This window comes from Leucopleurus acutus (genome assembly GCF_964270905.1).
Source record: "Leucopleurus acutus genome assembly, chromosome: 9".
Lineage (NCBI taxonomy): Eukaryota > Metazoa > Chordata > Mammalia > Artiodactyla > Delphinidae > Leucopleurus > Leucopleurus acutus.
The window spans coordinates 20,239,677-20,311,765 of NC_139144.1; the positions used below are offsets into that span (position 1 = coordinate 20,239,677).

A 72,089-nucleotide genomic window follows, 5' to 3' on the forward strand; every position below is an offset into this window, starting at 1 on the left:
TGAGTTTATTTTTGTGTATGGTGTTAGAGAATATTCTAATTTCATTCTTTTACATGTCACTGTCCAGTTTTCCCAGCACCATTTATTGAAGAGACTGTCTTTCCTCCATTGTATAGTCTTGCCTCCTTTGTCGTAGATTAATTGACCATAGGTGCGTGGGTTTATTTCTGGGCTTTCTATGCTGCTCCACTGATCTATAGTTCTGTTTTTGTGCCAGTACTATGCTGTTTTGATGACTGTAGTTTTTTAGTATAGATGTGGACCTTATTTGTGATTCAAACAGACAAATTGTAAAATGTCATTTAGGAGACAACTGGAAATTTGAATACTGATTTGATTATATTAAGGAATATATTCAAATAGCCAAGGAATTATTGTTATTCAAAGAATAATATTCCTTGGAATGTTCAGGCAACATATTCAAGGAATTGATATATTTTGTTTGATAAATGTACTGTGGTATGTTTTCATAAAGAGTTTTTAATCTCTTAGTGATCCATATTGGAATATTTACACATGAAATCATGTAGCATCTAGAATTTGCTTTGAAATAATATTTAAAATTCAAGCATACCTCATTTTTTTGCCCTGTGCTTTATTGCACTTCACAAAACCTTTTACAAATCAAAGGTTCATGACAACCCTGTGTTGTCAAGTGATAATTAGCATTTTTTAGCAATTAAGTTTTTTTTAATTAAAGTACATACATTATTTTTTTTTAGATATAATGCTAATGCGTACTTGAGAAACTACTGTGTAGTGTAAACATAACTTTTATATGTATTGGAAAACCAAAATATTCACGTGACTTGCTTTATTGCAGTTTTTGCTTTATTGCAGTGGTCTGGAATGGAACCTACAGTATCCCTGAGGTATGCCTGTACTAGATTTAACAATTGACTGTCAGTTGACAACTGTTGAAGCTGGGTGATGGGAGCATCAAGTTGCATTATGTCATCCTCTCTATTTTTGTATATGTTTGAAGTTCTCAATAATAGAAAAGTTATTAAAAAAGAATGAAAATGCACCAGGCCAAGTCCTTTCACAGAAGAATTCTAACAAGAAATTATTATGTTGTATGAATTTTCTAGAACATTGGAAAATATGCAAAGCTTCTGAACTCATTCTTGGAGATTAGTATAACTCTAATATTAAAAGCAGACAAGGGGGGCTTCCCTCGTGGCGCAGTGGTTGAGAGTCCGCCTGCTGAGGCAGGGGACACAGGTTCATGCCCCGGACCGGGAAGATCCCACATGCCGCGGAGCGGCTGGGCCCTTGAGCCATGGCTGGGGAGCCTGCGTGTCTGGCGCCTGTTCCCCACAACGGGAGAGGCCACAACAGTGAGAGGCCCGCATACCACCAAAAAAAAAGAAAAAAAGAAAAAAGAAAAAAGGCAGACAAGGATATAGTATTAAAAAAGAAAAGAAAACGCTAGGCTAGTATCATTCCTGAATATACCTGTGAAAGTCCCACGTATAAGAGTAACAAATTGAATATGGAAATATATTAAAGAATAATACAACATGAGCAAGGTAAGGTTTATTCTAGGTAAACAAGGTCAGTCCACTATTGGGTAATCACTCTGTGTAATTTATGGCACTGAAAAATTAAAGGAGAAAACAGTATTTTAGAAAAGTCAATGCTCATTCATGTTTAAAAAACAGATTTATATCAATAGCAATCTAGAACATAAAAATCAGCTTATGCTTTTTACCCGTTACTTCTGAATTCTATAAATGTTCTAGATAACTTATGTGTTCAATACTTGTTTAATTTTAAAAAGTTTAAGTCATGTACAAAAGTTATATGATCAAATGTATGGCATAATTTTCCAGCTCTCCACTTTTATATTTCCAGCAGCACAGCCTTTGTTGCAAGATCAAAAATAATATAAACTTCTTCTAAGTGGGTAAAAACAAATAGGATAAATAAGTGTGAAATGTATAAATTTATTTCCTCATTGATTTTGAACACATATCCATTTACTAATTGGAATTCAAGGCACCCATGGGGTATTTATTCCCTCCCAATTTATGTAAGTCATCACATTTCAGTAGATTCACACACATCATTAATTAGTTTGAATAATTTCATTGAGAAGAGCCTTGTGAATTCCTAGTAAATGTAATGATTGTGGCACACGGCTTTAAAGTCATTCTTTTTTTTTTTTTTTTTTTTTTTAATTAATTTTTGGCTACGTTGCATCTTCGTTGCTTGCCCGCGGGTTTCTTCTAGTTGCAGCGAGAGGGGGTTACTCTTTGTTGCGGTGCACGGGCTCTAGACACGTGGGCTTCAGTAGCTGTGGCATGTGGGCTCCGTAGTTGTGGCTCATGGGCTCTAGATCGCAGGCTCAGTAGTTGTGGCTCATGGGCTTAGTTGATCCGTGCATGTGGGATCTTCCCCGACCAGGGCTCGAACCTGTGTCCCCTGCATTGGCAGGTGGATTCTTAACCACTGTGCCACCAGGGAAGTCCCTAAAGTCATTCTTAAAAGTTGAATGTTGTTGGCACATGAAGGACTACACTAGAATATCCAGAATGTGGGTGTAGAATAAGGAAAAAGTCATCATCTGAAAGTGAAAACAGAATGTAATCATAATACCAATAGCTGAAGAGACAACTTACAGATGTGTTGTTGGTAGAGTTGGAAATGACCAATCCCTGTGTCAAGAAGACATGGCTCAAATGCCACTAATATAAAATGAAACTGTTCCTTCTCTCCAACTGCACTGTAGCTTGCCTGTCACGTTGAAATGGTACCTGTGGAATTTGTCACTGTTTTCCAATACTCTCCAAGAGGAGGCTGCTTTGATTCTAGAAGACCAAGAGCTCTAATCTGGATAAAAGTATCCTCAGAATAAAGAAAGCTCATTTCCCAGACTTAGATGACTTAATGGAGATATCTTTTGAGAGCATCTAACACTCTGTGTCCTATTCTGTATCTGTCAAGCAAATTATTAACACGTAAACTGGTTTTAGAGGGAAGCTGCTGTACAGATAACAGGATCCCATTGTTAAGTCGGGTTTATTTCACATGGCAATGTATTCAATTTTCCCTTGAGGAGACCAGTCTATTGTTTGTCGGTTTAGTTAGTGTTTCACAGTCCCCTACAGGTTGATCAGCTTTCAGCAACCTAATGGACCTACTTTTGGACCAGCTCTAGTACCATGGAGATACCCTTAAGCTATTTTTTTTTACATAAAGATCATTGTAAAGCAATTATACCCCAATAAAGATGTTAAAAAAAATGGAGCACAAAATTACCAACAGAAAGTCTATATAATATAGTTGATGTACAGTGAGCAGGTCACAGATAGTTGGAAAAAAAAAAAGAACATAGTAGCTTCTCTTTTGCCTCTCTCTTCATCTGCAATAGATATTCTCAAAATAAGAAAATATCAGTAGTAAATATCCAACTTACTAATATTTATTTAGTGTTTGGACATTTTCTAAAAATGCGTTTTATTTCCTTGCATATGCCAATAAATGAACAACACCAAAAGAAGAAAATTATAGACGATGAAATTTTGCAAGAATTGGAAAGAAAGTGTTTCTTTTCAAAAAACGATTTGTCTATTCCCAACAGCTTGATTTGTGTAGACTTGGTCTCAAGTTACCCTGTGACTATAGAAACACAGGATCAGAACTCACTCTGGGAACAGGAAACCAGCACCAGGCAGAATGAAGCTGGGGAAACTGAGATCTACAAAGACTGGTCTGAAATAAATGGCCAGGAAACCCCAGAATCAAAACTGAAGAATGGAGAGCAACACAACTCTAATTATGGAAGCATCTGGGGACCAGGTATCCATGTAGGCATCAGGGCACAGGAAGGAGAAACCGGATGGTAGTCAAAAGTCAGTAGGCGGGCCTTCCCTGGTGGCGCAGTGGTTGGGAGTCCGCCTGCCGAGGCAGGGGACACGGGTTCGTGCCCCGGTCCGGGAAGATCCCACATGCCGCGGAGCGGCTGGGCCCGTGAGCCATGGCCGCTGAGCCTGCGCGTCCGGAGACTGTGCTCCACAGCGGGAGAGGCCACAGCAGTGAGAGGTCCGCGTACCGCAAAAAAACAAACAAAAAAACTCAGTAGACAAACAGGTCGTCTCATAATTGTCTAATAGAAATCTCAAGCTTTAACTGCCTAAATTTAACTCTTATTAATTTGATTCCCCTAAAATTTTTTCTGAAGTTGTCCACAACTCATTTAATGGAACCACCCAGCAGTTAAAGCCAAAGCCTAAGAATCATCAATTCCACTCTTCACACAGCCCTCAACAATCTCCTCCTCTCTTGCACACACATCTTATGTCTCAACAAGGCCTGTTAACTCTACTTGCAGATATCTCAGATCTGTCCATTTCTTTCTCTTTCCATTCCTGTGATCTCAGTCCAAGCCACTTCCATTTCTCGTATGGACTACAGTGGTCATTTAGTTGGGTTCCTCACTTACTCTCTTACCCCTTACAGTCTGTTCTGCGTACAGCAGCCATCCAGTGCAAAGTTGATGAGCAGAGTTGAAATAGCCAATTCAGACCATGGGATCAAAGCCTCACGTTGAGGATGACAAAACAAGACAGAGCGTGGATTCCTGAACCATTCTATCATCTCTGCACTGCTTATTCTCAGAGAAAGAAGTAAACTTAAATATTATTTAGGCCATTGCGTTTGTTTGTTTCTGTTACAGCCAACTAAGTGTAACTGCATCCTAATACAGATTTTATGTGGAATGATGTGCTCGACAAGGGACATGGATTTAAAGAGGTAACGTCTGTCCAGTGTTTCTCTGCCTTCCATGGAGGACCCTGTAGACAGGGTACCATCAGCCCACAGGGGGCTGCAGCCTGTGTATCCTGGGCCCTAAGAACAGCAGGTAAGCAGTTGTTCAGGGTGGGATGTCAGCAGAGCAAGGCTAAGGTACGGTTTCTGAAGCGATGTGAAATGACCTTCAGAAGGAGGGAAAACTAGTTCTTGGGTTTCCCCATAAGATTGTTTGCCCCTAGAAGGCAGAGTTTCTATCATATCATTCTCTGTAAGCCCACGAGGATCTTGAGTATAGTAAGTACTCAGGAAATGGAATAAAGGCCTTTCTAAGATGCAGCCATCTCTTTGAGCCCAGGCTGAGCTTGGTCTCCCTCTTTATCAGTGAAAATTATGAATATTTATATTAACTAAATCAATTACAATTCCTATGTTTACTATTCAACCTCTAGGCAAAAGGTATTGCCTTCTTTTGTTTATATACCAGCTAGAATAGTACCACATGGAATGAAATGCTTAATAAATGCTTTGAAATGATAGTGATAACAATTTATTGAACAGAAACTCTTCTTAATTGTTTAAAGTCTAAGCATTAATACATTTAAAGCATCCAGATGGTAACTGAAAACTATTATTGACAATATAAGAGCCAATACTGTATTAGATTCAGTACAATGATACAGTGAGCACATAATGTAAGATTATAAAGTAATGAGACTAGTTGAATAAATATATATGAGGGTAGGTCATTGTTTAGTGATTACTCCTTAGAAATACTCATGATCACTCTGGAAAAGAGTATAAACATTTTTTGCTAGCCAACACACATTTTTCTGAGCCTGCATAGGGAATAAATGTAGCTTTGCTTGCTTTAAAGTAGCAAAACTGGGGAGGGTGGGGGAAGGATGGGAGGATGGGTGGCAGAAACAGGACTTTAACCTACATATCCTGCTTGGGTTGCTTCTGAGTACCAGGCAGGCCACTAGGGTTCCACTGACGTTAAGATTGCCTCGGGCTGTTGGAAGAAATTATGATGAGAACTTTAGGAATGATGGAACTACCTGGAATGGTGAGATTATTACCCTCTAATAAGGAAGGAGACAGAAGAGGCAAAGTCTAGGTACAGATTCCTTCATGTAGAGAGAGAATGAATTCACTCTGTGACAGGAGATCCCTGAGGCACCGGGACTTCTCGCAGGTAGTGATAAGGAGATTATTGTCATTACCCACGCAACAGTCATTTCTTTTTTTTAATTTTATAGGAGTATAGTTGATTTACAATGTTGTGTTAGTTTCAGTTGTACAGCAGAGTGATTCAGTTATACATATAATACATATATCCACTCTTTTTGAGATTCTTTTCCCATATACAGAGTATTGAGTAGAGTTCCCTGCACTATACAGTAGGTCCTTATTAGTTTTCTGTCTTATATATAGTAGTATGTGTGTGTTAATCCCAAGATCCTGATTTATCCCTCCCCCGCTCTGTGTTTCCCCTTTGGTAACCGTAAGTTTGTTTTCAATATCTATAAGTCTGTTTCTGTTTTGTAAATAAGTTCATTTGTATCATTTTTTAAATTAGATTCCACATATGAATGATGTCATATTTGTCTTTCTCTGTCTGACTGACTTCACTTAGTATGATAATCTGTAAGTCTTACTTCACTTAGTATGATAATCTGTAAGTCCATCCATGTTGCTGGAAATGGCATTATTTTGTTCTTTTTTATAGCTGAGTAATATTCCATTGTCTATATGTAACGCATCTCCTTTATCTACTCCTCTGTTGATGGACATTTAGGTTGTTTCCATGTCTTGGCTATTGTAAATAGTGCTGCTATGAACATTGGGGTGCATGTGTCTTTTCGAATTATGGTTTTCTCTGGATATATGCCCAGGAGTGTGATTGCTGGATCATATGGTATTGATAGTTCCATTTCTAACCCCCTTCTCCCTTGACGGTGGAGCTTTCCTCCTATTCCAGAAACTGAATATGCCAACATTCTCACCTTTGCATTCTCCCTTGCATCTAGGGCGTGGGCGTACATCCAACTCTGGGCAGTAGGGCCCAAGGGAAGTCTGCTGGGGGCTTCTGGGAAAGATTTTTCCATCTAATAAAAAGAGAGACGTGCACATGAAACAAAACCTCACTTTCTTTTCTCACTTCTGCATGTTTTTGTGTGAAGTCATGATACCTGGAGCTGTGGCAATCATCTTGTGACTTGTGTGACAAAGACACTTCTTTAATAACATTGAGGATAACAGAGGGGGAGAAAAGAAAGAGCCAGGAATCTCGATATTTTTGAGTTACTGAACCCACCCCTGAAAAAGCTACCCCAAGACTTCCTGTTGTAGATGAAATTAAGCCCCTATTCCTTAAGCCACCTTTAATAGCAATAGTGTCACTCCTGGCACCGAAAGTATCCTATCTGAGAAAAGTGAGGGGAGGTCTGTTTATTGAAACAGGGTGGTACCATCCCAACACCCTCTATGTAAGCCCTTGGAAAGTTGTCCCAAGTATCTGAGATGAGAGGACAATGAAAGCCAGAATTCTTTTTAAAGGTGTATTACGAGCTGTAATCACTAGTGGGCCAAGAGCCTTACCCAGCACTACCATTTACAGAAGTGCAAAGCCACTGCATGAGCACAACCGCAGGGCATGTGGCTGCAGAAGGATGACAAGCAGGCTAGAAGAGGCTACGATGCGCCAGAGCAAAGAGCAGAGAGAACGACCCCCAATCCAAGAGTGGTCACTGCATTGAAATGAGTGTCTTTGAAACCCTGGGAAGGGAGGAGCTGTAATAATTTGGAAGGGGAAGAGAAGACTGTAAATACTAAACCATTTTGTTTGTTTCCCAAGTTCTTGATTATCCCACAAGGTTGGTGTGACTTGGAGAAACAAAAGGAAATCTAGAACAATGACTTCTTATACGGAGCGTCTAATGTATCATAGGTGTGGCTCAGCAGAACAGAACACTTAAAAAGCCTTGGACCTAAGGAGATGGCGGGGGGAGGGGCAGGAGGTGGATCCAGAGCATAGGTGAGGGAGATTAGCCCGGGCCAGAGAGAAGGGCATCTCTTTCCCTGAGCCTGGAGAAAGAAGAAAACATGTGTAGAGGCTTATATCTGTCAGGATAATCCTAGTTATGCTGTGGTGACAACCTCCAAAATCATCACGGTTGACAACGAGAAAGGTTGATTCTCACTCACATTACACGTCCAGCGCCTGTTGGCTCTGATTTGGTTCGGTGTCACCCACATTTCAGAATTTAGGCTCATGGCTCAGCCCCCATCTGGAACCCTGCAGTGTTGGTGGCAGAAAGAAAAGAGAGCATGGCAACCACGCCTGAGTTAAAGCTCCTGCAGGGAAGTGTTGCATATCAGCTCAGTCCACATTTCATGGCTAAAGCAATTCCTGTGGTCATGCCTGAGTTTGATAGCACGACGATGTGGAAGAGGGACTTTGAATACGGGTGAACAATGCAAAAGAGAGGGACTTTGAACATGGGCAGATGATATAATCTACCACAAGGTCCATCCTACTTTTGCTGGCGATAGAAATAGCTCCATTCAGCCAGTAAATATTTACTAAGCCCCTGCTGTGTGCCTTGCACTACACGTGGCTCCGAGAATAGACTTCTAAAAAAGACAGACCACTGCTCTCATAGCTATGGTAGTTTAGGGAGTTCCTATTGATGACCTTGGTTTTTCTTACATAGGGGAATCTGTCGTCTGCTAAGAAGGAGACAGTTGTTTGAGGGTAAAGAGTTTGAGGAGGGAGGTAAACATTTCAAAACACTGCTGAGCAAAATGGGAAAAGACTGCTGAATGGGGGGTTATAAAAGGACTGCCAGGCAGCACCACATTGTCCTGCTGTGGATGACAGATTCATGGCTGTGTGATGTTTCCTACTGGTGCTCAGCAGCCGGGATACTCTAATGGCAAAAAAGGTAAGGATCTGAGGGCCAACTAGGAAATAAGGGGGCCACAGATGATGCTGACACTAGAAGGAACAGGGCTAGGTCTAGATAAGGAGGAAAGTGAAGTCTTATGGCCAAATGCTGAGCAACAAAGTTCCAGGAGGAGAGTGAGTGAGTGAATGAGAAAAGCAGGATATACTGACCAGAGAAAGCAAGGCTGCAATGTAAAGTTTCACGGGTGGAGCAGTTCTTGGTAGAGAAAAAGTCCAGGGTGTGGACGTTGGGTGGAAGGTGGTTGATCTTTATCCAGGCCTTGATTGTTCCTTACAAGTTGTTCCTGTATTTAAGGGTCATATCTGTATGCAGTTTTACCTTGATTTTACAGTCCAATGCTGAATATACTGGGAATTATGAATCAGCTATCTGTATTGTTTTATTTCCCCCAACTCCAGATCCCAGTCACTTCATAGCTGCTTTGGAAAAGAACAGAGGACAAATGTGACATTTCTTTTTGAAGTCTTCATGCTTCTTTGTACATTACTATGTATAAACTAGGTGTTTTTATGTTCCTATTGAACTTAATTGTATTCCTTTTCCTGCTTCCTACTCAATAGCAAGAAACTCCTTTTGACGTTGGGCTTCTATAAATGTTCAGCAACTTCAACACAACTATCCTTTCTTGTTTTTTTTTTTAATTTTTCTTTGAGTATAGTTGATTTACAATGTTCTGTTAATTTCAGATGTACAGCAAAGTGAATCAGTTATACATATACATATATCCACTCTTTCTTAGATTCTCTTCCCATATAGGTCATTACAGAGTATTGAGTAGAGTTCCCTGTGCTATACAGTAGGTCCTTATTAGTTATCTATTTTATGTATAGTAGTGTGCATATGTCAGTCCCAATCTCCCAATTCATCCCTCCTTTGCCCCCTGGTCATCTTAAGTATGTTTTCTACATCTGTGACTCTATTTCTGTTTTCTAAATAAGTTCATTTGTACCATTTTTTTTGGTTCCACATATAAGCAATATCATATGGTGTTTATCTTTCTCTGTCTGACTTCACTCAATATGACAATCTCTGGGTCCATCCATGCTGCTGCAAATGGCATTATTTCATTATTTTTTACAGCTGAGTAGTGTTCCATTGTATACATGAAACACAGCTTCTTTATCCACTCCCCTGTCCATGGACATTTAGGTTGCTTCCATGTCTTGGGTATTGTAAGTAGTGCTGCAATGAACATTGGGGTGCCTGTATCTTTTCAAATTATGATATATGCCCAGGAGTGGGATTGCTGGATCATATGGTAGTTTTACATTTAGTTTTTTGAGGAACCTCCTTACTGTTCTCCATAGTGATTGTACCAATTTACATTCCCACCAACAGTGTAGGAGGGTTCCCTTTTCTCCACACCCTCTCCAGCATTTACTGTTGATTTTTTTTTTTTTTTTTTGATGATGGCCATTCTGACAGGTGTAACATGATACCTCATTGTAGCTTTGATTTGCATTTCTCTAGTAATTCGTGATATTGAGCATCTTTCCATGTGCTTTTTGGTCATCTGTATGTCTTCTTTGGAGAACTTCCTATTTAGATCCTTCACCCATTTTTTGATTGGGTTGTTTGGTTTTTTTTTTTAATATTGAGCTGCATGAGCTATTTGAATATTTTGGAGATTAATCCCTTGTGTATCACTTCATTTGCAAATATTTTCTCCCATTCTGTGGGTTGTCTTTTCATTTTGTTTATGGTTTCCTTTGCTGTGCAAAAGATTTCAAGTTTAATTAGGTGCCATTTGTTTACTTTTTTATTTTCATTACTCTAGGAGGTGGATCAAAAAAGATCTTGCTGCGATTTATGTCAGAGACTGTTCTGCCTATGTTTTCGTGTAACAGTCTTATAGTATCAGGTCTTACATTTAGGTCTTTAATCCATTTTGAGTTTATTTTTGTGTATGGTGTTAGAGAATTTTCTAATTTCATTCTTTTACATGTAGCTGTCCAGTTTTCCCAGCACCACTTATTGAAGAGACTGTCTTTTCTCCATTGTATATTCTTGCCTGCTTCATCATAGAGTTGTTGACCATAGGTGCATGGGTTTATCTCTGGACTTTCTTTCTTCTTCCATTGATTATATTTCTGTTTTTGTGCCAGTACCATACTGTTTTGATTACTATAGCTTTGTATCAGTAGTATAGTCTGAAGTCAGGGAGCCTGATTCCTCCAGCTCTGTTTTTCTTTCTGAAGATTGCTTTGGCTATTTGGGGTCTTTTGTGTTTCCATACAAATTGTAAGTTTTTTTGTTCTAACAACTATCCTTTCTCTAAGGAGAGCAAAATGGTGCTTATCTCCAAATCATGTAAAGTAAAATGGGAACATGGAAATGGAAACATAAGAAAACAGAATGGGAAAAGAGGGGGAAAATATTTTAAATGATTTCAAGAAAACCAGTCTTTAGTTTTCTTGAGATATAATATATACACAATTCACCAATTTTAGGTATAGACTTCAATTAATTCTGACATATGTGAACAGTTGTGTAATCACTATCACACATATCATTTCCTTTACCCCAAAAAGTTTCCTCATGCCCCTTTGCATTCAGTCAGCTTCCCTTAGCCTCAGCCTCTGACAATCACTTTCTTTCACACTAGTTTTGCCTTTCTAGAATTTTATATACATGAGATCATACAGTATGTAGCCTTTTCTGTTTAGCTTCTTCAAGGAAACCAGTCTTCTGTTGAAGATATGAAAGCAGCTGACAGGTTAGGAAAGGCAAGGAAAATAACAAAGTTCACCAGTCCAAGTGCCCATCAACTTTGGCTTCATCCTAAGTAATGATTCCCAAGAAAAAAATTGAGTTTTGTGTGCTAGTTATATTTTTCTAAAACTCATTAAAAATAAATACATAGGGCTTCCCTGGTGGCGCAGTGGTGGAGAGTCCGCCTGCCGATACAGGGGACACGGGTTCGTGCCCTGGTCTGGGAAGATCCCACATGCTGCGGAGCAGCTAGGCCCGTGAGCCATGGCCGCTGAGCCTGCGCGTACGGAGCCTGTGCTCCACAACGGGAGAGGCCACGGCAGTGAGAGGCCTGCGTACCGCAAAAAAATAAAATAAAGTAAATACATAATAATTGAAAGAAAAATGCATATCTGTGTACCACTGATATGTACCACATACTACCATCAGTGATAAAAACTCTCTTAGGAAAATGCTGCATGAAAATATCTTGACAGTCTTTTATAGTCCTAACAGTCTCATTCTCTCAGTCATTGATTGTGGCCATTGAGTCTAAAAGTGGCCATCAGCAAAATTTATAAGTAATTATGACATCCAAATCCCCACTCATAGCATCATAACATGTACACATTTTCCTTACTTTGCCCAGGAAAATAGTTGGTTAGAAGAGTGTAGCACAGTCAGACCACAAGACCATAGAAAGTGTACCAGAACATTTTGTAATGGAAGGTCTATGAACAATCCATGTATGTGTGCTAATTCTTCCTGTATGTGGGTTACATTTACTCTATCATTTCTATACTTTTAGACGAAGACTCGGCAGTTTTCTGTGCGTCTCTATGTGATTGTAGAGGACCCAGCAAACTGAATCAGGGGTGGGCAGCGCTGAGAATCAGATTCACAAAGACCCATGTCTTTCTGTAGATGAGACCTTTTCCTTACAAAATTAGAACTCTGGGGTGTCCCCAAAGGGCCATGGAAGTTTGAATAAGAAAAAGGTTCAAGTTTAATTTAAAAATTCCTCTTTTACATTTGTCTTCGTGACAGCTTTTGCTCCTTGGTTAGGCTAGAGAAAGTTATGTAGGGTAATGGATAGGACCATTGTCAGGCGTTCCGGGTGGGTGAGTCCCACACCTACTTCTCCAGTGTTATTACTGAGGTGAACTCAGGTTTGATTAGAATATCCGAGGCAACTTTGAAATACAAAAGTGTACCAAAGGCTGTCTGGAAGGGTGTGTGGAAACAGGGTGGTGCAGGAAAACCCACTTTGATCAAATGTATGAGTCACAGGCCTTTCATAGCTCTCTGAGGAAGATAGACAAGGAGCTGGATGCCCAATTCACCAAGCTTAACGGGCTGTTTGGTAGGAGTGGCAGATTAATCCAGGACTTTGAACAAAGTGAGGGGGCCCATTTGAGTCTTTGTTTTCGTCATTATTTGTCATGTTGCGGGGACCTATGAGAAACAGTTTCTCAGATCTTTTATATGCTACTAGATAAACATACTAAATGCTAGCTGTTAAATTGTCCTTCAGGGGAGGCCATTTCAAAATGAAACCTTGACTTTGTATTTGGTGATAATTTCATAGTTGTAAATCCTGACTAACTCAAAATTATTCCTGCTTAACCATGTAGTTACATATAGAGTGTGTCTAATTCTACCTTAGACAAATGGTCATTTTCTATTGGTAACATGACTTCATTTTCCTCTCTGGAGGCTGCTGTGAGGGTTTAAGTTGCTAATATGGGTGCAGGCTTTATGAGTTTCTGCGTTTAACAAGCAATGCCAGTGTAATATTAACATTTTTACTTGCACTGATATTAAGGCTTTTCACCTTAAAACTGTAACTTCAGCTCAAAGAATGCAGTTCAAATTTTATTTTGCTTTTTTAAAAACAATGCTACCATAAACAAAGCCCTCTTTGTAATCAGAATTCTTTTTTTTTTTTTTCCTGCATAAGGTGCATAGAACAATAGTCAGTTATATACATACATGGATTCCAGGAAGCTAAGCAAAAAGCATTTATCATTTAAGTAAAGTAGGTTATAGGAATTTAAAATGAATGAAGGAAAAAAAGCTCCAAATTAAGAGGAGCAAAAAGGATTATTTTTCTTCTTTGAATGGCACTGCTTAAACTAATATAACAGAATCTCCCCTAATAAAATTTTTTATATTTCAATTATTTAAATAGTTTTAAAAGTAATTTCCCCTAGTAAACACACGTAAGGTCAACCAAAAAAGCCTCGTTTGTCTTAAACCTTGTTGTTGAAAATAATTCTAAATGCATTAGCATTTTTCACTACCTTGGTGAGTGTCTAGGGGATATCTCACTACCTTGTTGAGTGCCTAGGGATATCTCACTACTTCTGTGATCTTTGCTTGTGCTGCATCTACCTATAGATGGAGGCATTTGTCAGGAATCTGTACTGACTCCGTGACATTGTCTGGACTGAAGTTGCTTTTAATTGAAGCGGTGTCAGTTTTCGGGCAATGAAACTCTCAATTCACAGCCTCCACCCCGACCCCCCACCCCCATAAAATGAGACTTTCACTAATTTGAATGCCAATCTGTAAAGCTCCCGTACTGGTTTTCATTAAATCGCTTTTTCCCAGCTACTTGTATCTTGTAAAACCTAAATCTTAAAAAAAAAAAAAAAAAAACAGCTATTGATCATGGGGACAAAGGGAATCTTAGTTTTACGCAAAAATGCAACCACGTATGAGAACTGCGCAAATAGATGGTCCGCATTTGGCTGAAGTCATCCGACGTCGTTTCACTCGTTTTTTTATTTCCAGGTTGCCAACCCGTTTCCCAAGATTGAGCGATTACAACGATGACAAACGTCAGTCTCACACCCTGTCAAAGACTTGGCTCGTTGCCGCTTACTTCTTGGCAATATTAGATTGAACTAGGTCTTGTCCTTTGATTATCTGTGAGGATTGAATTCAACCCCCGACTTTGGGCGCAGTCTATTTTCTCGGGGACAGTCTAAACATCCTCAGAGGATCAAGAGCTCAGCCATAGAGCCGGAGGAAAGCGGAGTCGATGCGTCAGATCAAAGGGGACCCCCAGACCTATTCCTCACCGCCGCTCTTCAGATTTTAAAGCGAGGGTTAGGAGGACCAGGAGGGACACGAGGGATGGAGGCAAAAGGCTCGATCCTTAATCCGAGCCAGAGACAAAGGTGGGTACGTGCGCGAGGGGGACGGAGAGACGGGCAGAGGGAGGCTCCTTGGCCCCTAGCCGGGTGGCGTGACTTCAAGAGGACTCAGAAAACGGGCCAGGACTGGGTAGGATAGGAAGGTGCCAGCGGGGCGGGCGAACCGGCTAATCGCAGAGGTGGCGAGGCTGGGAACGCCCCCTCTCGGCCCCGCCCCACTGCGCCGGGCAGGGAAACGAAAGCCAAGCCGGCGCCCGGGTCAAGGGCCGGGGCGGCCTCGCAGCCTCAGGCTTCCCGGGATGGGCGTCTCCGAGAAGGGAGCGTGCCTCACGTCCTACCCGCCCCGCCCCCTGCGCGCTGCGCACGCGCGGCCGCGCCCCGCCCCTCGCGTCCCCGCCAGGGCGATGGGGCGGGGGCGGGGAGTCGGGGTGAGGAGGCCGCCGGAGTCACTCGACTGCGAGCGCGCGCGCCGCCTCCCCCGTCGCGTCACGGCTCCCAGGCCTGCCCTCCTCTGGTCCCTCCTCCCGGCTCCGTTTCCCCCTCCTCTCACCCTCCCTCTCCGACAGAGCGGTGACTTAAGCAACGGAGCGCGGTGAAGCCCATTTTTCTCCTTCCTCGCAGCCGCGCCGGGCAGCCCGCGGCGCGCGGCCCCTACACTCCGGCCCGAGATGAATGCTGCGGCAGAAGCCGAGTTCAACATCCTCCTGGCCACCGACTCGTACAAGGTAGAAGCTCGGGGCGGGGGCAGGTGACGGAGGAAGAGAGGGCGCGTCGGGGACCAGCGCGAGGCTGCGGGGCAGGGGCGGCCGGGCTGGGGTCGTGGCGCGAGGCGGCCCCGAGGGAAGGCGCGGCGGCGGCGGCGGCGGCGGCGGCGACGACGACGACTAGGGGCAGGTGAGGCTGGCGCCGCAGTGGGGAGGAGGCGGATGGAGGAGGGATGGAGGGATAGACGGCAGGAGGCGGGGCCTGGGGGTGCGTGGTTGGGGGGGTGCGGCGAGGGGCTGAGGCGGGCCCGAGCTGGTGCCGCTCGCCTGCTGCCCGGGGCTCGGGGCGGCTCAGCTCGGCTCAGCGGGCCGGCGGCCGGGGTGGCTGGGGCGTCACCGGCCGAGCTCACGCCTTCCGCAGGAGCACGGCCTTTTGGCCCCGGGCCGGGCTGAGCGAGGGCTCGCCCGAGGAGCGGGTCAGTTAGGTAACGGCCCCTGGGGTTCCACGGTGGAAAGACTGAGCCGGGTTTGAGGAGTGGGGTTTCCCCCGCGGAGCTGAGTCGAGCGCGCTCACGCCTTAGCCGGCAGGTACGCCCCTTCCCGAGGAACGGGTGGGCGAAGTCCTAGTAGGGGTGCCAGAGCAGCCAGCCACGTTCCTGTGCCTGTGGCCCGGCTGGATCCCCCGTCCCATTCCACTGGGCTCCGTTTCAGACTCCCTTGCTCCTGGTGATCACTCACGCTCCGTACCTCTTCTTGGAAAGGCCGATCTGCCCTTATTCCATTAGGATCCCTGTGAGGTTTCTGTGAAAAGGAAAGTGAAACACGAGGTGTTAAAGGAACTGTAGTTAACCTTGGAGAACTTGTTGAGAGAGAAGCGACACAACATTCTCTTACTATGGCTCTTGGACGCTTGCATGTATAGCTGACCCGTTAATTTTATTTGAAACTCACACACATTAGTAACGGGAAGAGTGATTAAAGAGAAATCCGGCAAATATCCTTTCCCCTAGTTTCCAAATTATATGAAATAAACTGGATTATACTTTGCTAACAAGCTTTGTTAGCCAGGACACCTAAAAGATGACATGTCAGACTGGAAACTCCACTTTCGCAGAATAAATTTTCGTTTTTACTTGAGCAGCATGGTAGTTTGGAATATAGTGATTAAAGCATAATGTTTTCAGATTTTGGTTTTTGTTGTGGTTTTTGTTGCTTTTTGTTTTTTCTTAAATATTCCAATAAAGTATTTTGGAGAATCCCATTTTACTTAAGTTCTCTGTTGAACTTTCCTTCCCAGCTGGTTTAAGATTCTACTTATGATAATTTAGGTGGGTTATTATTTAAAGTAGAACCAAGTTTCTTTAACAAGTGGTGTTTTAAATGGAATTTTAAAGTGGAAATCTACACAATTGCAAGGATATCATAGTGCTATCAAGGGTATTTTTACTTCTGCTCCTCTTGTGGTCTCTTAGTTCAATTACAGTGTTTTGAGTATTTTTAATAGTGATTTTAGAATGGTCTCATGCATAGTTTTCTAGAACTTTATCCTTAACTAAATCTTTAAAATAATTTTCAGATTTTTTAATGTAGTAACTTATTTTATTGAAAATGGGAAATATAAACGGAGGTTGATTGGTCCAACTTTTAAAAAAAACAAAACAGACGTTTAAAGTATATATTCAGGGCTTCCCTGGTGGCACAGTGGTTAAGAATCCGCCTGCCAATGCAGGGGACATGGGTTCGAGCCCTGGTCCGGGAAGATCCCACGTGCAGCGGAGCAACTAATCCCATGGGCCACGACTACTGAGTCTGCACTCTAGAGCCCACGAGCCATAGCGGCTGAAGCCCGTGCGCCTGGAGCCCGTGCTCTGCAGCAAGAGAAGCCACCGCAATAAGAAGCCCGCGCACCGCAACGAAGGCCCAACACAGCCAAAAATAAATAAATACGATAAATAAATTTAAATAAATAGATATTCATTTCTGTAATCTCATACTTTATTATACATAATGATGAACTAAGGAAATAGGTAAATGTGGTTGTTTCTTCTGTTTTTATCCTGGGTTCTTGTTATAAATGAAAAGGACACTTAAGTGTTAACCATTTATATTTTCAAAATGGTTTAAACATTACAAAACAGTGTGCAAGCTTCTTTCGTTTGTAGTTCCTCTAGCCATTATATATAAGGAATGTAAATTGCTTTAACATCAGTTTCCTGGGATGAAAGGTAAGAGTGGTTACCTTAAAGTTTTCTAATTTGCTAGCAAGGCATACTTAACAACACTATCAGAATTTGCATCTATTTAGTAAAGTTTATTCCTGTACATTTTCAGGTCAGACTGGTGTATTTTATCCCATTTCGAATATAAAACCTTTTAAGAAGATTATCACCTGCGTAAGATATTTCATTTCCCTCCCTTCCCCACAAAAAAACCCTCAAGAGGATTCAGTCAGGATGATATGTTTTATACCAGTGGTTTACGGCAGTACAGTAAAATAAGTAGTGTATTGCACACTCACAATTTAGTCGTTTAAGTTTCATTTTCCTTACACTTTTAGTGGTCCTTATAGCCTCTTTAGTATTTTCAGCTTTTTATCTTCTTAGATGAAGAGGAGACAGAAATGGTAATCTTGAGTCTAGAAGTAGTGAAATTACACTTTTATTAGGAAATTACATGAGAATGTTACATGCATATCCTTATCAGTACTTGCATACTGTTGGCCACTTAAAGTAGGGAGCTAACAGCTTTAGATGTATTGGTGGAAGAGAGCAGGATATTGTTGATTTATTTTTTCTAGAACTGAAGCAAGGATAATTGGCTGTCTAGGCACTAGAGAAAGGTGTTTTGCAAGTAGATGGGATAGTGTCCAAGTGCATGACAACATGCGGGAATTTTGTTTTCACTTGTATCCTTTCCAGAGGGATCAGGACAATTTGGGCCAAAGGAGAGGCATTTAAGATACATACTCATTTCTGTAATCTCATACTTTATTATACATATTGATGAACTAAGGAAATAGGTGAATGTGGTTGTTTCTTCTATTTTTATCCTGGGTTCTTGTTACAAATGAAAAGGACACTTAATCTTAAGTGTTAACCATTTATGTTTTCAAAATGGTTTAAAGTAAAATTATCTACTGTGTTATATCTACATTGTGCTAAGCCAGCTAGAGAAAGGTGCGTTTGGGCTGGCCTTAGCCATTGCAGTGCTTAAAAAGCATTTGGAACGTTTTTTTGTAAAAGAGACAGGTCATTTTTTTCAGTTATTTCTGGGATAGCCATTGATCAGTTTCTGAATAACCGGATCATTAAAAGATTCATTTCTGTTCCATTCTTCCTTCCCCTTCTATGTAGATAATGTTTGTAACAAACTACAGCAGAGAATCATTTTAACATTTCTGAACATTTTACCTGTTAGCAGATTAAAATGGATGATGTTGTCAATTGAGCCCTAGTTGGAAAAGATAATGTATAGCACAAGAAAGTAATCCCTAAGCAATTTACAGTTTAAACCACATCACATGTTAGTTATGAAATGTGCCGTCCAGTGTGGGTTGCTTCTCAAAAGGTCATTTAAAAATGGTTATCTAGAACTCAGCACATTTTCATGCATTAATTTAATAAATATTGGAGACCTACTACATATTGTAAAATACGAAAGATGTCCCTTACAATCTAAGATGGGTGAAAGTTGATTTTAGAAAAGTTATAAGAGGCTGTATAATTCATGTATGATGATTAAGCACCCAAGTTAGCTTTTTTTAAAGAAGAGCTTGCTTCCTCATTAGTAGCGGAATAACAAATCTTAATTTGGGGCTTTTTGGAGGAAAAGATTTGGGGATAGATGAGAATCTTATGGGCAAGTTAGTCCTGCCTTGGACTTTTAGCTACGCAGTGTCTTCCTCTGAGCTGTTCCCATTTTTCATAGTTGCTTCTCTTTCACCGCTTCTGAACAGGCACTTAAGTATGGTCACAGCAGCAGCCTAAGCCTTGTGAGACACGTGGTCCTGCTGCAGTTTGTATGTCAGAGAGTACCTGTTCATTCTTAGGAAAGAGTTTTTCCAGTCAGTTTTATATTATAAATTATAGGAAAAACTCAGGCAACAGAAATAAAATCCTGCATGTAAATCATGAACATACCTCCTAGGAGGATTGGATTAGGTCAGTAATGATTGTAGAGTATCTTGCAAAACAAAAATACCAGAAACTGGTATCCTTTTTGTCAGTTTATGAAATCTCTCTTAAAGCTGCGGCAAAAAAAGGTACAGGTTGCCAGGAACTCTGCCCGATTTAAGGGAAGAGGCAGCATAATGATAATGGCTGGTTTTACAATTTAGCACCTTCACCAAAATAATGTAATCCAAAAATCCTTAGGTTGTATTTTCAAGTTATTACTTCAAAAGCCAAATAGCAATGAATTATTTTCTGGGGCAACAGAAGTCCAGGGCTTGACAAATCTTGAATAATATTGAAAAGAAGAAAGAATCAGTTATGATTTTTGCTGTTTCTGGCACATCACCTTTGAAGAGGCAGAGAGTCTTAGCCAATGTAGGTGCCTCTTATGAGTGCCCTTAGATATTACATAGGTAACATAGCTTAGTTTGTGACTTTGAGTCTGTTATTCCACGTGCTCTTCCATACACATGGTGCTGTTAAAATGTTGGCTTGTGGTTATTTTTTAGTGATTAACTGTGAAAGGTGGTTAGTAGTAGTTGCCTTTGGTCGTGTGATCCCATTGTGGGAGGAAAGCTCTTGGAAATATATCACGTCACCCTTATGGGAAATCTAGAGAAGCTCAGGAGAAAATTATACTTCGCTGTCACAGAAAGATTCTATGCAACTTAAATATTTCTCATACCTCTCTTGAACTGTTATACAGGGGTATCTGGGATTGCAGTTTTTAGAAGCTTATTTTTTCATGAAGTAAATCAACCACATAACTAACTGTGAAACTAAGTTTTATTAGGAGAGCTACATTTTCCTGTGTGCCTCTGTTCTTTACCACACATATATTTAAGTACTGGCAGTACTCTGTTAGTTGCAGGAAGGCTATGCCACTTGAGGAAACATTTTTAGGGGTAATGTTTGCTGAGGATATTATGAGAAATTTGTTTTTTTTCTCTTCATCTTATAAGTAATTTTAAATTTATTGTACAACTATTTTCTCTAGTAATGTAAGTCAAAGCAGTGCTGAAAAACAACATGATTTAAGGGCTCCCTTTTGGCAGGTCACTTTAATTTTGAATATTATGAAACTTTTTGTTAGTGTTTACTTAACATATTTAAAACTAAGCTCTTGATTTCCCTACCCAGTCCTTCCATGGCTTTCCCCATCTCAGTAAATGGCACCATTATTCACTCAGTTGTCAAGCCAAAAATCTAGGAGACATCCTTAATTCCTTCCCCTCTTTATTCCCAAATCTAATCTATCAGCCTACTTCTCCAAAGATACTGAGCCAGTCTCTCACCTAACCTAGTCTTTGGCAGTAGCCTCTTAATGCTCTGTGTCCACTCTGGTCACCCCATAATCCATTCTCCATCTCTGCCAAGCTGATCCTTGTCGGAGGTGAATCAGATCATATCCACTCCAGCTTAAAGCATGCTAATGGCTTCCCACTGCACTTCAGGTAAAATTCAGGCTCCTTGGTAGCCTGTGAGCCCTACATGATCTTGTCTGTGCATCTCTTCTCTCTCTGACCTTACCATGTGCCGCTCCCCATTCTCTAAGCACCAACCACAGTGGTCTTCATTCTCTTCCGTCCCTGAAGTCAACATATTTCCTATTTCTTCGTCATTAAATCTTTTCACATGTTGCTATCTCAGAGAAGCCTTCTTGGCCTCCTCTTTAGTCTCCCAGGCCCCTTCTAGTCCATCATTTTCTTTTAATTTTTCATAGCATCCATCTAGCTCAAATTATTTTGTTTATGATCTCTCAGCCCTCACTAGCCCTATGGGAGGAAGGCCTAGTCGGTCTGTTTTACTTCCCCATCCTCAGCATCTGAAGCAGGGCCTGATACACAGTTGGTACAGACTATATATTTGTGAATGCAGGAACTAGTTATAAAATAACAATTTATTGATTTGTATTTCTGCTATAGTTTCTCTGGTTTTAAATAATTTCAAGCTCTTTTTATCATAATTTACATTCTATTCTTCTGGTATTTTCTAATTCAGGTATTTTCTCTTTCATATAGGTTACTCACTATAAACAGTACCCACCCAATACAAGCAAAGTTTATTCCTACTTTGAATGCCGTGAAAAGAAGACAGAAAACTCCAAAATAAGGAAGGTGAAATATGAGGAAACAGTATTTTATGGGTTGCAGTACATTCTTAATAAGTACTTAAAAGGTATTGTTTTTCCTAATATGTTTAAAACACTGCTTTTATATACCTCATCATAGTTTTCCTCCTATATTGTTGTATTATTTTAAGTACCTTTTTGAATAGTCTAATTTTGATTTTTTTCTAAATTTATTTTTGGCTGCATCAGGTCTTCATTGCTGCACGCGGGCTTTCTCTAGTTGCGGCGAGTGGGGGCTACTCTTCGTTGCGGTGCGCGGGCTTCTCATTGCGGTGACTTCTCTTGTTGTGGAGCACGGGCTCTAGGCGCGCGGGCTTCAGTAGTTGTGGCTCACGGGCTCTAGAGCGCAGGCTCAGTAGTTGTGGCTCACGGGCTTCGTTGCTCCGCGGCATGTGGGATCTTCCCGGTCCGGGGCTTGAACCCATGTCCCCTGCCTTGGCAGGCGGGTTCTTAAGCACTGCGCCACCAGGGAAGTCCTAGTTTGATATTTATTTAATTACCCTAACTATTTTAGGGGTTGTTTTGGAATTTTTAGAAATCTGTTAATTTGAAAGCATTAAATTTTATAATTTGACGTATGTGCTTGGTGTTCTAAATATGACAAAGATTTTCTGAAACTAGTAAGATTGGGAATAAATTTAGAAAAGTGAATAATTTTCTGCGGCTAATCTGGTTTGTTAATAGGCGTTAGTCATTAATTCAAAATAAAGGATTTGTTACCTGGGAACTCATTTTGAATTGTGGTAGCAATTATAATTAGAATATGTTTTGCTAGTCAGTTTTACCTTAAAGGCCTATTTTTCAAAACTACCTGTAACGGTGGATTTAGTCTCAAATGCATTTTTTTTTAAGTTTTTGGCCACACCCCACGGCATGTGGGATGTTAGTTCCCAGACCAGGGATCGAACCTTGCATTCTGCATTGGAAGGCAGAGTCTTAACCACTGGACCACTAGGGAGGTCCCTCAAATGCATTTTAAAGAAGAAAAAAATCCCTGAAATAATTTCTGTGCTTTCTTATTTGAAAGTCCATTTCTAGTCTTATTTTGTAATGGTATTTGGAGGGGGGAAACAGTGCCCAAGTTTTTTATACATTTTGGAAAATTTCATTTCTAACCTTTTCACATAAAAGTAATCTCAGAATTGAATACAGAATAACTTGAATTTTATGCAGATGATGACATTTTTCTATAACCTTGGCAATTTTAAGATCAGCTAGTTCAGATACGTTATACTATTGAAAACCTACTTGGATACCCAAAGTACTTCACTGCAACAAGATTACCCAAGATATTTTAAATGAATTTACTAGCGATCTTATTTAGAGAAAGTTACCAAAGACTAATGTCACACTTCAATTTTCTACAGCTTAAAAACTTTATAAAATGTTATTAATTACAGCTAAAATATATTGTGTGTTATAGGCCAGCATTATTCTAAGTGCTTTAATTCAGATGTCTTAACTCATTTCGTCCTCACAACCACTCTAAAAGTAGGTACTCTACTATTATCTTCATTGTACAGATAAAGTTAGCTAAAACTGTATTTGGGGGGCGAAAACTTAGGCATTGTAAAAATTATTGGATTATCAGCCCCGAAGACATCCTTTATGAATAAAGTGAGCAGATTCACCTGGAAAGCCAGCTATCAAAAGCTTACTCTCAAATCTGAAGACTGTATAAATTAATAGAGATTTTTTAAAAATCTCCCAAAAGTTAATTTATTACTGTGATTTTTTAAAAATACTATACATGTAATAATCTCTTCTATTGCAAATTTGCTTTTCAAATAAGAAATTAACATTTATGCTTAGAGCGAGTGGTTAGAAGTGCAAATTCCTTTTCTGACTCTGCTGTTGACTCTGGGTGAATCATTTAACCTCAGTTCTTGCTTTTTTAATCCACAGAATGGGCGAAATAGCTAGAGACATTAATCCTATGACAACTCAGCAACTCACAGCATGCCTTTAGAAATGTAAACAGGAGATGTTTATTTTTTTAGGTAAAGTAGTGACCAAAGAGAAGATCCAGGAAGCCAAAGAGGTGTACAAAGAGCATTTCCAAGACGATGTCTTTAATGAAAAGGGATGGAACTACATTCTTGAGGTAAAAAATGGTTTCATGTTTTGACCTATGTATTTTGGTTTTGCTTTTAGTTCAGAATTTCTTGCCATGGAATTTGAATAGAAGATTAGACTGTACACAACACAGGTATTCAAACCTTGAACAACACAGGTTTGAATTGCATGGGTCCATGTACATGTGGAGTTTTTTCAGTAGTAGATACTGCAGTACTACACAATCTGCAGTTGGTTGCATCCGCAGATGCAAAATCACAGATGCAGAGGAACCACAGTTACAGAGGGCTGACCATAAGTTATACATGGATTTTTGACTGTGCAGAGGAGGGTGGGTGCCTCTAACACAAGCATTGTACTAGGGTCAACTGTAATTATAACTCTTTTCTGTCTGTGACCCTGTAAATATAATGGCTATTTAGACATTCTTGTGAAAAGTTAATTTTTTTTTTCCGGGTAACACATCATTAGTATCTAAAAATCTATAGCATATCTAAGTAATTTGTTGTAATATGTATTATAATTTAAATAACATTTTTCAGAAAGGTAATTTAATCCTTTCTTTGAAAATACATTATAATTAAGAAGGAGCATGATTATTTGGCAATTTGAAAATTTAAGCCTATTTTCTGGACTGTACATTATCTAAGAAAATAGATGCTGTGAGTCTGTCACTATGCAATACTTCTAGGCCATTTCCCTTACTGAATAGTTAGAAGAATGGTTTGGTGCAAATCTATGAAGTTAATTTTCATTCTTTATTGTACTGTAATATTCCTACCTAACATGTTTGGATTCCTTGCTTAAACTTTTGGGCATCCAAAGACATGGGAATTGAGTCATAAGTGTTGAATGTCCCCTGGTGGTTTTCTCTGTTACAAAGATAGGTTGGGAACGGGATCTATTGGCATCTTGCTATGTTAAGTGTTCATTATCTTTAAAATGAATGTCTTTTTCATTGTAAACTATCAAACACAAAGTAATTAGAAATACTTTAACTTTCCTGCCTGTATCGTAATATTGAATTTTACTGTTTGGTAATTACTGGTCTTTGAAGAAGTTGAGTAAGCACGCTGCTAGTTGTCCCATATCTTGAGTAAGGTCAGTAAAATATGTTGGCTAACATATTTTGATTATGTTGGCTAACTCATTTGGTTGACACTTAACCCATTTGGTTTGTTGTGAGGATTATAGTTATAGGTAAGTTAAGTGCTGTGCTTAGTAATAGAATTCTCAGTGGTCAGGGTGGTAAACCTTTTTATTTTATATTCAGAGAATCTTAGGGATTCATAGATTCCCTAGAGATAATCTTGTGTAACCCCTTTTACAAGCATGGAGTCTGAGACCTTGCGATTCTAAATGACTTGCCCACAGTTTCCTACCTGCTTTTGCATCCAAGCTAGGATTTTAAGGCATTATTCTTTCTGCTCTAACATGGTTTTTTTTTTAATCTAGTTACCTTGTCCCAAATCACATAAATAAACCTTACTAGCCAAAAGTTAGCCACAGCTTTTAACTTTAAAAAGGGGGAGGCGTAATTAAATATCTAGTAACATACCATGTAGCCACTATATCCTCAGCCTAATTTGGGAGAGAATTGTTGCACTTGGATATTGACTGCCAAAGCTCTAAAAAGTATACTTATGATTGGTCTGTCTACTACCAAAATGGTATCAGGTCTACTACCAGTATAGAGAAAACCTATTTAAGATTCTTCTACTGGCAAGGAGTGCTCTCTTTTTCTTATTTGTTTGTTCATTTTGTTGTGCTCTCTAATAGCAGTCCATTATTTTATCTTTCAGTCTTTAGCCTTTCTTTTATGAAAATGACCTACTTAGAAGAAAGATAGTCCTCTTAGAATATGTTGGAATAAACTCTTTTTTTGGAAGGAATAGGAAAACAACTTTTTTGTTTTGAAATCAGTTTGAAATTCTCTTCAAGTGACAAATTTTCTTAGCAGAAGTACTTTTACAGCATAAAATTTAAAAATTAATGCTAGTACTAAACTGTTAATCATTTTAGCTAATTTTATTTCAGGAGGATAAGGATATTCTGACCAGATTACTAGCAATATAATAAGATCTACAATTGCAATTTCTATGACAGTAAGTTTAGCTTCTGTAAAATATAAAGAACCTTATTTAAACAGGTAATGGCATACCACCTGCTGAATTAATAATTTCATTATTGTCTCTTACCAGAAATATGATGGGCATCTTCCAATAGAAGTAAAAGCTGTTCCTGAGGGCTCTGTCATTCCCAGAGGAAATGTTCTCTTCACAGTGGAAAACACAGATCCAGAGTGTTACTGGCTTACAAATTGGATTGAGGTGAATTGTTTTGTTTTGTTTTGCTTTTCACTTTTACTTAACATTAATTGTAGATGTAAAAACCATTCAACTGGGATTCTAGTTTAAAAAATGCTACCAATAAAGTTATGTAACCTCCTAAAATCTACTAAACCTTTCCAGGCCTCAATTTCCTCACCTACAAAATGACAGTTGGACTAAATAATCTTTAAGTTTCCTTCCAGTAAAATCTAGTCTTCTGAGATCTTAAAATCAAATTGTAAAGAATTATTACTGTTAAAGCTCAGTTGGCCTCCATCTTATTTGTTGCAATCCTAAATATATACCATCATAGAGAAAGATTACAAAAACAGCACAGGTGTATTTTTAGTAACTTAAGACATTTTATGGCTGTTCTGTTCCAGTTAGACTAAAAGAATTTTGTTCAGCTTCTTAGTAACTGTTTTCTTTATTCTTACCTAATCAGTTTAGGGCCTAGACTCTACCACCTGGTATTTCTCATTTAAATATATTCAAGATTCACTGATGGTTTTAATTTCTAATCTCAAAAGGAGAGTACATTATAGGCTGTGAGTTTATATTACAGGGCTTTGTTTGCTTTCCTGGTATCTGTACTTAAGCAATCATGTTTTCACAGCCTCATCGCTTTGATATTAATAATCTAATTAGATTATCAATAGCTTAGATTTTTATCTATAAGAAGAAATATCCTAGGAAGTGACCGTAGAATAATGTCACCCCACTATCTGAGAGGTGTTTACTTAGTGCTTGGTACTTTTTGTCTTATTAATGTATTGGTTAAACTAATTTGTTCTATTATAAAATAATACATTTGAGGTTCATTTATAAAGACTGGAAGAAGTTTAGAAAAAGTAAGAGGTCAGGAATATTTTTGAAATACATTTTTGCTAAGTCGACAGGAAATTTAAAACTTTCTTTTTAGACTCTGGGTGGGCCATCAATTTATAATAGCCTAACAGGCTCTGAAACAGTGAACAATTAACTAAAGTAAAGATTTAAAATAGTTTACTGCTATGTCTTAAAACTTTGAATTAACTCATGAACTCAGAGTAAAAGGAAACATATTATTAACAGTTCTCATGCTATTTTACTGGCAGATGTTTTATTTTGAGGGGAAGGCATTATAAAGAGTAGAAGAGCTCTGAACCGCATCATCTAGTGTATCCTTTACGCTCAGTGCCAAAAGGTCCCACACAGATAAATCTTATTTTGAAAATCATCATTTGTGAATCACCTTGCTTCACTTTTCTTTTTAGTTTTCTGATTGAGGATTTAGTCAATAAGTACTCTTCCCCTGTGTGGAATTGGAGTTTCATAAAGCAGATGTTCAGCAGAGAACTAGTTCCAAGTCTGCCTTGCTTTTCATGTATGTTTTACTTTATCCGCTCAAGAAAGTGAAAAACACTAGCCTTAAAAAAAGGTTTTTCTTAACTACCTGTTTTAATAATCGTTATTTTGGTGTATTTCACTATAAAAAAACCGTAAAGTAAAAAAGTTTATATACGGCCATCTTAGCAGTTTGTTACCAAATATAAAAATATTTTTAGTTTAAAAATTATTAAACATAAAATCCAATATGAGGCTGTTAGATTTTGAAGAAAAAAAATTCCCTGTTTTCATTTGCTTATTGAGTTTACCTCCTATTCTAATGTATATTATTTAAATAATTTCATTCCTTGGTAGGTATTTTTATCTAAGGCACAAAAATGTATGTTCTGAAACAATCCCTTTGTGATAGATCCTATGTTTTATAAAAAACTCTGTGTAATCTAAATACCGGGTCTCCAGAAGCCGCTTTCTCAGAGTCACTTTGCCTCTTTCGTGGGTTTCTGTGTGGGGTTAGAGGAGGTTCATCTTCCTCTTATCCGTCTCCAGCCCAAGTTTACCACCTCATAAATGGAATCTGTTACCAAATCCAACAAACTTGTTATTTAAAAACTTGAGATTTTCTTCAGGAAATCCTTGATTTAAAACATTTTAAATAACAGTACTAAGTAGTATTCCTTCCAGTTCCCTTTGCCAGTATGTGTAAAGTGTGTGTGTGTGTGTGTGTGTGTGTGTGTGTGTGTGTGTGTGGTTTTTTTGGCCACACTGCGCAGCTTGTTGCATCTTAGTTCCTTGACCAGGGATTGAACCCGGGCAGTGAAAGCGCTGAGTCCTAATCACTGGACCGCCAAGGAATTCCCGGTGCAAAGTTATTAATAACATTCTTTGATTCACTGTACCCTGAATTTTAAAATCCACTAAAATTATTGAATTGCTTTATCAATTTCAGTATCGGTGCTAGAAGAAACCTTAGCCCTCAAATCAGATTTCAAACATGTTTAAGAGAGCCTAAGTGTTCTTCAGAGGTGTCTCAGACTTGTGAGGGGCTGAAGAATGAACATATTGGGCTAAACTTAACCATTTCTTCCAACCAAAAAAACAAAACAATACCTTTTTGCTGTTAAAAAGAAGACTTTAAAAGTATTACACTGGTCAAATGCCCTCATTTCACAGATGAGGAAATTGAGCCCTGAGAGGTGAATGGGCTAGTTAACGGTGTAGGTGCAGTCCCCTTTTGACTCTACCACACCATTTCTTATTCTTTAAAATTCCTTATCCTGGACAGTAACGTTATAATGAACACTTCTTAAATAAACCTTGCAGGTTCATTTACTTTAGTCTTAGTTTTCAGCTAAAAATTTTATCTTGATTTGTGTGGGCAAATTGCTGTTTTGCAGAAGTTTCCAACAAGGCCACTTTGTTAGACCTTGAATTAACCCAAACTAACTTGCCTTTTTTTCCCTTGCTTACACCTACAGTGATCTTTTTTAAAGGGGAGTGATTTTATTAAGAGTATAATTTAAGCTGATTTTGTTGGACTATGAAAAGGAAATGGTGATGTGAAGGATCACTGTGTCTCATAGTTATTTCTCTCCTTCCCTGGCATTTTTCGAGGGGTAAGGTCAATCTTCTACCTTTATAACTCAACTAGAGTTTTTCACATTATGTTTTCTATCTTTCTCATACTCCTAGATAATATCAGTCTAAGTTAAATTAAAAATGTGAGAGTTGATTGAATTAACTTCAGCAAATGAGTATTGATTACAGTTATATACCCAAAAATTGCTGGGCACAGAAATTAGAGTAAGTTATGTCTTACTTAAGGGCCTTTGGAGGAGGAGCAATTTATTCTTAACTAACCACTAATATAAGTAAGAATGCTGAATTGGTAGCAAAAATAGGGAATTCTGTCTGAGATATCATGAAGTGGAAAATAAGCTTTTAATAAGGGACAGGAAAAGGTGAGGTATTCTTAGAATGGCAAGTAGCCCAAGGGAGACTACTATAGCATAAAAGTGGAAAATACCATAAGGGATAAATCTTTAGATGGTAAACAAGGCAAGTTTGTAAAAGCCCTCAAATTTCAACACGAATTGGCTGTCTTCCTCTGTGGACAATAGATAGCCATTAAAGGATTTTAAGGAATGGCAAAACCTGAATAAAACTCTTAACTTTAGAAGGATAACCAGTGCAGTATAAAGAGTAAGTCAGAGAAGCTAAAGATTAGAAGCAGGATAATCATGGGCAGTGGAATCACTGCAATTACGAAAGAATAATTTCAGGAGCGGAATGCTTAGACAGAGGTGATTTGTCATAGAGTTCAAGTTAGGAGTTGCGTCAGTTTTCTACCGTTATGTAACAAACTACCCCAAAATAAAACAACTGCTATTTTTCATGATTCTGTGGTTGACTGGATGGTTCTCTGCTGGTCTTGCTTGGACTTATCTGAGTCTGCGTTCAGCTGAGGGTTCGGCTCGGATAAAACAGTCTGAAATGGCCTCACTCCCATGTCTGGGCCTCAGCTCAGGTAACTGGGACTGCTGGACCTCTTTTCATGACTTAGGCTTCTTTATAACACAGCAGTCTCGAGGTTCTAAGAAAATGAGAGTAGAAGCTATAAAACCTCTTGAAACAGAAGCTTGGAAGTCATAAATATGGCTTTTGCTACATTCTGTTGGTCAAAGGCAACTCAAAAGGACAGCTTGGAATCAAGGGATGAAGAGATAGATTCCATCTCTTGATGGGAGGAGCTGCAAAGAATTTGGAGCCATAGTTCATCAATCATAGGAATCCAATGCTGCAGTTTTTCTTAGGTGACTGAGTTGGGAAGTCCAAGGTTAAATAATCTTTTTGTTTGTTTTTACTTATTTTATTTATTGGTCACTTAGCTGGTATTCAGCAAAAGATTGTTTTGTAAAATTTAATTAAGGAAGTAAATAGCTTTTTGAGTGAGCACAGATGTTGTTGTCATCTTAGCAGCTCTTTCTAAAACAAATTTGAAGCTGCTTGTAATAGCAGACTATCCGGTTTACAAAATAAAAGATAGAAAATTATGATCCTAGAATGGAGGAGTGAATTCCTAAGCTATAATAATTAGTATAGTTGCTGTGATCAAGCATCAGACTTTCTTTGGAGTTTCCTGGCAGCCAAGGAAAAAAGGGAAAGCAAGGGACAGTTCTTAGCAGAAAGTAGGAACCCAGCAATTCTTTCATTTCCTCACTTGGGAACCTGTGTAATAGGAACTGAGTTGCAAAATAGACAGCGACCTCACAAGTTTATAGCATATGCAGAAATGTTTCATGTGGCTCTCTTATAATGACTTTTGATAAAAGCCAAGGACATAGAGCATAGCTCAATGAATAGAATTGTCTAGTGCTACACAAAAATACCTCAAGTACATAACCTACCAGTAGTCATGTTAGATCCAAGGAAAAATTAGATCCAGTACTACCTAGAGGAGTAAATAAATAACTTATTTAGATGTAGACTATTTAAGATGTAGACTATTAAGACCAGTGCTGGTCCATGAACTCTTTGATGCAGGTCCACATTAAATACGGAAATCAAGGATAAGCGTTTAGAAACTTTGATGGCAATTGCCTCAACATCCAAGTGTGAGTATATTTTATAAAACTATTGGTCCACAATAGATTGAAAATAAAAAAATACATTGGTCCTTCATCACAGATAGTCTTTCTAAATATTATTTGCTTCTTTGGAGCTTTGGATGGAAAATAGGTAATTTGACATTCTTTACTGTTAAGGACCGAGTCTGCTTATCCTCTGTGTTGCGGATTTGAGAGCTGAGCTCGGCACTGTATCTGAAATGCATGTGGTAGGCGTCCTGCCATACAGCTGAAATGTCCAATTGGTATTTCTAGTAGTATGGAAGTCCAGGACATACCTCCAGAGAAAGCTAGGATTTTCCTCAGAAAGAACCCAATTTTTTATGTATTAATGTTTGTGGTTGATTTTATTACTACAGACTATTCTTGTTCAGTCCTGGTATCCAATCACAGTGGCCACAAATTCTAGAGAGCAGAAGAAAATATTGGCCAAATATTTGTTAGAAACGTCTGGTAACTTAGATGGTCTGGAGTACAAGTTACATGATTTTGGCTACAGAGGAGTCTCTTCCCAAGAGGTAAGAAACTGAAGTGAACTTCAGTTAATAAAATGTGGATTGTCGGTTAGGTTACGGTTACCACTGTAAAGTTTTTGGGAAGTTATTGGGATTCATCTTGCTTCTAAGTAGGCCACATTTTGAAATTCCAGAGATTCAGTCAGAGATATACATTAAATACCTAAGATGTGTTAGCCTATTTTAGAAATACCTGAAATACAGCCTTCAGTAAACATCCTTGTCCTTTACGTATTGGATGGATGGATGGACAGATGGATAAACAGATAAAATAAATAGTAGCAGATGTCAGATAATGCTACAGGGAAGCCAAGGCAGAGTAAGGGAAAAGGAGGTGATGGGAAGTGGGGGTGGATCGCTATTAAATAGGTCTCTTTGAGGAGGTAACAGTTGAATCCTTAAATACTTAGGAAAAACTGGATCTTTGTCATAAGAAACTGTTATCTCTGATAATAGTTAAATATCTCTTTAAGAATAACTGAAGACAATAATTGCTTTGGGGGCTATGCTCTATACCTCAAGTATGGGTCTTTTCTTTTTCTTTTTTTTGGATTTTGGTTTATGGTTTATTTTCCAGACTGCTGGCATAGGAGCATCTGCTCATTTGGTTAACTTCAAAGGAACAGATACAGTAGCAGGAATTGCTTTAATTAAAAAATACTATGGAACGAAAGATCCTGTTCCAGGCTATTCTGTTCCAGCGGCAGAACACAGGTAAAATTCTGTTTTCATCCTCCTATTATCTAACCTTGGTTTTCTATAACTAAATTTTTTCATTCTGGTAACTCAGTGATGTTTTGTTTAACTACAGAGCCAGGTAGTACAGTAAATCTTCATGAATTGAAGCAATACTAATTCAGTATACATACTCTGTATAAAGACTGGTCTTGGGGAGGTAGAGAACTTGTAACTGTCCTAATAGAAACAATTTAGGAGCTTTTTTCCAACTCATATATATTGCTCTGTAGGTTTTATTTTAAGGATTTTTTTAGCTTCTCTATTGCCCTATTGCCATGTGCAGATAGGTTGTATTCATTAAGTCTAGAAGCCCTCACTGTGAAACCTGGTCACTGTTTTCCCTTTCCCTGCTTTCTACATGACTTCAGTTATCTTTGTTCTGGAAGTTATCTTCTGAACCCAGTACCCTCAATTATAGATGAGCAAGTTAGCCCCCCTCCCCCTTTTTTTTTTTTTTTTTTTTTTTTTTTGCGGTACGCGGGCCTCTCACTGCTGTGGCCTCTCCCGTTGCGGAGCACAGGCTCCGGACGCACAGGCCCCGCCGCTCCGCGGCATGTGGGATCTTCCCGGACCGGGGCACGAACCCGTGTCCCCTGCATCAGCAGGCGGACTCTCAACCACCACGGAAGCCCGCAAGTTAGCCCTTTTGTTGAAAGAAAAGAGTGTTAGAGTCTTCTTACGCTTCCTTATCTGATTTTACTAAAGCATCTCAAGTTAAACTAGGAGACAATTATGATCTAGGCTATAGCTGCTCTGATCCTAGAGTTAATTTTATTGAAAGTTAGTGGAGTTTTTAAAATGTATGCCAAACCTTATTTCTGGTTCTTATAACAAAAATTATTTAATGTAATTAATTTGGGGCAGTTTATTAAATTCTACTCATACTTGAATATTGCAGGGTGTTAAAACCAGCAGTGAATAAAGCTGAGCTTTGATCTCAGGCAGTCTACTGGGTGCTACAAGGGATAGAAAGGTATAAAGAATTAATCCTATCTTTTGGATTAAAAATAGTACACTAGCAGCGTTCTGCTCTGTTAAGTGCTTTTAAAGAGGTACAATTAAAGTGCTCTAGCAGTGCAAAGGAAGGAGAAGTAGGGTCATGTTCCACTGATAGGGTTGGATCAAGAAAGGTTTTATAGAGATGGTATGCAAATCTTGACTTCTTGAATGATTGGTAAAATTTAATGGCAGACATTAGATTATTCATTCTCTAAGTATTTATTACATGCCTACCATGTGTTAAGCATTGTCCTGAAAGAGCAAGAATGAAAGAGGCAAATATGGATGTGTTTAGGGAATAAGGGCTGAAATGTATTTTGTAGGGACATTTTGTAGGGGAATGTAGGGTAGAGTGGAAAGACAGGTTAGTAAACACCCTCAAATTTATTTTGATATTGAAGTGTTAACTATTTGCTCATCATGCTAGATTATTCTAATTCCATTTTCAAATGGGAGTGGGCATTGAAGTTTTTGAGCAAAGAAGTGATGTCATCAGAGAAATACTGTCGAAAGAGTAATAGTGGCCTATCTTATGAATTGAAAAGTAGAAATGAAAAGTTAGGAGGATTTATAGGAAGCTGTTGCAATAATTTTGACAGATGATGAGGTTCAGATCCAAGTGGCGAAATAAATGGAAAGAAGGGGATAAACATGAGCATTGGCTAGGGAGATGAAATTGCTGGAACATGATGATTTGAATTGGGGCTCAGTAGAGGGTGCATTCAGCTAACATATATTAGCATTGCTTTATTAGTAGGGACATGAATACTTTCACATGTAAGTTTCAAGACTGGTGAAACTGGGAAAATAAGAGTGACATTAACAGACCAGGATTTTAGGGTTGCAGTATTTTTATTTCTGGTCTTAGATATATGTACACCTTTTAAAAAACTTCTTGTAGTACCCATATATTAGACTCTTCATTGATGCTTTTGTTTCAGAGTAATAACATCATGAGTATGATACTATACATCTGAGAATAAAGGTGATATCTTCTTTAGGGCTTTATGTTAAAACAGGTTGAAAATCTATTGTATTTTTATAGTCTTGTAATATTTACTACATCTGCAAATTTGACTCTTTAATGTGTCAGATGTTCTTAAATAGACGAGTCGTTTAAACAACAGCAAAGTATAGTGAAAAGAGCTGTAGACTGAAAGTTGGGAAATCTGAGTGACCTTACAGCTGACATACTGGGTGGCCTTGGGCAAGTCATTTATCTCTCTGTTCTTCAGTTCCTCCATCCAGGAGGAGCTAAAATTTTACATCTCCTACATCAGAAGGTCATTGAGGGAAAATGAACTAACATCCAAGATAACTTTAAAATAAGAAAACACTAAAATTTAGAACATTGCCATTATTGTTATAAACATTTTCTTAAAGAATATATGAATCTGGACTTGAAAATATTCAATTACATAACTCTTCCTCAGACTTTGGAAAGGTATCAAATTAAATTAAGTAGAATTCATTGAACAAATATTTATGATCTCCATATACCGAATATTATACTAGATGTTATTATGATTAGATTATGTGGAGGGTGCTATGGGGAATGTCTGTGGGACGATGAGATGAAGAAACTCATTTTCCTCCCTAACAAAATGGATCTGTATTCCAGGAAAAAAAAAACCTGGGCTAAGGTACAGATTTTGGAAACTCTCACTACAAAGGTATTTTTTAAAAGCTTTGAGTGTTTTTCACATAGGGAGGTATAGAGAGAGACCAGTGCCCCAGGTCACATTGAGAAAGGAGAGCATCTAGGGGAAACTGAAGAGGACCCATAGAAGTATGGGGGAAAAAATCAAAACATGGGATATGTCATTGAAGTCATTGGGAAAGAAAGCTTCAGGAAAGGTCACATGCCAAAGAGAAAGCAAGTAAGATAAAGACTAAAAATGAACCATTAAGTTTGCTAGACGTGATACACACAAATAGCAGAGTTAGTTGACTGTTGATACAATGCTAGTAAAAAATAAGGGCATAAACAGTGACCTCTTAACTCTAAGAGTTTGTTCTTACATTGCAAAGCTCTCCAGTGTTGGTACTCTTTGAGCTTAATTCTCTCCCTTATAAAGGGGACCATAGCAATTCTTGATATGAAGAAGGGGCTTCTCTTTATCCATGTCTTAATTTTCCCTTTAGCCTGCAGATACTTGCATTAAGTGGAGAGTTGGCATCATAGCTACTTTGTTCACTGTAAAATGAGTTTTATATAAATATGCTATCTCTCCATTTCAGATGAGAGTAGTTCTGGGTAGCTAAGTCTTTACACCCCTGAAATGTGCATGCTCTGCCATCCCCAGCATAAGAAAAGTTGTTTACTTCAGTCCAAAAGTTGTTTACTTCAGTCCTTTAGAAAAAAAATAAGAATAAAACAACAATTTCAAAAATAAATTAGTATGACTTTTCAAACAGTTTGGAGATAATCTTATATCTGCATGGGGTTAAATGAATGGGTTGTTTTACTTTCCATCATTTTACTTCGGAAAATGGGGTAGAGGCAAAGACTAGCAAATTAGGGAGAAAGAAAAATTACTTGGCATGAGAAAATGGTAACAATTCTAAAATTCATTATGAAGTTTTCTTTAAGAATTTAAAAAAAATTTTATGTTATGTATTGGTTAACCAGCAAGTACTTAGGTTACATGTCATTAATCTGTTCAAAAAGAACGACCATTATTGAGGACAGTGTAAAAATCACTCTAATAATACTTGCCTAATAGAAACTCACACGCTTTATTTCCCATCTTAATTATGTTTTGCTGAAACTAAATATTATAATTCTTATTCCCGGAGCATATATTAAGTACTAGTGGATAATCTGTAAGTGAAATAAATGACTACCTGTTACTGGCCAACTGAAGATATAACAGGTAAAGAGCTAGTTTACTGTATCTATGCATGGTATAGTATAAATAATTGCCTAAGTAATTGCTTTTAAGTGTAAGATTTTGAAATGTAAGAAAGATAAAATGTGTCCCTTCTATTATTGGTATATGGTTTTGAAAATGCACAGAAGGGAGCCAAATGCTTGCATGGCCTAGCAGAATAATGGGAGTATGTGTTCATTCCTTCTAACATCTCAGTGTAACGTAGAAAGTGTCTGCAGCAGGTACTTTTTAGCTCACTCATTTTAAATGGGTAGGTTCAGGAATACTAAAAAAGAAAATAATGTAGTTTTATAGTTGGTTGAACATGACTTAAGAGTTTAAATAACTGTTGGAGAGGAATGAGATTACTTATAGTCTTAAAAATTGGCCAAGGAGTGGTTTGGCTCAGATACTCAGTTAACCTTTTGATGTGCATTTATTAAACTAAATCACTCACCTTCTCTGCAGTGTTGAAGGTGTAGTATAGTAAACATGAGATATGATTCAGGAACATATAATGTGTCTGCCTAAGTAAATCTGTATTTTCATTTTGTTTTCTAGTACCATAACAGCTTGGGGGAAGGACCATGAGAAAGATGCTTTTGAACATATAGTAACACAATTTTCATCAGTGCCTGTATCTGTGGTCAGCGATAGCTATGACATTTATAATGCGTGTGAGAAAATCTGGGGTGAAGATCTAAGACATTTAATAGTATCAAGAAGTACAGAGGCACCACTAATAATCAGACCTGATTCTGGAAATCCTCTTGACACTGTATTAAAGGTAAATTTTAATACGTAAGTTGACTATTAAAGTGCCTATAGACCAGCTGCATCGACACTACTTTTAATTTCATCTATACACACACCGTTTCAGAACTCTCTGGACTAGTCCCCTTATTTTAGAGTTGCAACCCAGAGAGTAATAGATTTGCCCAAGGTCACGCATTAATAACAGAGAAAGGATATCCAGAGTTATGGATTATTTATATACTGTCAAAGAAACAGTTAAGTACTGTTGAATAGATATTTTCTTTGCTTTTTACCTTCAAAATTAATTAATAGTGTTAACATTTTAACCAGTCCTGTGATTTGGTTACCAAGTTTGTGGGTTCTTTCTTTTTCCTTTATCATTGCAGTACCTTTGAAGGTTTTAGTGCAAAAGAAATATGTGCAATGTAATGTGGAATAAAAATAATTTGGAAATAGTTTTCAAGTAGAGATTCTTTACAGATACTGTTGATTCTCAATATAGCCTTGTTGCATTGTTTTTAGTGTTTAGGACTTGGTTTACCTTCTTTGAAAAGCACTAATAAGAGCAGGTTATTGATGGTTACTACTAGGAAAACATAGTGCTATGTGTGCTTTGCTTAGCTGTGTCATTATTTAATCTCTATGGAAATCCTATGATCAACATTACAATCTCTTTTTTATAGACAAAGAGACCAGCTTAGAGAGGTTAAAATAAACTTGCTTAAGGTCACATGACATGTAAAATAAGCCAAGTATCCAACGTAGGTCTTTGTGGCTATCACCTTCCCTCTTTACCACACTGTTTCCCAGCTGATGATTAGGTGATGAATTACCCCTTAAGAAAGTGGGGTGTAGAATCAAGGAGGTCTTTTCCTATCCTGTTAATAGGCCATCTGAAGGTCTGATCCTAGCCTGAAATATGAACAGATTTGGTTTTAGCAAACTGAACAGGTTGCATGTTTTTCCTGTTACCTAATAAAAATATCCAAACCTAGTTTCAAGAATCAACAAAGTTATCAGTATGGAATGTTTTCATTGTTAGAACAATTTATTTAGGAAAAGGGAGTGATTGTTGGGTAGATCTTTGGAATCTCTGACCAAGCTTTCTGAGAAATTTTCAGTCAGTGTTGAGGTATTTCAGCTGCTCCCAAACTTGCAGTAGTTAATGAATAAGTGGGACAACTTGGCATATTAAGCAATTTGGTTTTAAAAATGGGTGTCATTGTTAAGTGAGAAGCACCTCAGAGAAACTACGGGTTATATATGCTTCATTTCCAGCTTTATCTGTGTATCGTGATTTCTTTGAACTTTGTAATTCAGGTGGATTCGTGTCAGACAAATCATTTATGTCAGACAAATTAAATTATTGGGCACAAGCAGAAAAAAATCCAAATCAAAAGTATAATCATGTTTTTTAAATGATGTTTTATATACCTTTGAAAAATACTATATTTACCACTGTAAGCTCCTAATGTTAAAGGGTTTTTTTTTTCCTGAATCTAATTTGAAAAATGTGAGGGAAAACTACTTGTGTTCTGAGCCACTTTACAGTATAAGTTGACTTGGTAGAAAATTGCATGCCTGTTTCTAACATAATCAAAAGGAATTGAGACAAAATTTTAGAAGGCTTATACGTAGTATTGTAAAATTTAATTTGATTAATTTTTATATTCTCGACCTGGCTTTGCTAACAATCTTGGGTGTTTTTAAACTTTGGAAAGCTTTAACACTTTTTTTTCAGTGTTAGTTATTTTGTGTTTGGCTGTGTATTTTTCCATACAGGTTTTGGATATTTTAGGTAAGAAGTTCCCTGTTACTGAGAACTCAAAGGGCTACAAGTTGCTGCCACCTTATCTTAGAGTTATTCAAGGGGATGGAGTGGATATTAATACCTTACAAGAGGTACAGATTTTATATTAAAAGTTTCAATAAAGCAATCCTTATAATTAAACTCCTTTTTATTCGTTTGATAAAGAACACATTAATAATTTAAGTACAGCTGTGATTCTTTTAATAAGTGTTTAAGATGGTTTATGTCTTTTCTGTTAATTGCTTAAAATTTAAAATATAGAAGTATATTTAAAATATATTAACTTAAAATACAGACGTACCGGCCAAACCATACTGCCAGTCCTCATTGGCCGCCCTGGATGATGAGCCCAAAGAAGTGTCACTAGGAAACAAGAAAATGCCAGTCAAGGAATATTTTTTGTATATACAACAAAAAGTCTTGACACTGTACAAATAGGTCTCCGTTTTAATAGAATGGAGCTTCATTCCAACAGTGTGAAACTTGAATGCTATTCATCTGTGCTTTTTCAAAAATTATTGAATGGTTTGTCACCTCTTCTAAATTTACCATCGACTGTTACCACTATTAGCCAAATAGCGTATGTTTTATGCTATCGTAAAACTTTTTCCTCTTTTGTTTCTCGGATAAGCTTCTAAGGAACTCAGTTTTCATGGAGTATTTTGGGTATTAAAGACTACCAGCGATACCACGCTGTAGACTGTCAGCTACTGTAAAGCACTGAAATTTTAATGTATATAGTTTCAGATGGAATCTTCTGTTTGAAAGTTTTCAGTGTGGTTAGATTAAGGTCAGTACCCAAATTATAAACAGTTTGTTTTCCAAAGATTCATTTAGAAGTAAGAACTATTGGGACCTCCCCAGCAGTCCAGTGCTTACGACTCCATGCTTCCACTGCAGGGGCCAAGGGTTCCACCCCTGGTCGGGGACATTGCACATGCCGCACAGGGTGGCCAAAAACAAAAAAAAATTAAACTAAAAGTAAGAACTATTGCATATCACTATCCGTACTTCCGTGGCGATATGCATTTAGAGTCTGAAAATGATGTCTGGAGTAGATGTCTTGCAATAACAGAAATGAGGTTGCTTCTACCAACTCTCCCAAACTGCCTTGCCTAAGAAAAGTGGAAACTTCCCCAGCTCTTCTAAGGCTTTGTTGTGAAAAGGAAGGAAGAAAAATCTGCAGCAAGGAAGAGGACCTGAGCATAGAAATCTCAGCTGGCATGTTTAATTGCAGTTGTCCTGTCGCTCAGCTGAATTGAAGATTTTTGACCTTGGTATCAGTTAATAACTAGTACGCATACCTCCACTGTAGCGGGTACCCTCACACATACTTATCCCCCTTTCAGATGAAGAAATGTGGGCAGGGTACTGTATATCAGAATACGCATTAGCCCAGTGCGCTTCCCGTTGCTTATACCTACCCTTACTTGTCCTTAGGGGCAGCTCTTTAAGTTCGGTTGTTCCATCAGGTATTTGAACTTGCCTTTAAAAACTGAAGCTCTTTGGCTTTCCTTTTTTTCTTTTTGTTTTCTTTTTTAAAGTTGAGAATCCGTTCAGAACTCGAACTTTTTTTTTTTTAAACTCCATGATCAAGAAGTTAAATATTGAGACAGATATTCTCTGGCATTGGTGAAACCTTAAACAGAATGGTCAGAGAATGAATAGTTGGTATTAATGCGGATGCGCTCATTACCTAAAGGGGGTAATACCTGCTACCTGCTTTCTTCATACTGTAGGTGGGTCAAAGTAAGTCTTTAGAAGCAAGAAAAGGAAATTCATATAGCATTTTTGCTATGTCTAGTCAGATTTCCTTCTGATTTGTATGTGCAAATATTTTTAAACAGTAATTTTTACTCTAATTCCATAATTTCCTGTAACAATAGAAAAATTCACTTAAACTTTAAATTGTCTAAATTTCACAACTTTTGGCAAAGCTATATGGGAAGAATATCTTATTGGTCCTAAAATACAGAGATATGACATTAGGTGATACTGTTCTTTGTGATTTACTCCTTCTTGTGCTTCTGAGGCTTACCTAAAATCAGGTGACAGTTTCTGAAACTATTTTCTCTATGTATTTTACCCAAATCTCCTTACCCTCCATCTTTATCTGTTTCCATTTCTTCTCCCCCATTTTTTTGTTCTACTCCTTGTATTTCTTCAGTATTGAAATGCACTTTTCAGAACATGCCTTAATTTTGTGTTGTCTTACAAGGTTTTTATTATTATTTTAGTTATACTTAGTTTACAGTTAGTTCAGTGAAAAAGAAATCTGAATTCAGGGCCCTTGAGTACTTTTGGGTTCAGGTGTAGTAATAAAAGACATGAGACTGGGTTTATGTACAACCTAAGGAATCACTTTAAAATAAATTGTATATGTTTCCATCTTGATTCCTGACATATACCAGGAGAATTAGATGGCTGAGATATTTTTTTAAGTGTGGGCTTGTTAAAAGATGAAGGTCCTTGGAGTTTATCTATCTGTGTCTTGCAAGGTTGAAAATAAGGATAGATAAAAGGTCAGTTTGAGACTTTTGGTATTGGGAGGAATATGGCAAATTTATATTAATGATTCACTTAAAACTATTAAACTTGCTTACGGTTTTCTGATCACTTCTGAAAGTTCTGTTTAAATAAAATGAAACGGGACTTTCCAGTTACTTCCTTTCGACTATTCTTATAAAATTAAAAATGGTTATTAAATTTTATTTGCCACCTTCTACCATAAAAGTGATGGAATATGTTAAATAAGACAGATGCTAGGTAAATAAGTCCTGCTTAGGAAAAAGAAATACAAATGATATTGATAATAATGTAGATTAATAAATTAATGTAACTTTTAAATTATGTGTCCCCTGAAAGAACTATTCTAGTTGCTGGAACTCTCTGTTCATATAGGTCTCTCTTTCTGGCTTTTAGATGATCATTCTCCCAAAAATGATCCAGTGATAAATCTTAACACCCAATCAGTCCATAATTTTGCTTACGGCACTGGAGTACCAGCCAGAGTAAGATGACTGCCAGTGTCTCAACTGTTACGCAGGAGAGGGTGTTTTATACTGTTTTACCACCAATATCCGTTGACTTTTAAATGCCCCCATTACATATGGCATGTGATAACATGTATTGAGATTTATTAGTGATGAGGAGTGTCATTTCTAGAATCTAGTAATTTGGGGCAAACATCCAGGCCCCACTGCTTGTGCTACTGGCATCTGGGCAGTAACTGCAAGAGGTAGATGAGAGTTTACTCAAGTAACCTTAGGTATTTATAGCTATTATTTTTCTCCCTCTCATTTCCTCCATTCCCCCAACCTAAACCACAATCACTGTGACTACAACACAAATTCAGGAACTTTGAATGAAATCCCCTCCTTCTACACTTATCCCTTGGGCTGCCCCTTTTTGGGGTTGGTGGGTCTTTTAAAAGAAAAGAGTGGAATGTAACTTTGTGTAGACCTTATTCTTATCTCATTATTTACTGTGTTATAAAACAGCTTTGGATGGTTTATTCATCAATATGGCTCATGGATAATTTAGCTCCTTCCTCTTCCAAATTACTTGGCTTAAATTTATTTATTTATATCTTATTTTTAATCTAGATTGTGGAAGGCATGAAGCAGAAAAAATGGAGCATAGAAAATGTTTCCTTTGGTTCTGGTGGAGCTTTGCTACAGAAGTTAACAAGAGATCTCCTGAATTGTTCCTTTAAATGTAGTTATGTTGTAACCAATGGCCTTGGGGTATGTCATTGAACTTTTACTCTTGTGTTGTTAATATTTATGTATGTATTTTGAATGTACTTATTGAACACAATAGTCCAAGGATAATATGGTCCTGAACTGTTACTGTATTGTCAGGTACCCCTGACCTTGAGGCAGAAACAAAGAAGGAAAAGAGACAGGGGGTGATAACTTGACTTCAGAAAAAAATGGAGATTTGGGAAAATGAGAGATTATTTAAGAGAGATGATGCAGGTCAATTCATTTCCACTACTTCAGTATATACCTTTGAATCAAAAAGTTGACCATATTTGAACGAGAATGTCAGCTAACCTAGCCATCACGTATGTAAACACTGTCAAAGGATGTTTTAGGAAGGTGAACTATGACGTGTGAGTTGTGTTACTAGAATCGTGTTCTGGTAGCCTTAAAACAAGGGAACCCAAGCTGCAAGCAGCTGAACAACAGTCTCCCTAGCTCTTCATAAGCTCTTGAGAGTCTGTGTATTAAAGGGTGTGTGTAGGGGATCCTAAGAACACAGGGGTTGGTTCCCTACCTTAGTTCACCACCATCTTTCTTTGGCGAGTTCTGGGATTGCCTCTTCTGCTTCTCTTCTTATAGCCATCTCCAGTTGCTTCTTCCTTTGTGATCCTGAAACATTGTGCTCTAGGTTCTCTAGGTCTTCTTTGCTTCTGAGAGTAATAAGGTAATAGAATAAAAAGTAACAAAAGGGAAAAGGTTTTGAAATAGGAAAGGCTTTATCGTAGTAAACTCCTCGTTCCCTTGCCACAGATTATATAATTGAGTTGACATAGACTGATTTTTCGGTGACACACATGTGCTGTACTTAGATCAGTTTAAGGGCAAGGCATAATACAAAAGGAGATACCTTAAGGGTCACATTGTTAACCTCAAAGACTTACTACAGATGGAGTATTAGTATTCTACACTGGTAAGAAAGGATATCCAGGATTTGGATTTTGTTCATACCTTCTTCATCACAGAGGACTCTGTCCTCCAAAACAGGCTAGAGTCTTGTCTCTAAAAGCCAGGTGTGGATTGGTTTAATTATACGTACAAAGTGCCTTAAAATTTATATAAATTAGGTACACACTCTTTTTTTTTTTTTTAATGGGGGTTGAGTGAACATTTCTGATGATTAGTCTCGTATTTCTCCAACTTTCTTAATTTGGATTCCAGATTAATGTCTTCAAGGACCCGGTTGCTGATCCCAACAAAAGGTCCAAAAAGGGCCGATTATCTTTGCATAGGACACCAGCAGGGAATTTTGTTACACTTGAGGAAGGAAAAGGAGACCTTGAAGAATATGGTCATGTATGTATCTATGCTGATTTGGGTTTTTTTTTTTGGTTTGGTTTGGTTTTTAAACAATAGTAGGTTGACTCTTCAAATTAAGAAAGGAAGCTTTTATGTTTTATTTAAAGTGTTTACAGTTGCTGACCTAGCCTTCCAAAATACGATGAAAAACAGAAATGGCTAGATAGTAAATATGAGACTTTTACATATATTGGGTGAAATATTTTGTAACATTCCAAAAAAAATTATGGTTTTCTACATAGTGATCAGCAGGGAGTGATTGGTGAGCTTCAGTGAGTTTGCATATATTTGATCTTACTCTTATTGCCAATTAGCAGTGAATCGTTTCTGAACGGGAATAGTTAAGAATACTTAAAGGATGTTCTTCTTAGACTGCTCATAGCTATTTATGTTATAGTAAAACTTTGGTAATTTTATTAGATAAAAGGGCTATCCAAATTCTAAAATGTTGTTAAAGACAATTCCCTTTTTCAAAACAATAGCATCCAGTTCAGATGGTTTTCTTTAGTCTCATTTGATTCTCCCAGCAGCTCTAATGACTAAAAAAGGCAAGTTACGTTATCTTAGTAGTGTAAGATGTTAAAACAGCGAGACTTGATTCAGATTATATAACTAATAAATGGTGAAACCTAGACTTAACCAAGTTTTCTGATTTTAGTCAACCAAACTAGAAACATGTATAGTATGCTAAAGTAGTCTCTATGCTCGTTAACATACAAAAGTACACTTACATTCCTGAACTCAATAGTTATAAAATTTCTGTTTCTAAGTCACCAGATTGAAAAAGAAAATACTCTTTTTTAGAGGAAAACTACTCATGAATATTCATATTCTCAGAGGAGGGTTTACACTAAACATAAATACACTAACTTATATTACTTTAGATGTTTTTAACTTTTGATCCTTTATACCACATCACATATTTTGCTTATGTTACTTTTATTATATTCTTTTAGGATTTTGAGCCAGAATTTATACAATATGATTTTTCTGTTTAATGAAAAATATATATAAGTCCCTAAAACTTTTAGAATTAGATTCCTTTATATAGCCTGTTATGCAGTTCTTTGCATAGCCTTCACTTAACTCTTGTACTACCAAGACTTTGCCGAATTGGCGAAGTGACAAAAGTCACTTTAGACATGGTCATAACTATGAGTAAAACAAGGCATTGATTTTAAGAGTATGTGAATGATACTCGAGAACATTTGAGTCACTAATCATCTAGACCTTTTGATTTAATAGGAACCACCTTTCCTCAATAGATTAAAGTTAAATTTATAAAGAAAATGTCACAGCGAGAGCAGTGTGATTTGAAGCAACACAAGGACAGATAAGATTGTTTCAAGATGGTGGAGTGGGAAGACCCTGAGCTCACCTCCTCTCACGGGCACACCAAAATTACAGCTATTTACAGAGCAAATACTGACGAGGAAGACCAGAATCTACCAGAAAAGATCTGCAACTAAAGCTATAAGGAAGGAACTATGACGAGGCAGGTGAGAGGGGCAGAGTCACAGTATAGTCAAGACCCACACCTGCAAGTGGGCAACCCATCAACAGGAGAAGAATATAATTTCAGAGGTTCTTCCAAAGAAGTGAGGGGTCTGAGCTCCACCTCAGCCTCTCCAGCCTGGGGCAGGTCCTGCACCAGGAAGATAAGCCAGCAGGGCTCATTTCGGGACACCCAGGGGGCTGTGGGAAATAGAGACTCTACTCTTAAAGGGCACACACAAACTTACACATGCTTTGAGACGCAGGGCAGAAGCAGTTGTCTGAAAGGAGCCTGAGTCAGACCCAGTAGCTGACCTTGGAGACACCTTGGGCCCCTCAGCTAGCTGCTCTTGGATCCAGCCCCACTCACTAGCAAGCCAACACAAGCTTCAGGACACCCTGGACCCCACAGCCAGCTGTTAGCAACTGGCCCTACCTACCAGCAGTCTGACACCAGCCCTCAGGACTTGGCTCTGCTCAGCAGTGGGCTGACACTAGCCCCGGGACCCCCCCAGGATTCCACAGCTAGCAGCCTTATAACTCAGCCCCACCAACCAGCTGCGAGCAGTCTACACACAAGGCCTGGCAACCAACGAGACTGGGGGCCAGCCGCATCTACCAGACTGCCTGCTGTAGTCAGTCTTCCACAACAGAAGGACCCAAGAAACCCACATAGGAGGAGCCCTAGAGCAGCATATAGCTCTGGTGACCAGAAGGGATTCACTGCTGGGACACAGAGGAGTTCTACAAAAGGCAACTTCTCAAAGGTCAGAAAACATAACCAGCCTACCACGTACAAGAGTTCAAGATAATGATCTTAAAAATGATCAAAGAACTCATGAAAAGACTGGCTAGCCAGAGTGAGAGTTTAGAAGTTGTAACAAAAAGTCGGAAAATATAAAGAACCAGAGATTAAGAACACAATAACTGAAATTAAAAATACACTAGAAGGAATCAACGGATGAAATGATACAGAGGAATGGATCAGTGAACTGGAAGACAAAGTAGTGGAAATCACTTAAGCTAAAGAGAATAAAGAATAAAAAAAAATGAGAACAGTTTAAGACACCTCTAGTACAACATCAAGCAACTAACGTTTGCATTGTAGTAGTCCCAGAAGGAAGAGAGAGAAAGGGGCAGAGGACATATTTGAAGACACAGTAGCTGAAAACTTCCCTAACCTGGGAAGGGGAAGCACAGAGAGCCCCAAAAGGATCAAATCCAAAGAGGACCACACCAAGAAACACTGTAATTAGATTGTTAAAAGCAGCAAGGGAAAAGCAACAACTTACAAGGGAACTCTAATAAGGCTGTATAATCTGACTTTTCAGCAGAAAGTCTGCTGGCCAGAGGGATGGCACAATATATTTAAAGTGATGACAGGGTGAAACCTACAACCAGGAATACTCTCTACCTGGCAAGGTTTTCATTCAGATTTGAAGATATCAAAAGTTTTACAGACAACCAAAAGCTAAACGTTCAGCATCACCAAGCCAGCTTTATAAGAAATGTTAATAGGAGTAAACATGATAATTACAAAAGGAAATACCTCATCAGTAAAGGCAGTTATATAGTAAAGGTAGCAAATCAAGCATATACTAAGGAAGTTTAAAAGACAAACAGTAAAATCACCTGTAAGTAGTTCAGGGCTACACAAAACAAAAAAGATAACAGAATGTGTCAAAAGCAGTAATGCGCCTAAATGTAAGACATGATACCGTGAAACTCCTAGAAAAGAACATAGGCGAAGCACTCTGACATAAATCATAGTAGTATTTTCTTAGTCTCCCAAGGCAAAAGAAATAAAAGCAAAAATAAACAAATGGGACCTAATTAAAAGTTTTGGCACAGCAAAGGAAACCGTCAATGAAACAAAAAGACAGCCTACATTGATGGGAAAAATATTTACAAATGATATGACCAGCAAGGGGTTAATATCCAAAATATCCAAAAAGCTAATGTAACCGTAATATCCAAAAAACCAATCCAATCTAAAAATGGGCAGAAGGACTGAACAGACATTTTTCCACAGAAGACATCCAGATGGCTAACAGGCACATGAAAAGGTGCTCAGCATTGCTAATTATTAGAGAAATGCACATCAAAACCACAATGAGCTTTCACCTCACACCTGTCAGAATAAATGGCCATCATCAAAAAGTCTACAAATAACAAATGCTGGAGAGGGTGTGGAGAAAAGAGAACCCTCTGACACTGTTGGTGGGAGTGTAAACTGATATAGCCACTAGGGAGGACAGTATGGAGATTCCTCAAAAAACTAAAAATAAAATTGCATATGAGCCAGCAATGCCACTCATGGGTATATATTCAAAGAAAATGAAAACATTAATTTGAAACCTATATACACCCCAATGTTCACAGCAGCATTCTTTACAATAGCCAAGATACAGAAGCAACCTAAGTGTCCATCAACAGATGAATGGATAAAGAAAATGTGGCACATATATACAATGGAATATTACTCAGCCATTAAAAAAAAAAGGAAATTTTGCCATTTGCAACAACATGGATGGACCTGGAGGGTATTATGCTATACGAAATAAGTCAGACAGAGAAAGACAAATACTGTATGTTATTACTTGTATGTGGAATCTAAAAAATAAAACAAATGAATATAACAAAACAGAAACAGTCTTACAGATACAGACAACAAATTAGTGTTTACCAGTGGGGAGAGGGAAGCAAGGAGGGGCAGGGTAGGGGAGTAAGAGGTACAAACTACTGTGTATAAAATAAATAAGCTACATGGGCGTCCCTGGTGGCACAGTGGTTGAGAGTCCGCCTGCCGAGGCAGGGGACACGGGTTCGTGCCGTGGTCCGGGAGGATCCCACATGCCGCGGAGCGGCTGGGCCCGTGAGCCGTGGCCGCTGAGCCTGCGCCTCCGGAGCCTGTGCTCCGCGACGGGAGAGGCCACAACAGTGAGAGGCCCACGTACCGCGAAAAAAAAAAAGAAACTACACATACTGTACATCACAGGGAATATAGCCAATATTTTATAATAACTTTAAGTGGATTATAATCTAAAAATAATAAATCATTATGTTGTACACCTGAAACTAATATTGTAAATCAACTATACCTCAATAAAAAAATTTTTAAATAAAAAATAAAACATAGGCTAAAAAGGAAACAACATAATGACAAAAACGTTAGATAACGTTGTATGCTCCTCACCTTCCGAAGAGATGGAAAACTTCGGCATAGTAGATTACTTCTGTGGATTTTTCAGGAAAAACTAGAGGCAGATAATTCCTTAGTGAGACAGGGATGGCTTTACCACTGGGTTTGGTTGCTTGTTTTCAGTGTTGGCTTTGTTTGCTTGCTTGCTTCTTTAAGGCCAAAACTCGTGATTAGAAAGTTTAGTAAATTCCAAATTGAGAAGTTTAATCGGTGTTGAGTCTTGGCTAGGAATGAGGGAAGGTCTGGCAGGCTTTCCTTGCTGATCTGTCAGTCATGCTTATCAGTGACAGCCATAGTTCTTCTGGGCAACCAAAGCAGTAAGCATCTTCCACCTGAAAAAAAAGAGATGGGTCAACTAGGTTTTTTCATTTTTCCTTTAAGGAAAACTGTTTTAAGAATGTACTACTCAGATCATTCCTTTCCATAAAAGTTAAATATCTCTACATCCCATTTTAGATCATGCCTGCTCTACCAGCATTCTTTGTGAATAAAATCATCTCATAATTTGAACACTATCAACATCTCTGTGTATTTGACTAACCTCATTCATCAAAGCATTACTTAAGAATTTTGATAGTCTAATATCATTAAACTTTAATATTGTTATATTTGTGCAGGATCTTCTCCATACTGTCTTCAAGAATGGGAAGGTGACAAAAAGCTATTCATTTGATGAAGTAAGAAAAAATGCACAGCTGAATATCGAACTGGAAGCGACACCTCATTAAGCTTTGTTTTATGACTGGGTATGTGTGCGCGTGCCTGCGTGTGCGTGTGTGTGTGTTTACGTGCATGCACACACGTATACACCTGTGTGTGTGAGTATGTAATACATAATGTTTATTGTACAGATGTGTGGGGTTTCTTTGTGTTTTATGATACATTTCAGCCACATTATTTGTTGGTTTATGGACATACTGCCCTTTTCATTTTTTCTTTTTTCCAGTGTTTAGGTGATCTCAAATTAGGAAATGCTCTTAACCATGTAAAAGATAATTGCTAACGTAAGCTTTTTAGGGCCCTTTGCCAATAGATAGTAATTCAATCTGGTATTGATCTTTTCACAAACAGAACCAAGAAACTTTTATATATAACTGAAGATCACATAAAACAGATTTGCATAAAATTATCATGATTGCTTTATGTTTATATTTAACTTGTATTTTTGTACAAACAAGATTGTGTAAGATATATTTAAAGTTTCAGTGATTTAACAGTCTTTCCAACTTTTCATGATTTTTATGAGCACAGACTTTCAAGAAAATACTTGAAAATAAATTACATTGCCTTTTGTCCATTAATCAGCAAATAAAACATGGCCTTAACAAAGCTGTTTGTTTTATTGTACAATTTGAAAATTATGTCAGGACATACCCAATAGAATTACTAAACCTCACTGCCCCTTGTAGAATATGTATTAATCATTCTACATTAAAGAAAATAATGGTTCTTACCGGAATGTCTAGGCACTGTACAGTGATTATACACGTTGGTCATTGTATTGTACCAGAGAAATGCCAAATTTGAAAGGCCTATACTGCAATTTTATATGTCAGATAATGCCTGTGGCTCTAATATGCACCTCAAGATTTTAAGGAGATTTTTAGAGAGAATTTCTGCTTACACTCTAGAATATATACATAAATGTAAAATATTGACAGAAATGGAAGCAGTGTATTTTAAAGTAATTACACTTCTGAATTTATTTTTCCTATTCTATAGTTGATATGACTTAAATGAATTACTGGAATGGGTAGTGAGTGTACTTATTTTTAATGTTTTGATTCTGTTATATTTTTCATTTTTTTCAAAAATTAAATTGGATATTCAATTTTATGGACATCATTTATTAATTTTAAACTGAATCCCTCAATAAATAATGCTCAGGCAAGTTCTTAAATGAAGATAAATTATCCCAAATGAAAAGCATGATGACATGAGTTTGAATAATCTGAACCAGAAGTGGAAAGTTGGCTAAATTCGGTGTTCAACATCAACGTGTTCTAGAGTGATTAAACTGCTAGATTCTGAGTCAGTCATCACATTGGACTAGAGACCAGGATGTTTTAGATGTCCTTTCTGTTCTACGGCAGAGATTGGCCAGCTGTGGCCTGCAGGCCGAATTCGGACTACTCTTGCTATAAATACGTATTGTCTATGGCTGCTTTCTCACAAGAACAGCAGAACTTGAGTCACTGCAGTAGTGACCCTGTGACCCCCAAAGCCTGAAATGCTTATTATCTGGCCCTTTACAGAAAAGTGTGTCAACCCTGTCGTAAGAAAAGGAGTGTGCCTTGAGACGGAGTTTTTCGCTTTTGTCTTTTCTCATTTAAAAATCTGATATTAGAAGAGTATTTAGAAAAGCTTTAACAACATGACATTGAAAGTGAAATTTTAAAAATGGAAAAGCCATAAATCATTTGGCCTAAACAGTTACATGAGAAGATATTTTATCACTAGAGTAATCTAATTAGAAGTGAGTTATCTTTATTAAACACCTTTTATAAGCATTATTAAGAAGAATATGGGATTTTGCAGATGATTCTAAACACCTGTCTAATGAGAACAGTAGGCATCATTCACACTTCTAGTAAGAGTTTTCATCCTGTAATCCCTGGTAGAAAATAATTTTAAGCTGATTCATTATTTTTTAAATCTAAGTAAAGAGTAGGAGTATTAAGAACACACCTTTCTTCACAAAATATGCTAAGGGGCTTATAGAGAAGAAAAAGAAACTATTACCAATAACAACTTTGATAACCACCCATAATTTTGATTTTGCTGAAACACTGCAATTATACTGCAGATAACAGTCTTTATACACTGAATTTCAGCCGTTTCAGAGTATCTAGAGGAGTTTTATTTTAAAACTTTCAGTGAATGCTAAAATCTGTACATTTGTACATGGCCATAGATTGGGGGATGGAATGATTAACTGTTAGCTCTTAGCCACTTGGAAGTGATTAATCCTGAATCTCCATCACGTAAGCACTTAGTATTTGGCCATCCCCATTCTGAGTAGAAACTGGGTGACATAGATATCAAATAGAACTCTGTTGTGTCACCCTTAAATTAGCCTGACTCTTGCAGACAAAAGCAAATGGCATGTGTGGGTTTGCTCAAGTCATTAGATTTGCAGTTTACAACAGTCAGTCCCCCTCAGTTCATAATATCCTGAAGTATTATTTGTATTTTAAATAGGAGGTAGGAGTTCTGCGTTAAGACTCTTTATTTGTACTCTATACTTAAAGTAAAATGGTTTTAATGATTGTCCCTTATTTCCTTTCTTGAAATAAATTGTCATGAAAAACATTTTATAATGAACTCCATCTTGGAAAACTAGAAAGAGAAAAATGGCAAGGTAATTATTGTTCTGTTTGCCATAATTTAGAATTCAAACTTAAACAAGTATTTTGTAGTTTCACATTCCTTTTTAACCCATCTAATGGAGAATGTCAGCTTTTCTCCCAAGTTGTATGTTAAATCAATCTAATATGTATTCAGCATCAAAGATAAACATGTAATAAACATGGAAATAAAGTTTAGCTCTATTAGTGAAATGTTAAATTTGACTGTGTGCTTCAAATAATGGCATTTACAGAGTTACCTTTTTTAGGTATTCTTCCAGTTCAAAGAATTAGAGAATGAAAGAGGGAGAAACATCTAGGATGCCTTACTTTCTGCCTTGTGCACTCTATGGCAGTGCCTTTTACTAAGGACACTGGAGGAAGATCAGATTTGGGGGCAAAGAGCACAATTCCTCAGGTAAGATTTGAGATGCCTTTGAGACATTTAAATGTGGATTTTAGGTAGCTGGAGATACTGATTTGGATATGAATGTGATGTATAGGTGGTCATTGGAGACTCAAGAGAGGATGCTTCTCTAGGCAGAGTATAGAGTATGGCATGGCAAACCACAGGCTATAGGCCAAATCCAACCCACCATCTGTTTTTGTAAATAAAGTTTTATTGGAACAGAGCCATGTCGATTAAACTATTGTTCATGGCTGCTTTCATGTCACAGTGGCAGAGTTGAGTGGTTGTGACAGACCTTATGGCCTGCAAAGCCTAGAATAATTTATTATATGGCCTTTTAAAGAAAAAAAAAATGTGCGGATCTCTGCTATAAAGAAGAGAGGGCCCAGGGCAACACCATAGGCACTCTCAAAAGTTTTAAGTGGCAGATCAGCAGGCAAAGGAGACTGACAAGCAGTAGCTAAAGAAATGAAAGGAAAACCAGGAGGAGGAAAGTCATGGAAGCCCAGGGAAGGGCTTTTTTTTTTTTTTGCACAGGTGTTGAATACTGAGAAATCAAGTAGAGTGAGGGATTTGAAAGCATCTATTGGATTTGACCTCCTGGAAATAACTGGCAGCTTAGAGACATGCCCTTCCAGGTAGTAGAGGAGGTAGATGTCAGAAAGAAGCTACCCTTTGCACAGCTCCCAAATGTTGGAAGTGTGAAGGAGGAGAGAATGAGGCAACAGTGTGTCTCCCTTTCCCTTTTTAGGTACTGCTTTATCTCTGAGAAGGACCCAGGAAAAAAGGGAGAAGTGGAAGACCAGAGAGTCAAAGGAATCAGCATGGTACTGGGTTCCAAAGAAAGTGGAGGAGGATGGGGTCCAAAGGATTGGCTTCCGATGGACAGAGTGCTTTTAATCTAGAAGAAAGGAGAGGCTAGTGCGAATGCAGGCTTTGGTTTTCTCTGAAATTTGACACCAGGGCAGATGGTTGAAAATGCAAGTTTTAAAACAGTTATCGTGGAGAGTAAAGTGCCCAGAGGTGTTGGGTCCTCCACACCATTCTGTAGTTCCCCAACTAGTTGGTGATTGAGAACTTACACTCAAAATTTGCCTCTCGTGGTTTTATTTTTGTTGCCCTCCCTAGTAACACCCTGATGCCTAGGTACAGACGCGCAGAAAATAGAGATAACTTGGAGTTTTGCCAGATAAGTCTGACTAGAACAAAGGACAATAACTGAATAATTATTAAAATTGAGTTGTTGAAAAGGGTCCTACAGTACTTACACTGAATAGGTAAGGACGTGAAGGCAACACACAGTGTTGGGAAGACAGTAGACAGCCCAATGGACAGTCTGACGACAGCTCTGGTCTACTGGGAGTTGTTGAGCAGGCAGCTTGGGAAGGACAGAAGATGCTAGCCTGAGCCCAGGAGGCCTGGATTAGTGATCTGAGAAGAGCAAGTTCGTGGTGTAGTACGATCCAAGGCGTGACCGTGCAGTGGCTACATGAAGTTAAGGAAGATCACTGGAGACAAAACAAGATCACAAAGCCTAAAAAGACAAGTGGGTTGGACGGGTGGACGTTAAGATCATCCAGAGTCACAGCGGAGAGGAAAACTAAGTCAGGTGGCAGTGTGTTCGGTGAATGAAGGGAAGGGGGCAGGGGGCAGCAACAAGGAGGGGTGTGAGCCTCAAAGGGATTAGGCAGTGGAGACCGCTGACGCAGGCAAGCCTGCAAGAGGAGGAGCTCTGCCTCCTGGAAGGGTCCAAACATGCGTGGACGAGTAACAGACTGATTAAAAAGTGCTTTGTGTATTGCCAAAGGCTCGATGTCCTTTACCAGATGCTTAAGCACTGTTTGTTGAGTTAATGAATAGATGGGAGGAAGGAATGATCTCGGTTTAACATTTCTTGGTTTTACTAGCTTGCTGCAGCATCCCCTTTCAACTGACATAGGCCCCGGTGTTCCAGCCTTTAAATACGTTTTTGAATTTTTGTTTTTAATGTTCTAAGAGTCACATTTTCTTTTTTAAAGAAACCAGCCAAAGCATTCTGCGCCAGTTAAAATCGGTCACCTCTTATGCAGGTTATTCCCACCTCAAATTATTTTATTTTATTCAAAAGTTTCTCTAATTATTATTTATTCCCCCCAGAGACAGCTCTATCTTAATTGGTTCACAGTTCTTCATTCCATTAAAACTTATTTATTTGTTATTCCAGCAAAGAGAAATATATTCTTGAATGGAATTTTAGACTCACTCCAATTACCAACTTCACCAACACTTCTTTTAACTAACATGAAAATCGGTCCTTGGTAATCGAGAATTTTGCCTGCGTGCTCTCACGTGGGCTGACTGACCCCTCACCTTATTGGTATATACAGGACTCCTGGTAACTTAGTCGGTATATTCACAAGGGATCTTTTTACCACTTTTCAGGGCTCACACTGTTCTCTTGGCGAGTAGAATAAGCTGTCAATTGACTCTTCTACCAGTTTATAGCATAATCTTTGCAGAAAAATACAATTTTGGTTTACGTTGATTTATGTTCATCCCAAAGAAGCATCTTTCTTTGGTTGGCAGCAAAATACTATTAAAAATATAGTTATCCTGACTTACTTTATTTTCTTATCTAATTATTATAATTGCCTACTGAGCTGTTACTTCTTTGAGGTAAACTAGGGAAGACGTTCTGCAGTTTTTATTAAGATGGATGGATCAGCTGTTGGGCTGAGGAGCCCTCCTGATGGATTGACTACGAATTTAGTTCTTTTTAGGTCTTCCTAAGTAGCCTGAACTCTGAGCCTGGGAAAAAACAACTCTTAATCTTCATCCTCTCCCTTTCTAGTCCTTCCTCCTCAGCCAACAAACATGTTCCCGTTTCTCCAGTCCTTAAAAAAAAAAAAAAGTCACTCCCTTGATAGCACCAGCTTAGTCGCCCTTCTCCCTTTCATATCCAAACTCTGTGTACACTTCCTCTCCATTTACTGCCTCACTTGCTGTTCATCTCCCATCTGGTTCTCATCCCTCATTAAACAAAACAGACGCCTCTTGACTGTCAAACGAATATGTTTAGTTCTTATCTTACCGGAGGATCTCCCCTGCATTTGCCACTGTTAGTAATTCAGTCCTTGAAACTGCTTCATCTTGTGCTGGAACAGTTCAGGTGCCTTCTCTCTCTGGGGCTCTTCTTCACACACTTACCTTTTCAGTTTTGGCGTGTCCTGCTTATCTCCTTATTTATCTCGGCTGATCTCAGCCACTCATGCTCTCAGCAATCACCTGTTTATTCAAGCCTCCACGCATTTCTCTCTCTAGCCCAGACTTTTCTACCTGTGATGCATTTCCACCCAGATACCTACTCACATACGACGAGGCCAAACTTATATTCCTCCTGATTCTCTACCTCATTTGGGGGTTCAGCCAACCGCCCGAGCGAGAGTTCCCTCTCCATTACCCTACACATGTCCTCAATTACACATTCCTATTGATTTACCTACTAAATAACGTTATAATCTATCTTCTCTCCCACTCCCACTTTAGGCGCACAAATCTCTTCCTGAAGCAATACAAAACATATCTAACTAGATCTTACATCCTTAGCCGCCTCCCCCTGCTGCTGTGTACTGCCAAAAAAGTGTTCTAACAAAATCGAATCATTTCAGCCCCTGCTTAAAGCATTTGGTGTTGTCTTTAGCCCACGATAATGCTCAGAATCCAACCTAACCCACAAAACCCTCCCTGATCTGGCCCCTGCCACACACGCAGCCTCATGTCTTGCCCTCTGTTTTCTGTGCCAGCATCACCTACTTGCTCTGCCTACACACACTCCTGCACGTGCACACACATCACACCATTTCCCCACTCCTCTCCTTACTTATGCTGCATTTGACTAACTCATTTTAGGTGTTAGGTGGTAACACCCCCAAGAATCATGCAACAGCTCGCTCATCTGCCATCCCCACCCCACATGCCCTTCCTCTGCCCTCCATAGGTACTGAGTGTATTTCTAAAACAGCTCTTACAATCCATGGTTCTGGGTCCTGCATGAGGCAATATAGAATGGTGTTTTATTCATCTGTATCTCCTGCATTCAGTACATTTAAATGTTTGTTGAATAAATGTCATTAAGATGAACACTTTTCCACAGTGTTTTGGTACCCTTTGTAGTACCCTGAACACTTTAATAAGTGTTGAAAAACAAACAAACAAAAAAAAGCAAGTAGAACGTTTTACTAAGTTGTTTTTTTAAACACGGATAACTTTTTCAAAGCATGTTCACATATTACTGTCTTTTTGGAAAACCCTTAGAGTAAATTCATGAAGTGTTTGTTTCATCAAAATATAGGTTAGAAAACTAACATATAAAGAGGATAAATTATTTGCCTAAGATTTCCTTGTATGTACTTAAGTAGTTCATAACTTTCCTTGGACCTTAGACCTCTGAGACTGTGCTTACAGCTGTGGGCCTTCTTCAGAGAAAAACTCTTATTTGCAAATAAAACATTTTGCATATAACTTAAGGGGGTTGCTACACAGACTCCACCATGAGAACTCCTAGTTACGGGGCAGATGTCGGAGATATTGCGGGTTCACTTCTAGACCACCTCAAAAAAGCAAACGTCACACTAAAGCGAGTCTGGCTCGCTTTTGGCTTTCCCAGTGCCTATAAAAGTTATGTTCAGACTACACTGCAGTCAGTTAAGTGCGCAGTAGCATGTCTAAAAAGACAATGTACGTACCTTAATTAAAAACTATTTTATTGCTAAATTCTAACCATCATCTGACCATGTAGGGTTGCCACAAACCTTCAATTTGTAAAAAAACAAGCACAGTAAAATAATGATGTATGCCTGTAATTGCAGAGCAGAGATTAAGGGTGCTCTCTACCAAATGCCCTTCCCTCTTTATTTGAACGTCTACTGGTGCTCTTAGAAATTTTAAGGTTTTAATCACCTTAAATTGTTTTTGTAACAAGGCAAAGTAAGTAAATGTGATTTCAATTCAACTCGCAAGGGGTTCTGCAGACTTCATTGATGCAGATTCCAAAATTGGTGGCTATTTTAAATGTCTCTTTTACAGATGGAGAAACAGAACCTTCTCTGTAAACCAAGCAACACCAAACTTTTGACAAAAGCTTTCTCTGTATTTTTATAACTAGACGATTCTGTTTCCAGAAATGTAAACAGACTAGGTAATTCTGACTGCCTTCCACTAAAAGCCAACAAAAACTAATGGGTAACTTTTTTTTTTTTTGTATTGAACTAACAAAACATCAGCAAGGAATGACTAGGTCAAAATCCAAGTGAAAATGGGATGTGGAATAGAGAAGCAAGTACGGAAGGTACTTTTGTCCCGGGGCATCTACCAAACCTGAGGAGTAGGAGCTTCAGTTTCCAGGGCCTGACGGGACATGTGAACAGAAATCAAAGACCCTTTATAAAGCAGGTCCTGCAAAGGGCTACTTCCGGATGACGGTGAACCAGGAGTAAACCTTTACCCCAACACCACTAGGGCACTGCAAGAAAAGTTGCTTTAGCTCTGGGCAGACCGAGTTAAGAAAAACCTCTGACAAACTGTCACTGCAAGCTAGCCCTTGCACCTAGTTGCAACCCAAATTCACACCCCGTACATGTTACAAAAGCCTCAAGCTGTAAATTTAGATTAAACTGGACTGGGGGAATTCCCTAAATGCTGGCTAGAATGCAGATCCTCTGAAAGGATACTGTTTCATCCTAAGCCTCAAAGGACTCCCAAAATAATATTCTAAGGAAAATGAGCAACTCAAAAAGTAATCACACAAGGTAACAGGACACCATGAATGAGAGTGACCAAAAAATTCCAAAAGTTTCAGATACGGAAATTATGAGACATTACAAAATATGCATGATATTTTTGTTAATAAATAGCTTGAAGCTACTTGGAATAGGAAATCTTTTTAATAACAGATTTGAAAAAGGGATTAATGGAATTTGTATAAATAAAAATACAGAAACAGATTATCAGATTAGACAGCCATAGAGGGAACCAAAGGGAAGACAGGTCAGAAGGAATTACTCCGAACGCAACACAAAACGAATGGACGAAATCAAAAAGAAGGTAAGCAACATGGGAGAGGGGAAGGGCCTAACGTATGTCTAATCAGAGCTCTAGAAGAAGAAGAAAGAAAATGGGGTAGAAGCTATATTTCAAGATCTGAGGGTTCAGGATTTACCTGAACTGATAGAAAGCAACAAGTGAAAGATTAAAGAAGCTCAGTGAATCCCAAGCAAGATACATTTTAAAAAGCCACACCCAGACATGTTATAGTGAAAGTGCAAATCAACAATAGCACACTAAATGTCTTAAGAGCAGCCAGAGAAAAGAGATTGTGGGAATTCCCTGGCAGTCCAGTGGCCAGGACTCTGTGCTCTCGTTGCTGAGGGCCCAGGTTTGATCCCTGGTCAGGGAGCTAAGATGCCACAGGCTGCAGTGGAAGCCACGAGACAATGCGATGACCTAAGAGGAAACAATTACCAACGTAGAACCCTACTCCCATGAAATATAATTTTCAAGGATGAAGATACATTTTCAGATCACCAAACTCAAAGGTTGTCCCTAGCATACCTTCACTAAAGAAAATTCTAAGAGATGGATGAAGAGCAATAGAAGTAGTAAATATATATGGGGTGACTAAACAAAGTTGTATGAAACAACGATGGTGTCTTATGGATTTAAATTAAATATTTAAAATCTATAGGCATAGCATAACTCAAGAGCAAGGTAAATGGAATTCAGTGTTCTACGGCACTTGAATCGTCAGAAGGTGGTTAAACTTATTGATCAATTTTAGACTTTGGTTAAGTATGTATATTGAATTAGTAGGAATAGGAACAAAGTATGTTACTTTCAAACTAACAGGAAAAGATCAAAATTTTTCAAAAGGTGGCCAAAAGTGAGAGAAAAGGTAACAAAAACAAGGGGGACAAAAACAGCAAAAGAATAATAATAGGATGCATGCTACATACATTCAATATATATAACATATGTCAATAGTACCTAAACATATCCTACACACACAATCAGTTAAAAGAATGTTTTTTTTAATCCAACTATTTGCTGCTTACAAGAGACATGTCTAAAGTATAAGATGCCAAAAGGATGAAAATTTTTTTTTAATTAAACAGTTTACTGAAAATAATTGCTGCTGTTTACCTTTAAATCAGAGCACTTGTTTGCTTGGGATTTCTGAACAAGGCGGGCTGAAACTACACATTACATCACTGGGCTCCCAAGCCGTGCCAACCAAGTGTGGCACAAGGAAGAGAGCCTCCCTGCTCTGGCTCAGAGCTGTATTTACCAAGCTTTGGGGATAATATGTACCTCTGGCAAAGAGCTGTCTCCCCTCAGATTATGCTGATGCCCAGGAAGCCACATTTAGGGATGTCAGTGGACGCTTTACTGCAGGAAAAGATGCATCTGAGAAATAGTGTCTCCTGTTTATTTTTGTCCTGAATGCTTTAGCTTCCAATGTTTGTATTTTTCAACTCTACTGTCTGTATCTTTGAGCAGTGTTTACATGCATTCCCCTTTGCATCAGTAGGTGGAGTAGGAGAGGGTAGGGTAAGAATTACCTGTGGGGCTTTTCTGAAACATACACTTACTCCTGAACATCTGATACGTTCCTGGATATGACAGTTACAAGTGTCTGTGTAGTTTGTTTCTTGTTTTGTTTTTGTTTGTTTCTAATTTTTTTTATTGGAGTATAATTGCTTTACAATGTTGTGTTCGTTTCTGCTGTACACGAAGTGAATCAGCTATAAGTATACCTATATCCCCTCCCTTTTGGACCTCCCTCCCACCCCACCCCCATCACATCCATCTAGGTCACCACAGAGCACCAAACTGAGCTCCCTGTGCTGTACAGCAGGTCTGTGTAGTTTGGATAAACCACCAGAGAATTCGTAAACACCCATCATCTCTGGTTGAGACTCACTGCTCTATATAAACCACTACCCAAATATTGATGCAGAACTATAAGCGCTTTACAAACCTTATTACCTCCATCCTAAAACTTCACCAGCAGTGTCCTTTCTGCTTAGAGAACAAGGCACTGTGAAAGATGGCCAAGAATGGTTCTGTGAGGTTTATACAACTTGACACCACCCTAGCCTGCCTGAGGAAACAAAGGTCACAGCATTTTTCCTACAGGGAGGAAAGAGGACAATGACTTCAAACCACCTCCATCTAGTAACAGCAAAGCGTGTCCTTTCGCAAGTGAAACAAAAGCAAAAACAAACAAATGGGACCTAATCAAACTTAGAAGCCTTTGCACAGCAATGGAGACCGTAAACGAAACAAGACAACCTACAGAATGGGAGAAAATATTTGCAAATGATGCGACTGAAAAGGGCTCAATTTCCAAAATATACAAACAGCTCATACAGCTCAATAGCAGAAAACAAACAAACCAATTAAAAAATGGGCAGAAGACCGTAATTGACATTTCTCCAAAGAAGACATACAGGTGGCCAGTAGGCACATGAAAAGATGCTCAACATTACTAATTATCACAGGAATGCAAGTCAAATCCACAATGAGGTATATCACCTCACATCAGTCAGAATGGTCTACAAATCATCTGTCAATACAATGGTCATCAGAAAGTCTACAAATAATAAGTGCTGGAGAGGGTGTAGAGAAAAGGGAACCCTCCTACAATGTTGGTGGGAATGTAAATTGGTGCAGCCACTGTGGAGAACAGTACGGAGGTTCCTTAAAAAACTAAAACTACAGCTACCATATGATCCAAAAATCCCACTCCTGGGCATATATTCACAGAAAACTAATTTGAAATGATACATGCACCCCAATGTTCATAACAGTACTATTTAAAATAGCCAAGACATGGAAGCAACCTAAATGTCAACAGATGAATGGACAAAAATGTTATGCACACACACCCATATACACACACAGACACAATGGACTATTAGCCAGAAAAAAACACTGAAAATGCCATTGGCAGCAACATGGATGGACCTAGAGATGATCATACTAAATGAAGCAAGTCAGAGAAAGACAAATATATGATATCACTTATATGTGGAATCTAAAACATGATACAAATGAACTTATTTACAAAAGAGAAATAGAGACATAGAAAACAAACTTGTTACCAAAGGGGAAAGGGAGTGGGGGAGGGATGAATTAGGAGTTTGGGATTAGCAGACACCAACTACTATATATAAAATAGGTAAACGACAAGATCCTGCCGTAGAGCACAGGGAACTATATTCAGTACCTTGTAATAAACTATAATGGAAAAGAATCTGAAAAAGAGTAGATGACATATATAAAACGGAATCACTTTGCTGTACACCTGAAACTAACACAACATTGTAAATCAACTATGCTTCATTTTTTTAAAATGTTCTTTCCTCTCCTCTTCACATATGATAACCTGGAAAAAATTAACCTCTAAAGAGCTTTCTAACAATAATTTCCATGTACAAAAGAGATCTAAGTCTATACTTTGCTATCTATGTTCTCCACAAGGGGCAAGTATTGCTGTTGTTACCAAGAAATGACAAAAAGCATTTCTGATAAACAGAATTACAAGTGCTGGCCTCATCAGCCAGGACAGCGAGGTGCCCAGGACTCCTCTGGAAATGAGTTTTTCCAACCGCTGAAGGTAGGTGAGGAGAGCTTTCTGCCACTGGGAGTCACTAGCCCATTGAAAAAAACAGGATCCCAAAGCTCACAAGCAACTTAATTTAGCATTGTGTACGTATGTGTACGTGTGTGTGTATGTATATGCACAGAGAGGGAGAAATACCTCATTCCCTGTCAGCTAGTTTTGAAACTAGGAACAGAGAACAAAGTAATATATGTGCCACAAACAGTTAAAAAGCTATTTCAGTGCCATGTTATATCCAGGGACACATTAACTCTTAATAGGCAAAAAATATAGCTCATTGGAATAAATAAATAACTACTTTGGCAGGCCCTTATCTGTTTCCCCACTAGATGCTATGCTCTGTGCTGGCAGGCACAATGCCTGACCTTCTGGCCGCGCATGCCTGTCTCAGGCCTAAGTTGGGGCCTGACCCCCGGAAGACATTCACCAGGTACCTGCTGAGCGAATGGCGCTTCATAATCCTACAGCACTCACTTCTTCCTCCCTCCATCCCTCACGGTCCAGCCACATCTCACCCCTCCACCTGTCTCTCCTACTCCATGCCCCCAGGTCCTCGTTACCTGGAGCCAAATACTCTTGCTTTTTAAGGCAAAAAGGTCAGCGGGAATGGGTCAACCATTCAAGGAGCCCTCATTCATCTGCATCTTGTGGGGAATTCCAGACTAGAATTTCCAGCTGCTTTATGCAAAAAACGGTCAAATGAGATCGTTCCCCAACAGACCCCCAGATTACTACAAATGGTACAAAGATCTCCGCAGGAATTCACTGGTCAGAAGGCCTGAACTCCCAGGGTAGTCAGAACTCCCTAAATAAAATCTCTGATCCTCCACACCATAATTTTTGCCTGTTTGTTTGTTTTTTTCTTTTTGACAACAACCTTCAGTAAGAAACATATTTCAGGGCTTCTCTGGTGGCGCTGTGGTTGAGAGTCCGCCTGCCGATGCAGGGGACACGGGCTCGTGCCCCGGTCCGGGAGGATCCCACATGCCGCGGAGCGGCTGGGCCCATGAGCCATGGCCGCTGAGCCTGTGCGTCCGGAGCCTGTGCTCCGCAACGGGAGAGGCCACAACGGTAAGAGGCCTGTGTACCACAAAAAAAAAAAAAAAAAAAGAAACACATTTCATACTGCAACTCCGTCACGCACGTATATGTATGTTACTGAAACCCTTACTTGGTGCAGTGCCCTCTGATACAGCCAAATCTGCTGTTTGGTTATATCCTACTCTACTGGGTTTCTTTAATGCTGGTTCTAGCCCACAGAATTGGGATCTTGAACCACTAATGGTCATGACCTGCAGTTGAAAACCACTGGCCTAAATGGACCCAGTACAGCATCACCCACCCTGGTCTTATATGCACAAGATCATAGCTCTCCAGGAAGCCCCACATCATGGGGGCTCCTAAGCCAAACTTAGGGGCTCCAACTATAACCAGATGAGCTTCAGGAATGTGGTGAGTAAACAAACTTTCTCACTGTGCCATTTCCTAGGTGAAGAAAGAAATGAAAACTTACGCTCGCTAACCCTATGTTATGCTAGGTACTCTATGTTATGCTAGGTACTTTGCGTGAATGGCCTTCCTTAACCCCCTCAGCAGCTCTCTGTGGTAGTCATCATCCCCACTTTGGAGGTGAAACAACTGACGAAAACAAAGAGAAAGTAACCAGCTAGTAAGGAACAGAGCGAGACTTCCAGCCAGGGCTGTGCGACTCCACAAGCCACCATGCTCACCTTCCTGACTGCACTACATCAGCTACGACGAAGAGTCCTTCCTTCTTTCCCTCACCCCTGTGCCTGTCCACGTGCAGCATCTCACTCCAGATCTGGCCTGCTATCATTCCTCCAGGAAGGCCCCTCCAAGAGCCACTCTCCGCCAAACTCTAGACGTACAACTGCCACTTCATTTTTCCACGAGGTTCTGCAGTGCTTGGTCAAGTGTGTGCAGTATGGGTGTGGGTGAATGCGTGCGTGTCTGTTGCTCTTCTGCTGCCAGAATCACACACCGGCTTTCCATCAAGCAGCGCCTGCAGGTCTCAGGGCTGTACGTCAGTCTCTATTACTTTTCTTCGGTTGCCTCATCTGACCCAGCTACTTGAGAATGACTAGCTAGGGCATTTCCATCTGTTTTTAGTTCCTTCTGACTCTGACCTAGGCTGTTCACTGAGGAGCCGGTCGGAGCTGGGAAGGGCTGTATCAACGTCATCAAAACAACTTCTCAGGCAGCTGACTGCCTGCAGATTTGGGACAAGGGGTGAAAAATAAGAAATCCTATGTGCAGAGCTTTCCAAGTGGGGAAAGAAAGAGCAGGCAATCCAGAAGGTCCACCAGCAATCCAGACAGCTACCTCAGCCAGCTCGGGCTGTGGGTGAAAAGAGGGCAAAGAACATAAAGAGGGAGGTGAGGGCACCCTAACAAATCTGCAACCAACCAACCCCTAAGAGCAAAACCATGAACAGAGCCAGAGGTGGGCTCTCCACCCTGACCTCTTCCTTAAGTTCTCAAAGGTTTTCCAGTGTACGTGGTACCGTGGGAAACTGGGAGCAACCTGTGTAGACTGTGCACTTGGAGATCCTGCACTCACACCCCCGTAAAGGGGGCTGAGCCTATTAGACACAGGACAGATCCCTTTGATCGGAATATGTCCTTCCTCAGACTGGAATACTCAAAGCAATCTAACTGCCCAGGTGCCAATTCAGCACATATCCTGATCCAATCTCATTTTTGAAAACTTTTCTAAATTGACTGGTTTAAGAATATGCAGAGAGAGTACAGATATACAGAGATATATGGAATATATAGAATATTCAAAGAGATTATACTTAACACTTTCACTCTAAGAGACCCACATTAGGAGTGATAATTAGTACTTTGCAGAAAAACTGTCTTTCAGTTCTTCTATTTGTATGAATTTACACATTTGCTTAAAGAAGCTCTAGCCCGAAAGAACAAATCAGGTCTTTCCAAATAATTTGAACTAGTATTTCTGTTTTGATTTAAGTAGACTAAAAAGAACTAGTTTCTCAGCCTATCTCTGTTTTTCAGAGTAATGTGAGAAAGATAGCATTCTATAGCATAGTCGATGACTTCTTTTTTGTTTCCACAGCTTATCACATATCTGAAGATTTATATGTTTGTGTTCAGAGCTAGCTCCTTTTCAAAAGTTTTTGACACTTAAATAACCCATATATCTATAAGCACATTTCTTAATGAGGAATAGTAGCATCTATTCCAAACAAATTTTTAGCATAATCAGTGAGCTGCTTCCTATGATAGAATATCAGAATTGAGAAGGAATTCATTTTCACCCCATTCTAAATGAAACCCAAATTTCATTGTTTGTAATATATTTCATTACACCTGAAAATAACAATGTTTAATATCATCAAATACCTATCTAGTCAGTGTGCAAATTTCCTCAATTGTCTTGTAATTCTTAAAAGTCTGTTGGAGGGAATTCCTTGGTCGTCCAGTGGTTAGGACTCTGCGCATCCACTGCAGGGGGCCTGGGTTCAAATTCTGGTCAGGGAACTAAGATCTCGCAAGCCACATAGCACAGGGGAGGAAAAAACAAAACAAAACAGTCTATTGGAAGCACATATGGAACATTCTTCAGGATAAATCCCATGCTAGGCCACAAAACAAGTCTTGATAAATTTAAGAATACTGAAATAATGTCAAGCATCTTTTCTGACCACAATGGTATGAAACTAGAAATCAATTACAAGAACAAAAGTAGAAAATACACAAATATGTGGAGATTAAACAACATGCTACTGAACAACCAGTGGGTCAAAGAAGAAATCAAAAGAGAAACCAAAAAATATTGTGAGATAAATGAAATTGAAATACAACATATCAAAACTTATAGGATGCAGCAAAAGCAGTTCTAAGAAGGAAGTTCATAGCGATAAATGCCTACATTAAGAAATGAGAAAGATTTCAAATAAAAAGAGAAAGAGAGACAATTGAAAAGAGTGATGAAACTAGGAGTTGGTTTTTGGACAAGAGAAACAAAATAGACACACCTGTAGCCAAACTCACCAAGAAAAGAGAGAGGACTCATATAAATATCAGAAATGAAAGAGGAGACATTACAACTGATAACCACAGAAATACAAAGGATCATAAGAGACTACTACAAACAATTATATGCCAACAAATTGGACAACTTAGAAGAAATGGATAAATTCCTAAAAAGATACAACCTACCAAAACTGAATCAGGAAGAAACAGAAATTCTGAACCAACTAATTACTAGTAAGAAGATTGATTTGGTGATCAAAAACCTCCCAACAAAAGAAGTCCAGGACCAGATGGCTTCACTGGTGAATTCTGCAAACATTTAAAGACAAATTAATACCAAACCTTCTCAAACTCTACCAAAAAATAGAGGGGGAGGGAACAATTCCAAACTCATTTTATGAGACCAGTATTACCTTGATACCAAAACCAGACAAGGATACTACAAGAAAAGAAAAGTATAGGCCAATATCCCTGATGAACACAGATGTAAAAATCCTCAACAAAATATTAGCAAACGAAACTCAACAATACATTAAAAGGATCATACACCATGATCAAGTGGGATTTATTCCAGGGATGCAAGAATGGTTCAACATCTCCAAATTAATCAATGTGATACACTGCATTAACAAAATGAAAGATGAAAATCATATGATCATCTCAATAGATGCAGAAAAAGCATTCAACAACATCCTTTCATGATAAAAACTCTCATCAAAGTTGGTATAGAAGGAACATATCTCAACATAATAAAGGCCATATATGACAAATCCATAGCTAGTATTATACACAATGGGAAAAAACTTAAAAGCTCTTCTGCTGTGATCAGGAACAAAATAAGGATGCCCACGCACCACTTTTACTCAGCATGGTACTGGAAATCCTAGCCAGAGCAATTAGGCAAGAAATAAAAGGCAACCAAATCAGAAAGGAAGCAGTAAAACTGTCACTATTTGCAGATGACATGGTATCTTATATAGAAAACCCTAAAGACTCCATAAAAAAACTGTTAAAAATAATAAATTCATTAGAGTTGCAAGATACAAAAGTCAATATACAAAAATCAGTATGTTTCTTTACACTAATAATGAACTATCAGAAAGGGAAAATAAGAAAACAATCCATTTACAATTGCATCACAAAGAATAAAATACCTGGCAATAAATTTAGCCAAGGAGGTGAAAAATCTATACTCTGAAAACTGTAAGACATTGATGAAAGAAATTGAGGAAGACACAAATAAATGGAAAGAACATCTGTGCTCATGGACTGGAAGAATCTGTATTATTAAAATAGTCACACTACCCAGTGATCTATAGATTCAATGCAATTCCTATCAAAATTCCAATGGCATTTTTTCATAGAAATAGAACAAACAACCCTAAAATTCAGATGGAACCTTGAAAGACTCTGAGTAGCCAAAGCAACGTTGAGAAAGAATAACAAAGCTAGAGGCATCACACTGCTTGCCTTAAAACTATATTATAGGGGCTTCCCTGGTGGCGCAGTGGTTAAGAATCCGCCTGCCAATGCAGTGGACATGGGTTCGAGCCCTGGTCCGGGAAGATCCCACGTGCTACGGAGCAACTAAGCCTGTGCACCACAACTGCTGAGCCTGTGCTCTAGAGCCTGTGAGCCACAAATGCTGAAGCCTGCGCACCTAGAGCCCATGCTCCGCAACAAGAGAAGCCACCGTGATGAGAAGCTCGCGCACCGCAGCAAAGAGTAGCCCCTGCTCGCCACAAATAGAGAAAGCCGGTGCACAGCAACGAAGACCCAACACAGCCAAAAGTAAATAAATAAAATAAATAAATTTATAAAAAAATAAAGTGAGATTTATTTTTAAAAACTATATTATAAAGCTATAGTAATCAAAAAAGGACAGTATTGGCATAAAAAGAGACATATAGATCAGTGGAACAGAATAGAGAGCACGAATATAAACCCATGCATATATGGTCAATTAATTTATTACAAAGGAGCCAAGAACACTCACTGAGGAAAGGATATTCTCTTCAATAAGTGGTATTGAGAACACTGGACAGCCATGGGCAAAAGAATGAAACCGGGCTACTATCTTCCACCATACACAAAATCAACTAAAATGGATTAAAGACTTGAACATAAAGCCTGAAACCATAAAGCTCCTGGAAGAAAACATAAGCTCCCTGATGATGGTCTTAGAAATAATTTTTTGGATTTGACACCAAAAGCAAAGGCAACAAAAAGCAAAAAGGCTACAAAAGCAAAAATAAACAAGTGGGACTACATCAAACTAAAAAGTTGCTGCACAGCAAAGGAAACCATCAACAAAATAAAAAGACAATCTAAAGAATAGGAGAAAATATTTTCAAATCACATATCCTATAAGGGTTAATACCCCAACTATATAAAGAACTCATATAACTCAGTAGTAAACGAACAAACCAACCCCAAACAATCTGATTTTTAAAATGGCAGATGATCTGAATAGACATTTTCCCAGACATACAGAGGCTCAACAGGTGCATGAAAAGGTGCTCAACATCACTAATCAGGGAAATGCAAATCAAAACCACAATGAGATATCACCTCACACCTGTGAGAATGGCTATTATCAAAAAGATTAGAAATAATAAGTGTTGGTTAGGATGTGGAGAAAAGGGAACCCTGGTGCACTGTTGGTGGAAATGTAAATTGGTACAGCCACTATGGAAAACAATATGGAGGTTCCTTAAAAAACTAAAAATAGAACTACCATATGATCCAGCAATTCCACTCCTGGGTATATATCCAAAGAAAACAAAAACATTAATTTGAAAAGATATATGTACCCCACTGTTCACAGCATTATTTATAATTGCCAAGATATGGAAGCAACCTAAGTATACATCAACAGATGAATGGCTAAAGAAGATGTGATATCTCCCTCCCTCCCTCCCCCCCCCCCACACAATGGAATATTACTCAGACATAAAAACGAATGAAATTTTGCCATTTACAACATGGATGGACCTGGAGTGTATAATGCTAGGTGAAATAAGTCAGACAGAGAAAGACAAATACTGTATGTCATTTCTTATGTGTGGAATCTAAAAAAATAAAACAAACAAATGTAACAAAACAGAAACAGACTCATACAGAACAAACTAGTGGTTACCAGCGGGGAGAGGAAAGGGGGGAGAGGCAAGATGGGGTAAGACATTAAGAGGTACAAACTACTATGTATACAATAAATAAGCTACAAGGATATACTGTACAGCACAGGGAATATAGCCAATATTTTATAATAACTTTAAATGGACTGTAGTCTATAAAAAAACTGAATCACTGTGTTGTACCCTGCAACTAATATAATATTTTAAATCAACTATATTTCAAAAAAAGCAAAAATAAATATATAAAAATAAATAAAATGAATTATATGTGTTTATTTGCTCTTGTATTCAGTATAGTTTAATCTTTATTTCTGAAATGATTTTAAATTTCCAATACTTGTCTGAGGTAGTTCTGTCACCTTTATTTTCATATATTCCTATTTTTCCAAATACTTCACGTATGAGTTTCTGTACCTTTGATTTATATTGTTCTTCCATGCTTCTATCATTTTCTTATTTCATTTTCACTTTTTTTAAATTCAGCTTATGGTTTTCATCTCTTTCGTGACCACGTCCTTCTTGTGTGCTTTCATCATCTGAAGGAACGTTATTCTGCTCCTTATATTTTTTCTTATAAGAACTTTGTATGGACGTTGACCACAGTCTTTTCCAGTTGCTCCTATTTAAGTGAAATGAATTTTCCTTTTACTCTCACAAAGGGTGGTTGCCAATAATCATTTTTCTAGCCTCACAGCTCTAGAGCTCATTTTGTTCTTTTGGAATAAGGAATATGGCCTTAATACTTTCTAAATTATGCTCCTTAATACTTTCTAAATTATTTCTTACCCTCACCCATTTTTTCTGCATTCCCTCTTTCCTTTGTCCCTATTTTCCTTTTTCTGCTCAATTTTGATCCTACTCCCAGTACTTTTTCCTCAGTGTGAAAGAAAGCTTAGTAGGAGAAGAAAAAGAAGGTGCAGCGGTGATTTATGTAGCCCATAAAGCCTACTATACTTACTCTATGGCCCTTGAGAAACCAATTTGCTAACCTCTACTCTAGAGTAACTTTTTCTCTGGAGGGTTCCTCCACATTCCATATAGTCTAGGTGGTGCTGTCAATCACAGTGCACCATCACAGCAATGAGATGGGACCCAAGCAGGGTTAGTAAATGGAGTCTTCCATAGAATTAATAAGCAGACATTAGAAGAGAGGTCTTTCTTTTAGGGTACTTGGCTATGGGTTTGTGAATCTCAGGCCGCTTGTGGACACTGCTTTTAGCCACATGGAGGAAGCCTATGTCCAAGGAGAGAAAAGAAGGCTCAGGTTATGAAGGAAATTGGGGTGATTCGAATTCTCTGAATCAAGCTGACACAGCTGCATCCCTGGATTTTCCAGTTCCATGAGCCGATAAATTCACTTTTCTGCTTGAGCTCATTTGAGGTAGACTCTGATATTGCAACCCCAAAAGCCCCAGGCTAACACAGTTGCATGCATGAAAACACATGTACATGGCCACTTAAAGGATTTTTCTCAAATTATTCACTCCTCTTGTTTTTCTTGGGGTTTTTTTGTTTTGTTTTTAGCTGGAAGAGGATTAAAGACAAAAAAGCTTAACAAGGGATGAAGGAGAAATTACTTTGTGAGCAATAGAATTCCTTAGCTAAGATTTTGTAAATTAGTCTATATGTTTTCAAAGTATGCAATAGGGACTTCCCTGGTGGTGCAGTGGTTAAGGCTCTGCCTGCCAATGCCGTGGACACAGGTTCAATCCCTGGTCCAGGAAGATCCCACATGCCACGGAGCAACTAAGCCCGTGTGCCACAGCTACTGAGCCTGAGCCCTAGAGCCCACGAGCCACAGCTACTGAGCCCACATGCCACAACTACTGAAGCCCATGCATCTAGAGCCCATGCTCTGCAACAAGAGAAGCCACCACAATGAGAAGTCTGCCCACCACAATGAGGAGTAGCCCCTGCTCGCTGAAACTAGAGAAAGCCCATGCGCAGCAACAAAGACCCAACACAGCCAAAAATAAATAATAATTTTTTTTTAAAGTATGCAATAGGGCTTCCCTGGTGGAGCAGTGGTTGAGAGTCCGCCTGCCGATGCAGGGGACGCGGGTTCATGCCCTGGTCCGGGAAGATCCCACATGCCGCGGAGCAGCTGGGCCCGTGAGCCAGGGCCGATGAGCCTGTGCGTCCGGAGCCTGTGCTCCGCAACGGGAGAGGCCACAACAGTGAGAGGCCCGCGTACAGCAAAAAAAAAAAGTATGCAATAAATAAGTTCAACTTATGGTTTATAACTAAAATGAAGGGAATTAATTGGGTTAGTGAGAACAACTAACAGCACAAGGGCCAGTGCTGACACAGTTTGAATTTAAAAATATAAAAGACTATTTTGTGGAATGGAGCCTATCAGAATCATCAGTGGAGTTTTTAAAGAACAGATTTTGAAAGGCTATGCCAAGGAGCTACTGCAGTAACCCTGATAAATAGAAAAGTTTGAGAATGACTGATCTAATATGGGCACCTTAATCTTTTAAAAATTATGTATATTTTATATTTTGCTTACTTTAGGGTTTTTTTTTTTTAATGATAAAGCTTCAAATTCCTTAGTTCTGTCATCTCTAAGTATACATTCATACCACTACCAGGTGGTTTCACCAATGCTACATAACAAGTTTTCAGCTGATTACACGTAGAGGTAATAAAGATTTGGGTAAATTTTGTAGATTTTTATACCAAGGTCAGGTCCCAAACAAAAATTAACAATCACTGGGGTATCAGAAAGGCACCGAGCAAACGTGGAAGATTCGTTAAGAGGTTTTATGATACTATCAGAGCAACAGTCTCTTTATCTTGAATAAGAGAGTGAACCAAAATCTGACCCAGATAAATAATTTAGGAATGGCTTTAACTAGCTCCTGATGTGATTCTCCAGATACTAAAATCATTTGTGTGTAAGCATGACAGATGCGAAGCCCTTGGGCTCTTGAAAGCAACCTCTCTTCTCTCTTCATTAGAGTGGCTGAAAAGACCACCAGATGCTCTCTTAGACACTACAGCGACAAGAAGCCCAGGATGGCTGCAAACTCACCCTGCAAACCCCAAGGATGAAATAACGCTCAGTGGTTCCATGGAAAGGACCCAACTGGCCATCAGTGCCACCAAGTGGGA

The 72,089-nt window shown here is 38.7% G+C and overlaps 1 protein-coding gene across 2 annotated transcripts; it reads left to right on the forward strand.

Annotated features, from left to right (window-relative positions):
• The first annotated feature begins 15,147 nt into the window (after positions 1 to 15,147).
• Positions 15,148 to 53,870, forward strand: NAMPT (nicotinamide phosphoribosyltransferase). 2 transcript variants are annotated; one of them, XR_014326435.1, is made up of 12 exons: positions 15,148 to 15,306; positions 21,479 to 21,635; positions 23,589 to 23,692; positions 25,866 to 25,994; positions 31,306 to 31,464; positions 32,039 to 32,175; positions 36,633 to 36,858; positions 38,610 to 38,729; positions 42,243 to 42,383; positions 43,563 to 43,697; positions 49,014 to 52,161; positions 52,904 to 53,870. XR_014326435.1 is itself a non-coding variant. In XM_082846101.1 (11 exons), the coding sequence occupies exons 1-11, from the start codon at positions 15,250 to 15,252 to the stop codon at positions 49,122 to 49,124; spliced, it is 1,476 nt and encodes a 491-aa protein (XP_082702227.1). In that variant the 5' UTR covers positions 15,148 to 15,249; the 3' UTR covers positions 49,125 to 52,534. The 2 variants fall into 2 exon arrangements, 1 of the variants encoding a protein (XP_082702227.1); XM_082846101.1 differs by lacking the exon at positions 52,904 to 53,870 and having other exon boundaries at positions 49,014 to 52,534.
• The last annotated feature ends 18,219 nt before the right edge of the window (positions 53,871 to 72,089 follow it).

What these genes read in the sequence shown, in the direction of transcription:
- NAMPT (XM_082846101.1), top strand. Translation starts at nt 15,250, where the DNA reads ATGAATGCTGCGGCAGAAGCCGAGTTCAACATCCTCCTGGCCACCGAC. An exon ending in GGCTTACAAATTGGATTGAG is followed by an intron (nt 25,995 to 31,305) that starts GTGAATTGTTTT and finishes TTATTACTACAG; the next exon opens with ACTATTCTTGTTCAGTCCTG. An exon ending in GTTCCAGCGGCAGAACACAG is followed by an intron (nt 32,176 to 36,632) that starts GTAAAATTCTGT and finishes TTTGTTTTCTAG; the next exon opens with TACCATAACAGCTTGGGGGA.